Source organism: Benincasa hispida, chromosome 12, assembly GCF_027475165.1.
Source record: "Benincasa hispida cultivar pf3 chromosome 12, pf3_genome.v1.1, whole genome shotgun sequence".
In the NCBI taxonomy this organism is placed as follows: Eukaryota; Viridiplantae; Streptophyta; class Magnoliopsida; order Cucurbitales; family Cucurbitaceae; genus Benincasa; species Benincasa hispida.
The window spans coordinates 12,162,158-12,234,246 of NC_143489.1; the positions used below are offsets into that span (position 1 = coordinate 12,162,158).

General features: G+C 32.5%; 1 protein-coding gene and 2 pseudogenes across 2 annotated transcripts; all 3 read left to right on the forward strand.

Moving 5' to 3' along the window:
• Nucleotides 1-15,755: 15,755 nt before the first annotated feature.
• On the forward strand, nt 15,756-16,437 carry LOC150031773 (uncharacterized; annotated as a pseudogene).
• Nucleotides 16,438-30,300: 13,863 nt separating this feature from the next.
• On the forward strand, nt 30,301-34,547 carry LOC120067491 (uncharacterized). Of its 2 annotated transcripts, XM_090308725.1 has the most exons (2): nt 30,304-32,925; nt 33,980-34,547. In XM_090308725.1, exons 1-2 carry the CDS (start codon nt 30,603-30,605, stop codon nt 34,021-34,023), a joined length of 2,367 nt encoding a protein of 788 aa, XP_090164851.1. In that variant the 5' UTR covers nt 30,304-30,602; the 3' UTR covers nt 34,024-34,547. The 2 variants fall into 2 exon arrangements, with proteins under 2 accessions (XP_090164850.1, XP_090164851.1); XM_090308724.1 differs by lacking the exon at nt 33,980-34,547 and having other exon boundaries at nt 30,301-33,209.
• An 11,412-nt stretch (nt 34,548-45,959) lies between these two features.
• LOC150031774 (uncharacterized) lies at nt 45,960-48,675 on the forward strand (annotated as a pseudogene).
• The last annotated feature ends 23,414 nt before the right edge of the window (nt 48,676-72,089 follow it).

The window sequence follows — 72,089 nt, forward strand, 5'->3', positions numbered from 1 at the left end:
CATTACTGTTTGTATTATATAAAAGAATTCTCTAGGCTAAAGTGTGAGAGGATCTCGTAGACTGTCTAAGACTACGAGACATATCTCTAGTGTGATAGGGAAAGTGGGAGAGCATGTAGGGTATAGTATATGCCCTAGGATACATGTCTCACCGACTCATATTTTCTTAACTTTAATGCAAGTGGGAGATTGTTGGGGCGTATGCCCTAAAGCCTCGTAATTTTATGTTAGTTGAATTAATGGTTGATTGATTTTATATTACTTGTGCAATAATCCATTAACCTAAGATCCAAGATTATCTGATGTAACTTAAGCATGTATATGAAGACATACAAATGGATCATGTTTAAGTGATAACCTAAATGGTCTGTAGTATATGGATAAGGTTGGGTGCCTTATCCTGGTAACACTAGTGATACGTCTCGCTTTGTAGTTGTTACAATTGTTGTAAAGTTCTATAAATGATTTGATCCTGATCATTCTTGTGGAGACATGTGAGCGGAGGTTTCTTATACAAAGAGTTTGTATAAAGACTGGACCACGAAATGTTAAATCTCTCTTTATAACGTCGTTGCTAGAAGAGACTTGCATTTCACTAGGATGACCATAGGTGACTTGACCTTAATCCTGAGTAAGTTGTGAACTCCTGCCTATGAAAGCGATCCTTTGATTTATATAGGTGAGAGTGGCCAGATTCGTCGACTCAATAAGCCTACCATTTTGGGGATTCGTCTGATTAGAGAGTTGGGAACACAGCTACACAAGAAGAAATTCACTCTCCTTCCCTATAGTTAGGGTAAGAAGATAAATTGCTCCCTTAAGGGTCGATTCCGAAGCTTGAACAATGAGGCGCCTCACCCTTTCCTGGCCTGAGAGGGTTGGGTCATAGTTAGACTATGACTAATTTTTTTTTAGAGTGATCAGTGGTACTTAAGGAATTAGATGTAACTATAGGGATAAAACGGTAATTTGATCCAGCTGTACTTACGAACAATTTGTGAAGGATCAACGCGCTGTTGATTGGTTATATCCAATGGATACCTAAATATATCTATAGCGCGAAAAGTTCAGTTGTCGATCTTTAGTGGAGTGACCGACAGTTAATGAATGTTGATTAATTTGATTAAAAGAGTTTAATAAATTAATCTCATATCATTGGAGCTTCAATCTATAGGTCCATAAGGTCCCCTCGTTACCTCAATAAGGACTGATAGGAATCAAATTAATTTTGGTGTGATTTGAATTGTTCAAATTAATTAAAGGAAACTAATTGTATAAGATACAGTTAAATAATGTATATTGATACATTATATAATATAATATATGTTGATTTATTTTTATGAGAGAAATAAATATTTGAATATGATTCAAACATTAATTATATGAATATGATTCATATAAAAATGATATGTTAAAATTTGATGTGAATATGATTCATATTAAATTTATATAGTTTTATGAAGAAATAAATGTTTGAATATGATTCAAATATTAATTATGTGAGTATGATTCATATAGAAACTATATGTTAAAATTAATATGAATATGATTCATATTAAATTTATATATTTTATTGAGATGTATTATAATTTGAATATATTCAATTATTATTTATATAAATGTGATTCATATCAAAACTATAGGTTAAAATTAAATTGAATGTGATTCATATTAATACCATAGGTTATTTGAGAGAATAACAAACTATGGTTTATGTTATATGTGATATAACATTAACTATAGGTATTATATATTATATGTGATATAACATATAGTTTGTATATATATTAAGTGGTTAATATATATATATTCAATTCAAATTTTAAATTTAAATTTAATTTAATTAAAATTAAAATTAAATGGGAGAGAGTTATAACTCCTCCGCCCATTATTTTCTCAATCTCACTCTCACATAAAAAATTGGGAAAACAAAAAAAATGGAGAGAAAGTTCTCTCTTTTTGTGGTTCTTTGGTTCTTCTTCTTCTCTCTGTGTTGTTTACAGAGAAGAAATTTCTCTCAATTCTTTTCTCCCTCCTTCATGCCAATTTTAAGTGCAAGCCCACACCTCTGCACGATTCTCGTCCTTGAGAATAACGGAGAAGACCCCGTGGTGGTGTTCGATTGCGATGTTCGTGAGATCTGAAGAAGATGACGTGAATTAGAAAGGAACACGAAGAATTGGTCTTCAAGGGTATGTGATTCCCTTTATATCTTTCTTCTCTGTTTGATTAACACAGTAGGTAGCATGCTTAAGTTAATATTATTTATCTTTTCCGTCTCTCTATATTTTTTGTTCTGTAAAACGAAATTTAGAGACCAATGCATTCAATTGCTTCTGCTATGGGGAATTTCAATCCTTTCACCGACTCCTATGATCAGGCCTTTCGAAGGGATGGTCGCTCTAGGACAACATGCAGGCAGACCATAGGAATCTCACGGTGCAACCTAATGGAAAAGACCGTAGGATAAGTTGACACGCATCCTTCTCCCACTTACTATGAACACTTTCTTCATCCTTATTATTGACCCATGCAAACACTTTCCGAAGGGAGGCCGCGCTCAGGGCGACACGAAGCCAAGCATGGATCTCACGATGTGAACTCTTAGGAACATGAGAGCTAAAATTTGATATATCCCATATACCAATTTTCTCCCACTAAAGTATTCTAATATTTTTAAGGTTTTATTTTACTTAGTTAAAAATAGCTAATGAATTTATTTAAGTCCTTTTAATTTGCTCAATATAACACTTATATTGAATAATTTAACAATACTTGATTTCATTTATTAAACTCTTTAATAAAGTCAATCATTTATTGCATGCTTATAAAATTTTTGTTCAATTCACCTTCCAGGTCGGTTTTCATCAGCTTAAATACCCCCGCCTAAATAGAAAGTGCTTTAGACAAATGTCCCTTATGGATGATTATTTTATAAATTTAATCTTTTAACGAAATTTATTTTATCCTATTAAAACAAGTTAGAAGATTAACATATTTATAATCTCATTAGAAAAACTTCCAACATAGGTGAATTAATTTTAAACCATTTAAAATTAATTTGGACCTATGTTTGCATGCAACTCTTGATTATAAATTTTAATCTATCTCATTAAAAAAACAACACTTATATTTTAATGTTTTATTAAAATCTATAAATTTGCATCTAATGACATGGAATAAATACAACAATTATATTTATCTAAGTAATGTCATGCTCAATGCAAATTCCATTTTCATTTGATAAATATAACACTTATATTAATCATACTTGAAAATCGAGCATTCACATACATCATTTCACCATTCATTATAACAATTATAACATAGCATGATCGATGAACATGCTTGATGTGATCATGCATCCTTATAACATAACACTTATATTATGATGCATGGGCATGCTAATTTAATCATGCATCCATAAAATATAACCCTTATATTTAATTATGATGCATGAACATGTTTATCCTAAGGTGGAAATTTTTTAATCTATATGACATACAATATGTAATATAAATTCAAAAATTAATCTAAACATACATCAAATGCATAACTAAATTAATTTAAACAGCAAAAATTGGACCAATTTTAGCATCCTAATGCGAAAAATTAATTAATTAGATTAATATAACTAATATATTAATTTAATTAATTAATACAAAGAATAAAACAAAGCAATTAGGTCAAAAAACTTCAGTTGCTTCATCCTTACTGGCAATCCGCTTTTCTCTATCACTCACTCGGAGCGTTGTAGTGCCGAGGGACAGCGTTGCAACGCTATGACTCCCTTGCATTGCGTCTCAACAAAAATGCTGAAAGGCAAAATGCCTCCTTTTTGTGCATTTTCTACTCCGAACTTGTCCCAAACACCTCTGTTTTTCCTGATCTCTTCAGCAACACTTGCTCTTTCGATCAACAAGGACTTACAAACTCAAAGCAAAAATTAAATGCCCAAAAAATACAACGGGCCCATACATTTTAATCACATTAAAAGTAATATAAATGCCAAAATTGAAACCATCCAATCTTGCAAACCTTCATTCAAAATGCAGATTTAAAACCCCACCTCTAAACTAGTTTTTGCTTCAAAAATACGAAGAATGAAAATGCAAGAAATTGGCTCTAATACCAATTGTAAGGATCAAATCTCGAGTGAAAACATGTGAACGCCTTGCATCTCGAAATTTTATTTTTGTATAAACAAAAACATTCTTTTAAAACAGAACATATGAATGATAAAAATATGAAATAACATGATTTGGAGAAGAGAAACTAAGATGAACCATTCTTACCTTTGAAGATTCCCGAGCTCCATGAAAAATCCTTTCGATCTTGGCACGAACTTCTTCTAAATCAAACTTGAACACGATCGCGAGAATAACCTTGTTATTCTCAAGGTTTCTAATAGAATGATAGGTGGTATTCAACTAATTGGAAGCGGAAGAGGTAGAGAGATTTCTTTTAGAGAGTAAAGAGAGGATTTGTATTTTGGTGGCTAGGGTAAATCTCACTAAAATCAATTTTTGCCCTAAAAGGGCCGTAAGGAAGAAACTACATGGAGAAGGGTTAACCCTTTCTCCAAATCTTTCCTAATTAACCCTTGTGCTCAATTAATTAAATAACGTTTATTTAATTAATTAAATAACCATCTATTCATTAAATCCAATTTAATGTATATATTTGACTGACATTAATAAACATGCATGTTTATGTGCACCGCCTCTCTATTAATTTAATTGAAAATATCTTTATGAATCTAATTTACTTGAATTAAATATTTGAATCTCATTCAAATATTTCTCTCTAACTTAATTTAAATTATAGATCATTCCATAATAAATTACATATTAATGACATTAATATAAAATTTTCTCAAATTGATTTGAACAATTCAAATCATTTATCTTTAATATCATTTAGTGAGTTAACAAGAGGATCTGGTGGACCTGCATCAGAAGCTCTAACGATATGAGATTAATTGGTTGAACTCATTAACCAAATTAATCAATATTCGTTAACTGTAGGTACACTCCACTAAATACCTACAGTTGCACTCTTCTCACTGCAAATATATTTCTGTGTCCACGGATATAAACCAACTAGATCCTTCACGAGTGTCCATAACACCAACTAGGTCAAATTATCGTTTTACCCCTGGGTTACCTTTGTTGGGTTGTATGTCCTAAAACTCGCAATTTTTAATGTTAAACATATTCTATTATCAATAAAGATGTTATTGGCATTTATTCAATAAAACTGTTATTGAATATGTGAATTGCACTGGTAAAGTCTAAATCCAATGAACTAAAGATCCACGGTTATTATATGAATACATGAACTTTATGTGGAGACATTAGAGTGGATCAAGTTCAGTAAATAGCCAAAATGGTCTATAGTATACGAATAAGGCTGGGTACCTTATTTTGGTAACACTATCGGATGTGGCTCACTCTGTAGTTGTTACAATTTGTCGTAAGTGCTACAAACAAAGTGATCCTGGTTCATTCATGTATTGACATGAGAAGCAGGGGTGTCCTATGCATTGAGTTTGCATAAGATCGGATCGAGAATTAAGTCACTCTTACTTTATAACGCTGTTTACTATTTAAGACTGGCTATTTCAAAGCGATGACATAGGTCACTTGACCTTAATCCTGAGCTAACTATGAACTCCTATTTATTCGGGATTATCCTTAGATTTTCATGAGTGAGAGTTGGCTCAACAACGCTGGCTCAATAAGCCTCCCATTTCAGGGGTAAGACTGGGTAGATAGCTGGGGACATAGGGTATAAGACGGAATTCACTTCTACCCACTTTTAGGGATATTAGAGAGATTGTTCTCTTAAGTGCTGACTCCGAGTCATGAACAAGGAGCCCTACCCTCTCATTGGCCTAAGAGGGACTCGGTTTAGTGATTGGATCACAAACCAATTGTTCATTAAAGGATCAGTGGGACTTAAGAAGCAAGATGTAATCTCGGGGTAAAACAGCTTTTGACCCAGCTGTTATTACGAACAACCTGTGAAGGGTTGACTTACTTATAATGGTTATATCAAATGGACACATAATATATCTATAGTGAAGGGAGTGCAACTATAGGCTATAATGGTCAGTTCTGTTAGTTAACGAATGTTGATTAACTAGGTTAAAGAGTTTGACCCGTTAGTATCGGATTGTTAGAGCCCATGATCTGTAAGTCCATCGGGTCTTCTTCCTAGCTCAATATGGACAAAATTAAAGAACTAGGTGAAGTAAGAATTTGAAATGTTTAAATTTGGGTTTTAGGAAAAACTGTATTTTATATGAGATATGATTTACAATTAAATAATTAATTTTTTTAGAGTATATTTGATCATTAGCATGAAAGTATTTTTTAAAAAACTTGATTAATGTGATTAATCAAAGCTAGGTGTCATAAATGATATTAAATTTGTTTATTTTATTTAATTAATTTTTTTAATTAAATAATTTCTAAATTTGAATAATTATATTTCATTTTCTTTAATAAAAAAATAGTTAGTGGAAAAATCCAATTGTTGGATTTTCCCACTAACTAAGTGGACTTTGAAATGACACTTTCCAAGCTTGACGCCTAGAGATTACATGCTAGTGGAGTTTGAGGTGGAAGACATGCAAGATGGGAATTTTCATGTGTTTTTCTCTATAAATGGCTTTGTTTTTTAAATTTGCAAGACTAATGCTTCCACAACTTTTGACCTAAACTCTTCCACCTCAAGTCTTCTTTACTTTCCTTCTTTCTATAGAGAAATTCCTTTATTTTCACTAACATAACAGTCCCACCACCGTGTTCTTCAACCGGAGAATAGCAAGGATTTTTCGTTGGTAGTGTCAATCGAGCTCGGGAGAGGAAGTTTGTTGTGGAGTCTTCAAAGGTTGTATTTTCTATCCCTTTTGCATGCCTATTCTTATTTTTATTGCAATTAGAATGTTATCAATCTTTGCTTCCATTGTGCATGTGTTCTTTATATTCCAACAATCTCTGTATCTTTAAATACCAGTACTTCTCAAATGAACAACTTGTTTATGATCCAACCAATAAACAAAAATCCCTCTCGGGCCAATGAAAGGGTAGGGCCCTTTGTTCAAGTCTCGGAGACACCACTTAAGGGAACACTCATTTACTTACCATGAAGTCGGGAATGAGTGAATTCATCTTATGTTATTATGTTTTTAGTTCCTCACTCGGTCTTGTCACTAAAATGGTAGGCTTATTGAGTCGGCAAATTGGCCACTCTCACCCATACAAATCAAAAGACAATCCCTCGTGAATAAGAGTTCATAATACACTCAGGATTAAGACTAAATTGCCTAGGTCAATTGAAATAGGAACCAAACTAGTTAATTGTTGGGTTTTATGCTCTAAAACTCGTAGATAGTAAATTTTATTAAACCGTCATCAACAAAAAGTTATAGATGTTAATTCAATAAATGTAATTGTTTGTGTTGTCTTATTATTTTGTCTTAATAACCCTAAATCCAATAAACAAATATCCAAGGTTACTTTATGAGTCTTGAACTGTATGTGGAGACATACAGGGATCAATGTTCAAGATATAGCCTGAAGGGTTTATAGTATAGGGATAAGGCTGGATACCTTATCTTGATAATACTATGGATACGACCCACTTTGTATTTGATACAAACGAAATGATCTAATGCGTTTGTGTAGTTGACATGCGAATGGGGGTATCCTATGCAATGAGTTTGCATGAGACTGGATCGCGAAATAGTAACCACTGGATGTAATATTGTTAACTAGTTAGGTTCTTATTTCAATAGGAACCTAGGCAACTTAGCCTTAATCTTGAGTATATTATAAACTTCTGTTCACGATGGATTGTCCTTTGATTTGTATGGGTGAGGGTGGCTAGTTCGTCGACCCAATACGCCTACCATTTTAGAGCAAGACCAAGTGGGGAGCTGGGAACATAATAATACAAGATGGAACTCACTCATTTCTGCCTTAGGGGTAAGTAGATGAGTATTCTTTTAAGTGGTATCTCCGAGACTTGAACAAAGGGCCCTACTCTCTCATTGGTCCGAGAGGGTTTCTGTTTATTGATTGGACCATAAACAGGTTGTTCATTAGAGGAGCACTAGTACTTAAGAAGTCAGAGGTAACCCAAGGGTAAAATAGTAATTCGACCCAATTGGAGTTACGAACACTCGTGAAGGACTAACTTGTTGTTATTGATCTATATCCATGGACATAGAAATATATCTGTAGTGAGAAGAGTACAGCTATGGGTCTTTAGTGGAGTGTACCCACAGTTAACGAATATTGATTAACTTGATTAATGAGTTTAGCTAATTAATCTCATATCATTGGAGCTTCTGATCTACAAGTCCCCTTGTTAGCTCACTAGAGGATATTTAAGAGGGATGATTTGAATTATTCAAATTAATTTGAGGAAACCATATATTAATGTGGTTAATATATAATTAATTATAGATATGATCTATAATTCAAATTAAATTGGAAAGAAATATTTGAGTAACATTCAGTTAATTAATTCAAGTGAATTAGGTTCACAAAGAATTAATTAATAGAAATGTATTGCACACATACGATGTTTATGATAATTAAATATATATACATTAAATTAGACTTAATGTATAAATAGTTAGTTAATTAATATGCAAATTAAATTAAATAAGTGTTATTTAATTAATTAATCAAGGAAAAGAGAAATAGGAAAAGAGGGTTTGACCTTCTCTATATAAAGACCTCCCTATGGCCCCTTTGGGAGACACAAACACTGACAATACACCACACAAGTGTCATTGTGCAAAATTTTCCCTAAGCCACAAAGAGAATCCTCTCTACTCTCCAAAACCCTTTTATCCTCTCTCTCTCCTAATAAGCAGATACCACCTATCCCTTTATTGGAATCTTAGAGAATAATGAGGTTACCCTCGTGGTAATTTTTTAGATTGTTCAAGAAGTCGTTCGTGATCAAGATCGTTGGAGGATCCTTTTGTTGGAACTTAAAGAGGATTGTTCATGAAGCTAGAGAATCTACGAAGGTATGAATGGTTCTAATCTTTTTCCCTAAAGCATGTTATATTACATGTTTATATTCCATTTTAGTATACTGAATTTGTTTATGGAAAAATCAAATTACAGGATGCAAGGCATTCACAACACTTCCGCTGCAGGATTCGATCCTTTCATTAACGACATTACATTGTGGTTACTATTTCGCGATCCAATCTTATGCAAACTCATTGCGTAGCCCACTTGCATGTCACCTACACGAACATGTTGGATCATTGCATTTATATCAGATACAAAGTGGATCATATCCAGAGTGTCACCAGGATAAGGTACCCAGTCTTATCCCTATATTATAGACCCTTTAGGTTGTTTCTTAAACATTGATCCCTATATGTCTCCACATACAGTTCAAGACTCATAAGCCAGCCTTGGATGTCAGTTTATTAGATTTAAGGTTAATGAGACTAAATAGAATACAACACAATCAATAACATTTATTGAATTAACATCAATAACTTTTTATTAATGATTGTCAATTGATAATATTTACTATCTACGAGTTTTAGGACATAAAACCCAACAATGTGGTCAAGTGTTTTGTTTGGAAGTGTCACACACCATATGAGGTCGTGGAATTGACACCATCAATTTACGCGATTCGATGTAAGTGAAGGAAATCAGACATGAGGATTTCCATGAGCAGCGGAAGGACCATCCAAATTCCATTTGAAATCGAACATAAACAATTACAGTACAAAAACGGAAACTAACTGGTCATGCACAACAAAAAATTACAGCAAGATTACACATAGTATGAAGGGATAGAGTATGCGTACCTTTGAAGAACCATTCTTCAAACTCCCTCGATCAATCTCCAATCGTCCAAGAACAGCAACTCAGCCCTCAAACGCAATGACTGGTGCAACACGATCATTAGCACAAACACAACGAACACAATGAACACGAACCCAATGAACAGCCTCCAGAACCTCGAAATCAATCGAGTTGAGTGAGGACACCACCACAATGGTTACTTTGGTATTCTCGATGTGAGAATCCAGGAGTTGTGAGCTATGTATGAACTTTGTTAGAGGAAGAGACTGAAAGAACAACAATCGTGTAGACGATTGAGTAAGTGGGAGATGACACAGTCTATCGTATAGACAATGTGCTCAATCGTGTAGAAAATGGCAACCTGTTGTATAGACAATGCCACGCGATCATTTAGCTACGACCAGCTAAGTAAACTATCGTATAGATAAATTCCACGATCGTTTAGTCTCTCTACTAGCTATCGCTTAGTGAAACAGTTTCACTTGATACTTTTACCGTGAGTTATTTTCGAATTGAGTAACTTTTAATTTTAGGAAAACATTTTTTTTCTTTTATCTCACAGTTACCATAAAACCACCAATAACCTCCCACTCAATTGGTTATTAGAGAAAAATAGATAATTATCAAATAATTAATATTATTATAAACATATATGATAACCAACTTACGATATTATATTTATAACTTATAATTTTAATATTTCATCTCATGAAACATATAAAACATAGTTCTTTTTCTATTTTATGGTACTTAATATAAATCATATTTACATTAATCCTCCACTTGTTGTATCTCATACATTACATCATCTATATCATATATAATTGAATTTCCTCTAGTCAATTTGAACATTTCAAATCAACCCCAATAACTGATTCTCGACTTGAATTCATTGAGCTACCAAGGGGACCTTATGGATCTATAGCTTGAAGCTCCAATGGTACGTGAATAACTGACTAAACTTTTTAGTCACGAGATCCACTATCAGTTAACTGTCGAGCACTCCACTAAAGACCGACAGCTGCACTCTCTTTACTATAGATATATTTTGTATCCATATCAACCAATCAACAGTGTGATAACACTTCACAGATCGCTCGTAATTACAGTTAGGCCAATTTACCATTATGCCCTTGTATTTACATCTAACTCCTTAAGTACCGTTGATCCCTCTAATGAACATAAGTCATAGTCCTACTGTGACTAAGTCCTCTATTCTAAAGAAAGGTTGTGGCCACTATGTTCAAGACCCGGAATTAGCCCTTAAGGGAGCAATCTATTTACTTACTCCTACTTCGAGGAAGGAGTGAATTCCGTCTTGTGTAACTGAGTTCCCAACTCCCCAATCAAACAAATCCCCAAAAAGGTAGGTATGTTGAGTTGGCAATCTGGCCATTCTCACCCATACTAATCAAAGGACCGCCCTCAAAGGCAGAAGTTCCTAAAACACTAAGGATTAAGGTCATGTCACCTATGGTCGTTTAGGTGAGATATAAGTCTCAAGTATCAACAACGTTATATAAAGAGATGAATTATCTCATGGTTCGGTCTCATACAAACTCTTTGTATAAGATACCCTCGCTCACATGCCTCCACATGAATGGTCAAGATCAGACCATCTGTAGTAGTTCACAACACTTGTAAACCTCTACAAAGCGGGTCGTATCCGTAGTGTCACCAGGATAAGATATCCCTCCTGTATCCTTATATTACAGACCTTTTTAGGTTATCACTTAAGGCATGATCCACTTGTATCTCATATACATACTTAAGTTTACATACAATAACCATTGAGCTTTGTTTATTGGATATGAGTTAATGCACAATAAAATAACTCTTATTTTATTAATAACAATGTGTATAATGTTTATAAACTACGAGACTCCAGGAGAATTAGGACACCAATCCCAACAGTAAGAAGTGGGAAGAAAGTTATAAATGGAGACTTCGTGCAACGAAGAAAAAATCTCATGGTTTATTTCAGATCACTAAGTTTGTTGAGCACATACATGTTTTTACTCAAAACTTAGTAAAAATCATGTGTAGTTAGATTCTTCGATGATTACACTAGAGTTTTGTGATGTCGTTGTTGGGGTTGATGCCCTAAAGTTTCGTGTCTTGTAGATTGTAAACAGTATGTACGAATGCTTGTGATGTATAATATATGATATTTTACTTCACTTCTTGATTTTGCTCAATTGAATGTTTTATTTGCTTTACCACAAACCAATAAATCTAAAATCCCTGGTTGTCTATACGTAACTTAAGCATGTAATGGTGACATACAAGTGGATCATGTCTTAAGGATAACCAAAATGGTCTATAGTATATGGATATAGGAAGGAAACCTTATCCTGGAAACGCTACGGATGCGGCCCTCTTTGTGGAATGGTCACAAGTGTTGTGACTTGTCACAGATGGTCTGATCATAATCATTTGTGTAGGGGATATGCGAGCGAGGGCGTCCTATACAAAGAGTTTGTATAAGACCTGACCACGAAGTGTTAACGTCTCGTTATATAACACCATTCATGAAAGAGACTTTATTTCACTAGGATGACCATAGGTAACATGACCTCAATTCTAAGTGAGTTGGGAATCCTGCCATTGAGGGCGGTCCTTTGATTTACATGGATGCGAGTGGCCAGGTCGCCGACTCAAACCTACCACTTTGGGGATTCGTCTGATTTGGGAGCTGGGAACTCAGCTACACAAGATGGAATGCACTCCTTCCCCGAAGCAGGAGTAAGTAGATAGATAACTCCCTTAAGGGTTGATTCCAATGCTTGAACGATGTGGCACCACACACCTTCTCTTGGCCCGAGAGGTGTTCACACATAGTTGGATTATGTTATATTGTTCATCAGAGGGATTAGTGGTACTTGAGAAGTGAGATATAACTACATGGGCAAAACGGTAATTTGGCCTAGTTGTACTTACGAGCATCTGTGAAGAGTTATCGTACTCATGATTGGTTATATCCGATGGACACAGAAATATATCTGTGGTAAGAAGAGTTCAGCTGTTGGTCTTTAGTGAAATGTCTAGCCGTTAACGGATGGTGGATCTCGTGGCTAAAGAGTTTAGCCAGCTATTCACGTACTGTTGGAGCTTCGAGCCATAGATCCATAAGGTCCCCTTGGTAGCTTGAATAAAGTTGAGAATCAGTTTTTGGGTTAGTTTGAAATGTTCAATTGACAAGAAGAAGTTCGATTATATATGATATAATTGAACTGGTTAATTATATATGATATAATTGACTAAATGTATGAGATACATTATTTTGGAGGAAATTGGATATAAATATTATTTATATCAAGTAGAGGAGAAAACACTATAGTAGATATATGATATCAAACTATAGGTTAAGAATATAATGTGATTATATTAATTAATTAATTAATTAGGCGGTTATGAGATAATTGACCGAGTATTTCTCTGAAATCGTGCGAAAGTGGGAAGATCGAATTCAGTTCTTGTAACTGAAGAATAAAATAAAAATTGTTTTCATTTTGCAATACAAGAAAAAGACATGCAGAAAAATCGCTCACGATGTGAAGTATACGATCACATAGCATTGAGAGTATATACGATAGTGCCCATCTTCCTAAACGATTGCACACCCGCGCACTAAACGATCGCTCGCGATTTCTAACCAACCGCCTACTTTTACTACATGATCGCCTAGCACGCCGAAAAGGCCTAAACGATTGCTTACCTTTTAATAGATGATCTCTTAGCTAAACCTACACGATCGTGTACCTTTTTTTAAACGACAAGCACCCGACTATACGATATTCTTCTACTATCTCCCACATGCTTGTTCGTACTACACGATCGTCTTTTCCTCCTTCCCTCTACCAATTCCATCAAAATCTACCCTTTAGATTCTCACTCTGAGAATACCAAGGGCTTCGAGTGGTGGTGTCATCCCCGGTTGCTTTGTTTTCGTGTGCTGTTGATCGTGTCTACAATAGTGAAAGAACTCTTACCGAAGAGTTCCATGAGCACGTTTAGATCGCTCCAATCTCACCGTGACCGAAATACACATTATATATTCAAACGCATAGTTATGCAAACAACAAGTCAATTAATGTCATGCTTTGAACAAGAAAATACAAGGGATAGAGTTCCCATACCAGTTGAAGACAGTAGGGTTGGCAAATCGAACTTCCTCTTGTCAATTTAAACATTTCAAATTAACCCAAACACTGATTCTCGACTTTATCCAAGCTACCCAGGGGACCTAATGGACCTAAGGCTCGAAACTTCAACGGTCCATGAATAGTTGACTAAACTCTTTAGCCATGAGATCCACCATCCGTTAACTGTCAGACATTCCACTAAAGACCAATAGCTGAACTCTTCTTACCATAGATATATTTCTGTGTCCATCAGATATAACCAATCATGAGTACGATGACCCTTCACAGATGCTCGTAAGTACAGCTGGGCCAAATTACCGTTTTTCCCATGTAGTTACATCTCACTCTCTAAGTACCACTGATTCCTTTAATGAACAATACGACATAGTTCAACTATGTGTGAACACCTCTCAGGCTAAGAAAAGGTGTGTGGCGCCACATCATTCAAGCCCTAGAATCAGCCCTTAAAGAATCTATCTATTTACTTACCCCTGCTTCAGGGAAGGAGTGAATTCCATCTTGTGTAGTTGAGTTCCCAGTTCCCAAATCAGACGAATCCCCAAAATGGTAGGTTTGAATTGGCGACCTGGTCACTTGCACCCATACAAATCAAAGGATCGCCCTCAATGGCAGGAGTTCCCAACTCACTCAGGATTGAGGTCATGTTGCCTATGGTCATCCTAGTGAAGTGAAGTCTCTGTTATGAAGGTGTTATATAACGAGACGTTAACACTTCCTGGTCAGGTCTTATACAAACTCTTTGTATTGGATGCCCCCGCTCGCATGTCCCCCAACACGAATGATCAAGATCAAACCATCTGTGACAAGTCACAACACTTGTGACTATTCCACAAAGCGGGCCGCATCCGTGGCGTTACCAAGATAAGGTTTCTCTTCTATATCCATATACTACAGACCATTTTGGTTTTCACTCAAGACATGATCCATTTGTCTGTCACCATATACATGCTTGAGTCACATACAGATAATCAGGAATTTTATGTTTATTGGTTTGTGGTAAAACAAATAAAACAAGTAACTGAGCAAAATACAAGATGTGAAGTAAATATCATTTATTATACAATACAAGCGTTCGTACAAACTGTTTACAAACTACAGGACACGAGACTTTAGGGCATCAACCCCAACAGACAGTGGTTGGACGAGCTTATTAATGATCATCAGTTAGATGGACAAGCTTATGACTCTCGTTATGTTATTTTAATTTAATTTAACCAATATTTTTATATGACTGATATAGTTAATTTAAATCTAAAATATCAATTTAATAATATAGGTGGAGAGACCAATTTTATGTAACTAGGTCAGGTACACATGTATGGGTCATTATAGATACATGTTTGATCTGCTTCAACCTGATCAAGTATGTGAATATTTAACCCAATTGAATTTTTTATACATATTTTTTTTATGTACATGTATTTAATATTTTTAATATAATATGTCGTGTTTTAGATTATTTGGGAGCCTTACAAAGCTATCATGGATACCTTGCCTAATTTCTGTACGAACGGTCAAGACATCTGGTAGACTAAGTCCTCTTATATGTTTTCACATCTATGAGTAACATCTTCCTGACAGAGTGATTGGACAATTTAGTTTGCAACAGGATATCTCATCAGAGTGCAATACTGAATCTCTACTGCATTACATCGACCTGAGAACTACAAATTGGTCTAAAAAGGTTGCACATTTAGTTGTACAATGACACTATAGTAGAAGGTTTATTGCAATGGGGGTTTCAATTGGGCAATTCGATAGGGATATAACTCAAGATTACATCTATTGGTATAACAATATTTCGAGGCACTATATTACTTGTCCAGGAGCAGCTGTGAGTCATCTAATACATAATTAAATATTGTCTAATTATTTTTAATTTAAATTTATTTTAAATATTTTCTAATGATTTTATAATTCACTAAGATCGAGCAACAGTAGCCTTTGTGATGTTACAGATGATCCAAATCAGATCCTTACTATATGCAGTAATAATGAAAGCTATATGGAGGAAATACATTATATGTACGACATACCTATTGCACCTCCACCAATTTCTAGGCATGGAGGACGTGCTCGAGTAGAAGAAGATGAGTGCGATGAGATTGACCAGAACGTGGAAGAATTGCCTTATATGACGCAGACATAGAGCCAGAGTAGTTATGTTAATCTGATGATGATGATACCAACCTTTAGTTCAAGATATTATGATTCAAAGGTCGGTCCGTCGTCTTCATACATGCATGGACATGGGCGCGACCGTGGAGAGCATAACGAATATTTATACTATGAAGTACCTGCAGAGATACCAGAACTAATAAAGGATCAAGAGGAACCAGAGCAACCTAGAGTTCAGAGTCAATGACGACAACCAACTCAATAATCGGCGACGACCGCCTTGTGGCACATGTTGATTTTTTTAATTATTATTTTTAAATGAATGAAAAACATTACACTATTGCATTGATATGGATATTTTAATTTACATTTTATTATTTTTCAATTATGAACAATAGTTGTAGTATGAAAGGAAAAAAATATTGAGAATTTGTTATTTTTTATGACGTCTCTTAAAGCTAAAACAGTAAAAGACAAAACAATGATAAATTTTTCTTATTATTAAGAAATACAAGTGTAAATTTGTCTTATTATTAAGAAATAGAACGGTAAATCTGTATAGAATACTTTGTTTAAGGAAGAGTATTTAAAAAAAGTTATGTCGAGTGTTCAACACCTAACCATTTGAAAAAGAAAAAAAATTAAAATATAGACTCGACTATTGTTGAAAAGAAAAAAAAAAAAAAAAAAGTCAAATCTCTAAAATTACAATGTTTCTCTAATTATTTTTAAAACTACAATATTTCAGTAATTATTTTGAAAAGTTACAATATTGTACAGACATCGTTTGTTCAAACTACTTCTCAACCTTAAAATTCTTATGAAGTAAACAACGCCTTGATTAGATGTTCCCTAAAAATCAAATTAATAAAATAATTCAGTTTTAGATTAAATAAGATGCCCCAAAGAAGAAGACATTTTAAGTGATAAATAAGCTGCTGTAATTATGATATCGTATTGTAACCACGTGGTAAATAACTAGTGGATGGTGGGCCCATCGAATTACATTGATTTGAACAAACGGAGCTGTGTTGTGTCCATGGCCAATATATTATATTCCCTTTAGAAAAATCTTATCTTTTTTTCCCCTAATTATTACCCCCTAACTTTAATAAAAAAAAATAAATAAATAAATAAATAAATAATTATTTCTTTTTAAAAATGATTCTCTTATTTTAATCATTTGCTAGACTTTTTACGGCTTTTTCTACTGTATGTTATCATGGAGAATAATGTCAGCCACTTCATCTTTGCCGTACACGTGTCTTCCTTTTTTGTAATCATAGGCCGACATGTACGGTGATGGGCCCTACTCCTTTTCCTTTAATCGAAGCCCAATAACAGAGAGAAGCCCAATTTGGATCAATCATAATGGGCCGAGGCCATCATTAAGATTCTCTTACAGTTTTGAAGGTGTAATTCATGCGGTGCTTCCTATCGCATATGCCATCCAAATCATAAATTATATCAAATAGTGGAATTTAATCATACCTACCAACCCTTTCTTTTTTTTCCTCGAACTTATTCTATTTATTATTATTCAAATAAAGATAATTATACAGATATTTTCATGGCGATTTTGGTTATAAAATAGCACAATTTTGTTATTTTCTTTAAAGGGGAAAAAAAATTGTCTTCCTCGTGGACCTGAGGGCTCTATGTAGGCCTGAACTCATGGGCCGAGCGAATGTGTTTCCAGCCCAGTGGTGCAAAATTGTCATTAGCCATTCAATAGAATTATAAAAACTAGTTTAAAGACTAATTTGGTATTATGGTTGGATTGATTCTGCATATTTTTAAAAGTTTTTATTTTTGAATTATACTTCGGCCAATCACAACATATTTGAGTCATTGTATATTTGGGGGGGGGCCCCCCCCCCCCCCCAAAAAAAAAAAAAGACATTATATATTTTCAAAATATGGGATATTTAAATTTTCCCTCTTCAATATCATTTAACTAACACCAGATAACCATTTTATTTTTTATTTGTTAAAATCTAACTTATTTTCTCTCAATTTTTTAATGTGATTTTCATCTTTTTTAAGTAAAAAAAGTTGAATTATTAATCGAATTCCAAAAACAATAATAAGTTTTTAAAAACTATTTTTTGTAGTTTTAAAATTTTGGCTTAGTTTTTAAAAATTTTGGCAAAAAATAGACAACAAAACATGAAACTTAGATATGAAATAGGTGTGTGTAGGCTTAACTTTCAAAAACTAAAAATTAAATTTCAATTAATTACCAAACATCTAATAAGAACAATGTGAAACATCACCAATCAAAATTGTTGTCATAGACTATTGTGACTACGTAATCTATCCATATGATTTGAGTAAAAAGGAGGGAAAATGACAACTAGTAAAATAATTTACGAACAATTTGCGAGATTTAACTAAATTATATTAATCATATTACAATTTTGGCAATTTAAGTGTTGTTTTCAAATAAAGATAAACGAGCAAACTTATTTATAAATATAGTAAAATGTCACTGTCTACTAGTCATAAATCACGATAGACATCTATCACGGTCTATCGACATCTATCAGTGTCAGCGATAGATATCTATCTCAGTCTATCGACATCTATCAGTGTCAGCGATAGATATCTATCTCAGTCTATCGTAGTCTATTATTGATAAACAATGATATTTTGATGTATTTGTAAATATTTTTTAAAAAATTCATTTAAAACAATTACTCACAATTTAACCTAAAAAATCAATAATATATTATAAATTTTTAAGACATTTTATTTGACTTTTAGCAAATTAAGTAGTTGGTTTTCTTTAAGAAAACGATGTGCTAAGTACTATGAAAATTATGGATTTAGATTTAAAGATACTAATAATAATAATAAATCATGCTTTTTAAATATATATATATATATATGTATGTATATATATAGTTCTTCATTTAATTTATATATGTATCATAAAATAGCAAAAATCTAAAATGAAGAGATCCCATGGTACCTAATGCATTAACTTAAACATCAAACGTTGAAAGGAAATCAAATAATTAACATATAAAAAGAACAAATAGAGGGGGGGGGGGGGGGGGGGGGGGGTGGAGAAAAAAAAGTAGTCCTTCTTGTGATTGAATTCAGCATTTTATTATATTTTTGAAAAAAATGACACGTAAAGACCGAAAAGAAGAAGAAAGCAGTTTTAACAATTTTTGTTTTATTTCTCATTCGGACTAGAAAATAAAATATTTAAGGCTATTCACTCTACAAATTGGGTCCATAATACCAAACAATCGCATTTAATCATCAAATTGCGACGGGAGTACGCCAATAACAAAATTAATAATAATTTAATTATTATAATCATAATTATTATACCTTTGCCCACGCATTTTTATACAATAAAATAATACTAAATGCACTACCTAATAATTAATATACGCTTCTGGTGGTTTCACTGATTGCAAATAGATTTTTTTTTTTTCTTTTGCTCCTTTTTTTTTTTTATAAATAGAAATTTATATGAGGCAATTTCATCATTCAGTTGTTATTTTTCTTTTTTCATTTTTAATATAAAAAGTATCAAAATTAATTATAATTGATTTATTTATAATTGAGGAACTTTGGGTTGGTTGCAAACTTTTTTTCAATAATCAAAATTTTTACGGGAAAAAACTACATTTGAGAGATTGTTTTTTAAAGCTTTTTTAATAATAAAAAAACATTAATTCTTCCAAAGGCCTAACTTTGAGGGTTAGTTGGAATGGTTATTTAGAAAATATTTATCTTTATGTCGAAGAAGTGTTTTTCAAAAAAATCATTTTTATTTAAATATTTTGTTTTTCAAAATGATTTATTTTTTAAATTAAACACTGGAAAATGCATTTTGAATACACCCTTAATCATATAAAAAATATTATTAAAACGAATGAATCTCATATAATGAAAAAAGTAAAAATAAATAAAGGATGTGAAACTTGAGGTTCACCTAATAACTATTTGATTTTAAACTTTCGGTTTTGAAAATTAAACTCATAAATACCAATCACCTTATTAGTATTATTATTATTATTATTTTGTTTTCTACTTATTAAGAGAGTTTTAAAAACCAAACTAAATTTTAAGAAATAAAAATTGATTTTAAAATATTATTTATATTTTCGAAATTTGGGTAAGAAATGTTTACTTAAGTTACATGAGAACCATAGCAAAAATAAGTGGTAAAAAAACATACTTTTCAGAACAAAAAAAATTAAAAACACAATAATTATCAAACGGACCAAATAGTTTAAATTTGCATTGAGTCAAATACATGGCCATAGGAAAAAAAACACCCTTATATTTTTTCTTTAAAACTAGGAGTGTTTGAGAATAATAATTCTCAATTCATAAATTATTAACAAAACTTTTGATAATAGATTTATAAAGTCTCATTATTTAATAAATCAACATTTGATCTTCTTTTTTTTTTCAAAAAAAAAAAAAAAAAAAACAAGCTTATAGGCGCAACATCCATGTTCTTTTGTTGTCTACTTCCGGAAGTGTTTTCAAAATCTAAATCAAAATTTTAAAACTTAAAAACTAATTTTAAAGATTTATCCTTTTTTCCCCTTAGAAACTGACTATAAATTCAAATTTGTTCTTCTTACAAATGAATTTTAATAAATTTTAAGAAAAAGATGAAAATTACGGTAAAAAAAAACTAGAAAGGACAAGATTATAAGTACATTTTTTTAATATAATTGAAGAAAATGGAATGGATTTGAAGCATAAATCTCGTGATTATTAACATACTCATATGTTAATTAAACTATTCTCGTTTTGACAAGATTATAAGTACATTTGTCAAAAATATCAAAAACAAAAAATCATAGGATTGTCAAACAAAACCTACCATATATGAAGAGAGAGGAAGTCATTGTAAGGGACAAAATGTGGGAGAAAAAGTTTTGTAGTTGCTGTTTGGTTGCAGAGACATTAAAAGAGAGATACTGGGAAGCCACCAAACAAACAAGGTTCTTTGAACATGTTTGAAAGCTTTCATTTCCTCACATCTAAAATAAAGGCTGAAATATAACAAAAACAAAAACATTTAAATTTTGTCATTTTAGACAATATTGCAAGTTTTAAATATACCTTGGAATAATAGGAATCCGTTGGAATTTCTAACAAAAATTGAGACATAAAATTGTGTGACGATAATTTAATTGTAGTGATCTAAACTTTAATTTTGTTTTAGATCATTGTCACACCATTTTATACCATAATTTTTATTTAAAAAAATCTAAAGAAGTTTTGCTCTAATGATATTTGTTGAAACGTTTATAAAAATTTATAAGTAATATTGTAACATGGGAAAGTATATATATATATATATATATATATTAAACAAATGATAGAAATTTAAAGGCATTTTAAAATAAAAATAAAAAATAGGAACAAAGGTGTTGGTATAGTTAATAAATCACACACCTTGATCAAAGGCAGACCCAAATCTTGTTTTTCTCTCTCTAATGGTTGGGATTTGTTAATGAGCAGTCAATTTAGGGGAAAAGGTGTCCTATTTGTCTTAATGGGTTCAAATTTTCAGCCTTCAAATGAAGGTGGATTACAGTTGGGCCTCCTACTTAACTGTCACCTCCCTTTTGATGTTGACCATTTTAATCATTCTTAATTACATTCTTATATTTAATTCTCCCATTTTCTTCAATTTACATTAATTCTTGTATCTAAAAATCTTTTATACACGTGTGAAAGTGAAAGTCATGCGCATCGACAGTTTTAAAATAATATTCCATGGATTATCTAAAATGATTCACTCAAACAAGTTTATTATTTGGACCGATATAATTATCAGTTAGGAGTTTCATTTATGAGCATGCCCAAATATAAGTATAAGAAATGTTAACACCTAAATAATCAATTAATTTCTTTGAAGTTATCGATATATATATATAATGCACTTTGTTTTTCTTCTTTCTCCTATTGATTGTCTTCGAGATTATGTTCCAAATACTTAATGTGTTACTTTTTTATGTGTGTTTTAAATCAAAGCATATTAGCTCATATTCAATTACTAACATACAATTTGGTTAAAATATTTAAATTTTAGTTAAGGTCCCTTACTTGTTTTATTATTCACATTTCTTCTTATCATAGCCTATATACCTTTTACTAAAAGATGTAGTTTTAAAGATCGGTGAAGGAAAGAGAGAGAGTAATAGTGTATTGAAAATGAGAAGAAAATATAAGAAAGTGTTGGGCTATAGACAAATGAAACATAGGAGAGAGATAAAAAATAAAATAAAATAAAATAGAAGAGAGAGGTGAAAAAGGAATATAAATTAATGGTTTTTCTATCATTTTTAAATAAGGTACTGAATGTTTTCATCTATATGTCACTAAAGTTTTTTTAGTTTAAATATATTAATGAAACTTTGGAAGGTTAAAAAATATTATTTTAATTTTTTTAGTTTAAAGTTATTAGTAATTAATAATTTTTTAAAAAGTTCGAAAGTTTTGGAATATATTTTTATATATAATTTAGCCATGTATTTATTGTTCTTTATTATTATTATTATTATTATTTCTATAGTTTTACTGGCTAGCCAATAGGCTGGTTCACATTGCGGTAAACTAGTCAATTTTACATGACGATATAATGACAATCCTTTTTTTTTTTATTGTTATTCTAATAATGTTGAAATGAGATTAATTAATGTAGATGATATACAATAATACAAGTTAAGATTGAAATCCAAGACCTTTCAACGATCAATGGTCTTGTCCCATCCTTATCCTCTAAAACACTTTTTTGGGTACTCGAGCATATAATTAATTAAAGGCTAATCTACTATTTGTTTATATTTATGCAATTCCATTTAGGTGAGTATATTTCTACAAATATTTAATTATTTTATTTGAAACAAGAGAAAGATAATTATGAAGTACTATTTTAGACTTCCTACCAAAGAATAGTTCTCAATCTAGCTATTAACATTTTCTATTTGATTTTTCTTTCTTGTTTCTCATATATTACAATCTTTTCTAAGTCCTAGCTACTTTCAAGTACATTCCTAGTGGGTGACATTGTGTGTATCAATTTTCATATTGTTTTACTAGATTAGTTCATATAATTTAGTGGTAGTTGATATGGTTTCGTCTCTCGATGTTGGAGGTTCGAATTTTCAAAATTTTAGAATTGTCACTCGTTTTTCTACTACTACTATAAATAATTGAAATAAACACTTTTAATCTTTGATATTTGGCACTAAGTCGAGTTAGTCAAAAGTTAATATGTTGGAGCTAAAAAGTTTTATGTTTGGGATACAAAATTATTAGATTGAGTTTCTCGATAAATGTGTAAAAAAGGAAAGAGAAAATGTGTAGTTTCTCAATAAATTTGCAAACTTTAATAACACTATTTAAGTTGAGTTTAAGGAAAAGTTTTCTAGTACTGTCATAATACATACTACTTCTGTTCATTATTTGACACGACATTAAATGATTTGTTAATTTATTATTCAATTATTTTATGATCCCACATAATTCTTAAATGTTATTTTTGTTGCAGTTAATGAGTGGAAGTAGTATCAAAAATTTTTCATATTATCTTAGTATTAGAAATTCTCTGAGTTTAAGTTTGGGCTCAAACACCCTTAGCGTGTGTTTGGGGCAAGTCATAAGACTATAATAACGTCTTGCTACAATAAATGTTATTTTGTATTTCCCAATTAATTATTATTTCAAAACCTTCATTTGTAAGATATTTATTATTTACTACATTATTTACTATTTCATTCTCAAATTAAAATAGTTTATACGAAAAATACATATTTATGCATTTTAACCAAACAAATCCTGAAAACTTGCTTGCTTATTTATGATTTATAAAAGTAAATGTCATTTAAAATTTATATTTATATAGATACGCAAACATGAACATAATTGAGTAGTTAACAACATTCAAGGTTGAAAATTTAATTATTTAATCTCTATTTTTTTTTTTTTTGTAATAAAAAAAACATTAAAAAATGTCTAGTTAATTTATTCAAAACAAACAAAGTTATGTAGAAAGTACATACTTGGCTTAAGCATCACCACAAAATTGAATTATATCCCCAAGCTATAAATTTAAGTTAAAATAAGAATGCACCCAACATCCTCCTTTAATGGTTGTAGAGAAACAGTGATTAAGCTCATTTACCAAAATAATAAATTATTGCACATTTGGTGATGGAAATTGATTATTGTCTTTATTCAAATAGAAAAAAAGGACAATGAGAAAAAGAGTTTTATATTAAGACATCAGAAAGAAAAAATAAATAACTTATTTAATTAATTATTTATCAGGTGTGAATTAAAATACCACAACCTTACATGACTAAAGACAACAGTAAATTAAAATTAAAATTTAAAAAAAAATGTTTAAGAAAAAATTAAGGAAGGGACAAATAAAGGCTAATCAATGTTTTGTGTCCATGCCACATCCACCAACATCGTACCATATGGGGTTTCACTATGTCTATATCCAAACACTCCAATTTTCTAATATTATCCAACTAATTCATTTTTAATACCTTTTCAATTGCAAATCTGTATTTATACTATTATTTTAATACTCGTCTTTATTGATTTTCTAATTACTTTAAATACTTTGAAGAAATGTTCTTTAGTTTCCATACAGGTATTTAGAGAAATTGTACTAAATGAATAGAAGGAATTAATAAAGGGGAAAAAATCTAATAAATGAGATATTATGAAATGGTACTATCCGTGTTCAACTTTCCTTACATGTGAAATAAAATGGCATCTTTATGTAGTAATTTCAATTCTTTATTTTAAAAAAAAAAAACATATTTTCATTGATACTAGTCGAAACAAAAATAAAATTTAAAATACAGGATCACGTTTTTATTATATTAAAAATAAGGGTATTTTTTTTAAATAAAAAAATATCATTTTTTATTACTAAGTATAGATAGTGATTGACATTGACATTTTGCTATATTTATAAATAAGTCGATTCATTTTACTATATTTGAAAATAACGCTAAAAATAATTAAAGCCTTGGAACTTACGTTAGAAGATCAAAAGGCCCGATACTAGTGTAAGTTAAGGGGGGACAATATAAGTGAGCGAATGTGTGTAAGTTAAGGGGGGACAATATAAGTGAGCGAATGTGTGTAAGTCCATTCAAAGATGACTGTTTTAGGTGAGGCGAGCCACCCACCTTCGTACGGTGTTGGTCCTACAGACTGTGAACTAATTCGTCTCTAGCCTTTGGATACGTCGAAATTGCATAAGTTCATTGGGGTGGAACATAGTCCGCCAAAATTGACATAGGTTAGGTGCTATTGATAGAACATGGCAAGCCTATCTTTCTCCATATGGAAATGCAGGTACATAGAGATGTGGGTAGAGGAAGCCTAAAAAAGCGAAGGTCAAGCTGTAGGTCACGTGACCTGCACCAAGTTGGTGGATAAATAGGTTTTCTTCTAGATCAAAGCAGATCAACTTGCCTTCTTGTTATCCAAAAGTCGGTTGAATCGGGCGATGGGTCTTGCCCTAGAACATCGAATGAAATAGGTGGTCGAGTTATATTTTGATAATCCTTTTGATATGATAGGTCTAGCCACCTTCCCCCATCCTAAAATTATTTTTTTTTAAAAAAAAGTTAGAAGCATTATCTTTTTTCATTATTGGAGTCATATAATGAAATAAGCTAGAATATATTAGAAATTTTCTACTAAACAATATCGATGATACCAAAATCTAACTAAAAAAAATCTCACTTTAATATAGGCGATAAAATTTAAAGATAAACTTAGGACTTTTCCCATCCACTTTTGGATTAGATTAAAAAATATATAATTGAATAAATCGGAGGAGTAATCAACGAGGGCTGGTAACAAGGACGCCCCACAAAAATAGGGTCACTTCGACCGAGATGAGCAATTGGGCCATTTGACTCTATTATCTCATTCCTAATTTAGTTGGGACTCAAGTTGGTTTTTAAGACTCAAACTCCCCGTTCACTTCGAGTTTAGATTGAATTAGATTTATTTTGTCTCGATTTTACTTTCGCTACCTTTTCTTTTATGGAGTTGTCATTTTTAAGGCCAAAATCACCCCCTTCAAAACGATAAAATAATGTATTTTCTTATTTTACATATCATCAATTTGTTTTAAAATATTTTTATTCAAAAGTTTTTAAATGCCACGTGCAACTCACGTGAAATAGATTATCCTCAATAAATAGTCCTATTTTCAACCGTAAAAGATCTCATTGCCACTTTTGTTGCATTTCATTTTCTTGTCAAAATTGGTCGTTATACCAAAAAAGTGTAGGTTCGTATAAAAGTTCTCCATTTCGATTTTTTAAAAATATTTATATAAAACAATTACTTATTTTCCCCTTTCATAACAATATATATATATATATTACGATAGAAATTTAAAGTCATCATATTTGTAGGATATTTTATACAACTTCTATTTGATTTGACACCTTATAATATCATAATAATTAATATCAATAATATACTTTGTATAATTTTTGGAGTGATAATGCTAATTAAATATAATATTAAATTAAAATTAGAAAGTCCATTTTTTTGGGAAAAAAAATGTCCCCTTAAATTATTCCACAGCTTAAACTTCTAAGATTCTCGTTAATTGGAACGTAAATTGTCTTATCGATTATTTTTCATGAACAAAGGAAAATCATCCTCCAAAAATTAATTTGATAAATGAAGAAAAATATTTGGTAGAGGAAAAAAAAATGAAGATATGTGTCACGTTGTATTTGTTCAACTTTTTCAAAACATTTTATTTTAACTTTTGCTAGTCAATTATGCCCCTCTGGATTTAAAAAATCTCTTTATTGCCCCTCTGGCGTCCACGTCATGACCAATAACCACATGAACAAGATGCCACAAAAGAAACCTCTCTTTTATTTTTCTAATATTTTTTTCCATCAATTTTGGCCTAAAGTAATGTTTCAATATAAATTTCAATAGCTAATCAATCTTTTACCTTTTTCTTCTTTTAACCAATCCGAACGTTACGAAATTGGCTTTATATTGATAATCTCTTGAAAGCATCATAAGCCTATGAATCTCATTTTCCACTTAACAAAATAATAATAATAATAATAATTATTATTATTATTATTATTATACTTTTAATTTCTAAACTTCCATGGAAGTAACACTTCGGTCTCTGAACATTTATTTATAACGATTTAGTCCTATATTTTTTTATTTTATAATAATTTAGTCTCCAAATTTTGGTTTGTCACAATTTAATCCCTATACTTTTAATTTTTTAACAATTTAGTTCTCGAACTTTAGTATGTAAAAGTCTAGTTCTTGTACACAAATTTACATATTTACACCGATACTTTTTTATGTTGAGAAATTTGATGTCAAAATAAAAAGTAAATATTTTTTTTAGTATAATAATTATAGGAGTGAGAGATTGAACTTCTAACTTTTTTTTTTTTTAGATATGAAAAAAACGTGTACAAAATTAAATAACTATTGAGATGTGATAATTTTTTTTTTTTTATTTTTTATTTTTTTTTATTTTTTATCGTATTTGAGTGTTGGTCACTTTTTATCAATAGTGACATTTTAATAATTGCTTAGATTTTTTCTTTTTAAATCCCATACTTTATTTCTCTTACATGTATGCCAATTTCAATATTAATGTTAAATGTTATCAAAGTCGAAATATAAACTTCAGAAATAAATAAGAAAATTGTTATTTTCTTTAATTATAATGTTAAATTAATTAAGGTGTTTCACAATTTAATAAGTAAAATATCCGAAATTAAATTACATAAATGATCCAACATAACGAAATATTCAAGATGAACTAAAATAATCCGAACGGAAACTAAAAGAACCAACAATGTTAAGAAAAACCACATAAAAAACAATAAAGAAAGGTGATACTAGCCAATTACAAGAATAACTTGGTCCCTAGGGTTTACAAAAACATCTCCTCCATTAATTAAATATACTGACTCTACTTATAGTTTAAACTTCAATTTTATAAACATCACTCAAAATGGATTGATATGGTATATATATAAAATTGAAATTAAAATTGAAGAAACAGTGAAAGTATAAAGGGGGATTATGACGAGCCATTATTAATAACCTAATTTAACTCCAACTTGACTCTGTGAAAGAAATCATTTCCAAAGCTTCTCTTTTTTCTTTTTTCTTTTTTTAAAGAAAATAAAATTCAAATTATGACTTTATTATAATGTTTAGAAAACATAAAAAAATATTTACAAAAGAAATGAAAAAGAAAGAAACAGACAAAGAAAACCATACCCCACAAGACCCACATTAACAAGACCCCAATAACGTAAAAGAAGAGAAGATTAAAAAATAAATATTTTATTTATTTTTGAAATTAAGAAAAACATGAAGGGAGTGCCTAAAAAACGAAACCCAGTAAGCGCGTGCAGTACACTCTCCAATCAGGAGAGATTGATGAGTATACACTACACAGTGTTCTCGTACGTGAGATTTGCATCCTATTAGCCGTGTTAAAAAAATCGAATGATCCGAAAAATCCTATCAATTCAATTTAATTGGAATAGTTTGAGTTGAATTATCAACTCATTTGAATTTGATTTGATTGAGATCAAATGAATAAAAATTTTATGGATTGGATTGATTTATGAATTCACTTAATATAATCCAAATCAATCCCGACTTATTATTAACTTTAATATATATATTTTACTTATAATACACTTATTTATACCTATATTGATTTTAATTTTATTTAATTTTACTATTTTTAGAATAATTTATTATCCAACTACTTTTAAAAATAGTTTTCTAGTACTTTGGAAACGAAATTTTCATTATATAAATTGAAATGGAGTGATTAATCTTAGTTCAATATATGAAAATAATTAAATAAGATTTTTACGTATTTACCTTTAATTTCTTTTTAGAACAAAATTTTAAATAAATGACAGAGTAATCCAAACTAACCCAGCCCAAATATTTCATGATTAGGTTGGATTCATTTTTTAATAAGAATTATTTAAATTGAAGAAATTTATAACTTGAATAATTCGAAAAGTTCTTCAACCCAATCCAATCTAACTCACAAGCACCTTACATCCTTTATTAACTAACTTATTGCATCATATTTTTTTTAAAAAAATTGTAACATTTGGATATTTCTATCAATACTTTTATTTTTTTTTGTTTTCTACTATATCGTAATTTTTTTATTAAATACAAAAAATAAACAATAAAATGTTACTAACGTATATATTAACATTTTAAATCTTTTAATAAAAGTATAAAATATTTATTTACTCATTTACTAAATTATGTCTCATTTTCTAATTATTTGATTTTTGGTTTTTAACTTTTTGAAAATTAATCTTATAAACACCTATTTTACCTATAAATTTCTTGTTTCATTATCTATTTTCTACTAATATTTTAAAAAACTAAGCTAAGTTTTGAAAACTTAATTTTTTTTTATAAACTTAGTTTTCTCTTCAAAATTTGGCTAAGAATTATACTAAAGATGAAAATTATAATAAAAAATTGAAATGAAATAAATTTAATTTTAAAAAATACAAAAAGTAAATAGTTAACAAAAACGAGATTTTAAGACCTCGTTTGATAATCATTTATTGTTACTTTTGTTTTTTAAAATTAAGTCTATAGACACTTTTCCCTCTCTAAAATTATTATTTATTATTTACCTTTTACAGATGATTTTAAAAACCAAGTAAACTTTTGAAAATTTAAAAAGTAATTTTTAAAATTTTGTTTTTAATGTTGTATTTAAAAATTGACTAAAAATTCAATCATTGAAATGAAGAGAGATGGACAATATTGTAAGTAATAGAAAGAATTTAGACTTAATTTTTAAAAATTAAAAATCAAAACCAAAATAGGTATGAAATAAGACGTATTGTTTTGAATGATTTTTCTATTGATATTTGTGTAAATTGAGATTTAGATATTTATGTAAATATTTGAAAATTTAAACTTTATTTAGCGGATAGTAAGAGCTTTCCCCATCGCCAATTCCACTGTGTTATTTAGTCCGACGCGCAAAGGTTTAGGCGTAGGCGCGTGAAGTTTAGAACACACAGATCTCTTTTCTCGTCTCGGTCTCCTTATTTCTCTTCCTCGTAGTGTTTTATTCTCCGCTGAAATTTCGTCTTCAAACAGTTTGAAATTTTATTCATATCAATCAGTAAATCCCCAAAAACTGCCCTTGACTCTCTTTCCCAAAACCCCCGGATCGCCGGCCTCCGCCATGGGAACTCGCCGGAAATTCCAGCGGCGGCTCCGGCCGGTTCAATGCACTCAGGACTCACGACGAAATTAGTGGGGGAGGAACCAAAAAGGAAAAAAAGAAATGAAGTCTAGATCCTGAAAAAGGAACAGAGTGTTCGAAAATTGTTGAAAGTTCAAAGCTATTTTTTTGGGCGCAATGGCGGCTACGAACGCGTCTACACCAACAACGGCGGCTCCGGCAGTGGAGAGTGGGAGTTCCTCAGCAGATGAGGTGACTGCAAAAGCCGTACAGAAGCGATACGAAGGACTGGTAATGGTACGGACGAAGGCTATAAAGGGTAAAGGGGCTTGGTACTGGGCTCACCTCGAACCCATCCTCGTCCACAATACTGACACTGGTTTGCCCAAAGCCGTTAAACTCAGGTGTTCTTTATGCGACGCCGTTTTCTCCGCCTCAAACCCTTCTCGGACCGCCTCCGAGCATCTCAAACGCGGCACTTGCCCCAATTTCAATTCCCTCCCTAAACCCATTTCCTCTGTTTCCCCTTCCTCTTTTCTTCCTCCAACTCCCACTTCTCCACCGCCCCTTCACCATAGCAATAACCGCAAACGAACCTCTTCCGCCGTCACCTCATCTGGTGGCGGCGGCGGCGGAGGTGGAGGGTCTTCATACCAAGTCTCACCTCTTGCGATTGTGGATCCTTCGCGGTTCTGCGGCGAGCTGACGTATTCACAGTCGGTGGGGGTGGGCGGCGTCGGCGGAGGAGGAGGAGGTGGTGGGGGTTTGTTGGCGCAGCATCCGCATTTGATGTTATCAGGTGGGAAGGAGGATTTGGGGGCTTTGGCTATGTTGGAGGACAGTGTGAAGAAGCTTAAGAGTCCTAAAACTTCACCAGGGCCAACGCTGAGCAAGACGCAGATTGATTGTGCAATTGATTTTCTCGCCGATTGGGTTTATGAATCGGGCGGTTCTGTGTCGTTTTCGAGCTTGGAACATCCGAAATTCAGGGCTTTTCTTAACCAAGTTGGACTACCCACAATTTCTCGCCGGGATTTTACGAATTCCCGACTGAATTCGAAGTTCGAGGAGGCTAAAGCAGAGTCTGAAGTTAAGATTCGGGATGCTATGTTTTTCCAGCTCGCCTCCGATGGGTGGAAGGACAAAAACTACGCCGTTTTTGGGATTGATAAGCTTGTGAATCTCACTGTGAATCTCCCCAATGGGACTAGCTTGTACCGGCGGGCCGTGTTCGTGAGTGGCTCTGTTCCTTCTTCGTACGCCCAGGAAATTTTGTGGGAAACCGTTGCTGATATCAGTGGGAATGTTGTTCAACAGTGTGTAGGGATTGTAGCAGACAAGTTCAAGGCTAAGGCACTGAAGAATTTGGAGAATCAAAATAACTGGATGGTTAATCTCTCTTGTCAGTTTCAGGGTTTTTCAAGTTTGGTTAAGGATTTCAGCAAACAGCTCCCATTGTTCAAGAGTGTAACTGAGCATTGTATGAAGCTTGCTAATTTCGTTAATTACAAGTCTCAGATTCGTAATTGCTTCCATAAATTTCAGCTGCAAGAGTACGGTAATGCCACTTTACTCCGAGTGCCTCCCCGTGACCATGAGAAGCTCAACTTTGGGCCCATCTTCACTTTAATGGAGGACATTCTCAGCTTCTCTCGAGCTCTGCAGTTAGTTGTGCTCGATGAGACCTGGAAAATTGCTTCGATGGATGACCCGATAGCGAGAGAAGTTGCCGAGTTAATTGGGGATGTGGGATTTTGGAATGAACTGGAAGCAGTTCACTCTTTGGTTAAATTAGTAACAGAAATGGCTGTTGAGATCGAGAAAGATAGGCCACTGGTTGGGCAATGCCTCCCATTGTGGGATCAACTGAGGGGAAAGGTCAAAGATTGGTGTTCAAAGTTTCAGATTGCTGAAGGGCCTGTTGAGAAAGTGATTGAAAAGAGATTCAAAAAGAACTACCACCCGGCTTGGGCTGCGTCATTTATCCTCGATCCATTGTATTTAATAAGGGACACGAGTGGGAAGTACCTCCCACCATTCAAGTGCTTAACTCCTGATCAAGAGAAGGATGTGGATAAGCTCATAACCCGGCTCGTGTCGAGGGAGGAAGCTCACATTGCGTTGATGGAGCTTATGAAATGGAGGACAGAAGGGCTTGATCCAGTTTATGCAAGAGCTGTACAAATGAAGGAAAGAGATCCTGTAACTGGAAAAATGAGAGTTGCTAATCCACAAAGCAGTAGGCTTGTTTGGGAAACTTATCTTACAGAATTCAAATCATTAGGCAAAGTTGCAGTGAGGCTCATATTCCTTCATGCTACTTCATGTGGATTCAAATGCAATTGGTCTTTGTTGAGATGGGTGTCTTCTCATACTCATCAAAAGGCTGGTATGGACAAGGCACAGAAGTTGATATTCATTTCGGCTCATTCCAAGCTTGAGCGGAGGGATTTTTCCACCGACGAAGACAAGGATGCCGAGCTATTCTCCCTAGCCAATGGTGAGGATGATGTGCTTAATGAAGTCTTCGCCGATACATCCTCGGTGTAACGGTTTTCAATATATATTTTTTTTTCTTCCAAATCTAAATTTTTAGATTCTTAGGATTTATTGAATTCTTTTCACCATTTTTCTCCTTGATTTGTATCAAATTTATTTTACCTTCCTTAGAAGATTTTGGGGGATGTAGGGTGGAAGAAACAGGGTTTGTTCATATGAGATTGACTTTTGTATTCCTCGAAAATGCATTGCGCCCTCATGACTTTGGCGATTGCTTGGCTTATCCTTAATTTTCTATTTCTCCATGTCAGTTCAGTTTGCAGAAAAAAGAAGAAAACCTTCCATATTAGAGAATGGTGTAAGCAAGAGCCACAAACAACATTAGAACTCTGTAAACTCTTTTGCTAGTTTAGCATTGTTGTCAATACTTATTACTAAAAGGAAAACCTCTTTTCTCATTCTTCATTAGAACATTTCCTCATTTTCCTTACCATCAATCATCATCATATAATTACCCATATCTTGGTTCTCCAGTCTTTTAGGTTAGCAAGGTTTTATATTATATGACTGAATAGGCTCCAAGATTCTGTTTTGAATTTTTCCTCACAGTTGAATTGAACTGAACTGTTCATATTTCGCTCGGCGCTTCAAATTTAAACTGCTATTCGACGTTGGTCGCTCCGTCCTATCTTTTATATTCCTTAAGTAATAAGCATTACTGTCAGTACAGTTTCTTATGTCTGGTCCTTTTTTGTAGATAGGAAAATGATTAAAGGCAGATTCGTTTGAAATTGTTAAATTTATATCATGAGAAATTATATTGGGCCCATTCCATCACATCTCCTATAGCTGAAGCCTGAAGCTGAGCTTCATTTCTTTTCAGCAGGAAAAGAAAAGCAAGCTCTTCTTGCATTTACTTAAAAACACCAAAAGTATGTCTTGTTTGATTCATCAAAACAGTCACAAGTTTCGTAACACGCCGTTGTGTTATCGCAATGAAAATCAATGTTTTACTTGAAAGGTAATTGTGTCGAATTTCTGTTTATTCTTCGCAGATACATTTGACAAAGATATCCTCGGACTCAAAAGACCATCTTAACACACATAAATATCGCGGGTTGTTGGATGAACTCAACGCCTAATGAGTCGAGTTGAAAATTTTGGCATTGAAAAAGAAGGCACAACAAATGGTTGCCAAGGCCAATGACGAGGCGGATCGAATGGGGGATGGCTACGACACGGGCAAGGAAATCAGCAAAAGCAAAGGAAGAAGAGAAGAAAGGAAGAAGCTTTTTAGCTGGAGAAGCACTTAGGGAGCGATTGTGTTATACTATTAGAAGCTCAGTCCAAAATTGTCCTGTTTTTTTTGTGTATTTGTGAAAGAGAGTGGAGACCCACCATTGAAAGAAAGCAGTGGAAGTCATTTTCTAAGCTTTTTGGGTTTGTGACTGTGAGTGATGGAGAGACAAAAGCCAGAGGGGGGAAAAGAAAAAGAAAAAAGAAAAGAGAAAAGAGAAGAGAGAAGCGTTTTGCCATCAAATCAAAGCCTTTGTTGGTAACTTCTCCTTTAAACATTCTAAATCCTCAACTTATGGACTTTTGTTTTCATGTTGACTCTCTTCACTCAGTTTTAGTCCTTAAATTCTTTTGTTTTTAATCTTTTGATGCATCCCATGATTCCCATAAACCTCCTGATAAAAAAAAAAAAAAAAACACAGCACAAACCCCAATATATTTCAAACATATATCTTAATTGCGTGGGTGGAATAATCAAACAATTAATTTTTGAAATGATAATTTGTGTCATGTCTGCTGAGTTGTGCTTGAATCGATGACTATCATTTTTATTATCTTTTTAACTCTATTTTGGTATTTGTGATCATAACTCATAGTATTATGAAAGTTTTCCTTGCATAATGTCAAGTAGATTGATTTGTGATACGATTTACTTATTTCATGAAAGCAAAAATTAAGAAAAATTTGAGAAGTAATAGAAAGAAGAAAACAAAATATCACATCAATATATACGTTTTTTTTTCTTCTGAAGAAAAAACCACAATGTCATAACTTTTAAGGGACAAAAGGAATTGCATTTTCCCCCTTCTATAATTTGTGCATAACTTTAGAAAAAATTGAAATGCATAAATTTGTTGAAGTCCCAAACAAATAAATAAGATATGATGCAATCTTATTTTTAGTTATTTGAAATGTCATCATATCATTTTGTTTGTCTTTTTGCTTTCAACTTGAATAAGATTTTTATTAGATACACGTACTATAGTTTTATACAAAGTGGAGTGATTAAAAACAAAATATTCAATATAAATAGAAAAGTTATATGAACTATAATGGCATTCAAATCATAACAATAATATCAAAAGAAGAATCTAAATTTCTAAGTCTAATGATGCTTGTATATTCACTCTTCTTGAACATGTGAAAAGGGAAGGTGCCTCAATTTTCTCACTATCATACAAAAGTCAAATTGATTAAACTTAAAACTAATAAGTTTATTAGAAGGCTTTTGAATTAATCTAGTTGAGTGAATGAAGAAAAGAAAATGTCTCACAAAATATGAAAGCTGAAAAATTGATGCCTTTCTAATTTCATTTCAACTTTGCATTATTAGGGCTACTCCTGTTTAGGGAGTAATGCCCTATGCTTAGGACACAAGGGAAATAATTATCCACTTTTTTCTTCTTCAAAACAAATATTGAATTATATATATATATATATAATATATATATATATATATATATATATATATATATATCCTTTTTGCTGCTTTGAGTCATAGCAAAGCAGAGAATTGAGTTATTTGACAATGGCTACTCATCAACCAATTTCAATCTCTTTTTGTAAAGCAAATTCCCAATTATGGAAAGCCACCATCCTTTATTTTCTCTCAGTCTATAGAACATTGAAGAAACAACAAAACCGCTTTTTTTTTTCCTTTTTCTTTTTTAATCTTAAAAAAAAAAAAAAACTATCACCTTCTCTTCATCATTCACACCTTCAAAAGCTGTTTCCAAAAGCCTGTTTTTCTTTTTACTTGATGGAATTGGAAAATCATTATCCTTCTCATCATTTCTTCAAAAATTTCAATTCTTTAATAACTTTTTTTATATAATTTAATTCATCAAGACATAATAATATTATAAACAAACTAAACAAATCGAGATTATAAATCTTCACTACTGAAAATTTGAATCTAAAAATAGGGAATCGATACATCAATAGATACATAAATATAACAAAATATCATAACAAAATATCACTATTAGTGTTTATCACCGATAGATTGTTTATATTTAAAAATATTTTCAATAGTTTTTCTATTTAAAATAATTTCCCTCCAGGATTCTCAGATTAATCAAACCTTTTCCATTGTATACAGACAAAAACAAATCAACTGCTCATTTATAAAAACAATTATTATAATTGATACATTTTTTTTGGTCCAAACTCCATGTATGAATTGCACAAAATATTCTAAAAAGAAAGAGGAAAAAATATGATTTGGGGATGGAGCAACCCACGAAAGAAACAGTGAAAAGCAAAAGAATATAAGTGGGTCTTTTTTTTCCTCTTCACTTTTCATGGTGATGAATGAATAGAGTAGAAAGTAGAAGAAGAAGATGATGATGATAATAATAATAATAATAATAATAATAATACGTTTTAGGTCTTTGGTTGAGAATTGTAATTACTGATTTTAGTGGACAGACAAATTATTGTCGGCAAACCTCACTCTAATGCTGACCGCTCACCAACTCACTTTCCACCCCCCTTTTTTTAACTGTATGTATACAATATTTTTTAAAATGATGATATTTGATAAAATGAAAAAATTATATAAAAAATTATTTTACACTAATTAAATAAGTTAAAATATTTATAATATGAAAATGTAAAATTATAAGGCGTTTTTTTGTCCAATGATCATTATTTATTTATTTCTTTTTAGAAAAATCTAATTGTTAAAAGGGAAAAAGAAGATAGAAAGAAAAAGAGATATAATGATTAGTATTAGACGACAGCCTCTTCTTTACACAAAGAATCTTTCCCCCTTCCAATGCTCTCTTAATTATACTCTCTCTCTCTCTCTCTTAATTAGCCCTATGTGTTATGATTAATGTTTTTGTATGTCATCTTAACAAAGATTTTCTTAATTTTTATCCTCAATTAAAATTCATCGCTGCGTAGAAGTCTATATTTTCTATGGGACAATTTCCAGTATTACAGATATGGAAAATACCACACCAACATATTTTTAAAAATAAAGTGAGATTTATTGACATTAATGTGAGATCCACTGATATTTATAAATACGATTTTATAATGTGAATAAAGGAGTATGGTAGCCAAATTGAACATAATTCAAATATGTAATATCAACCAAATACTCCCGTAATATTAGAAAATTTACCTTTTCTAAAAAATAAGAATTTTAAACTAAATTTTGAAAACAATATTTGGCCAACATTTTTATAATATCTTTAACAGGTTGGTACTACAACAACAATATTTTAACTATAAGTAAGGTTAGTATCTATAAGTTTGATTTTAAAAAACGAAAGTGTTATTGAATGGGATCTTGAAATTCATATTTTTTTAATCAATATCATTTGCTAAACTCTCCTTTTTTTCAAGAGAAAAAAAAGGTCATATCATTAAGTTCATTTTCTTGTTATATTTATTATTAACAAGAATGTTTGGTGATTTTAACATAAGGTTCGGATTATAATGACATAATTTTTTTAAAAATAAATATTAGGATAATTGAAACTAAAATCAAAATGTAGGAAATAAGAATTGTAATTTAGTCATATATATATATATATATATATATATATATTTGAGTTTATTTTGCAACAACTCAATCGTTCAATCAATCAAATTCACTAGTTAAAGTTAGATGGAATAAATTTATTTAATTTTAGAATTTTATATTTATAACTTATTAAAATCCTCTTAACCATACTTTTATAAATATTGAGAAACAAAATGGCAAAAAATAAGAAAATGACCAAATACCCCTTAATTTGATTTGAAAAATTAAATCGTATGAAAAAAAAAAAGTTCACAATATATTATTATTAGATAAGTTTATACTTGAATGGACTTTTCATATATTTATTTCTATCCCCAATCTTGATTTATACAATAAATAAAAAAATTATTTTGCTTTTAAAAATTACAAACATATTACTATAACTATAAGTAATACTTTTAGAACATACAATAACGTTAATTAGTTTAAACGCCTTGTCTTATTTCCATTACATAAAACAACTAATAGATTTTGTACTATAAATTGAATGATCAAATGGTACACTACACATGAGAAAACACAATAAACAAAACTTTATTTCTTCGAGATGATAGTACTATAAATATATTTTTGTTGACCAATTAACCTCAACTTAAAAAAATCTTGACCCTATTATCTTAAATTGAACTTACTTGAAGAGTACATATATATACATCTAATTTAAGATCAGCAAAAAGCATATATACATTATTATGGAAAAAAAATTAAATATATATCCAGGAATAAAGTATATATATTCAAAATAATTGGAATTGATTAGATAGAAAGGATGTTAAAATTGTGTCAAGTTAATTGATATGATTGGGGTATATTTACTATATATTTAACAAATTTCTAGAAGGGGTTTGATAAAAAAAAAAAAAAAAAAGGAGTATAGTACATAAAAAAATATCATTTTGTAAATAAAATATTAAATGATAAGTTTGGAACTTTAAATAATATCTAATATGAAGGTAAACTTTTATATAGACTCTAATAAGTCAAGAAATTTCAAACTTTCAATTTCTTATTTAATAGGTCTCTTAATTTTCAATATCATATCTAATAGAACATTGATTTATGAGATTTTTATTCTTAAATTTAAGGACCTATTTATTTTATAAATAAATGGTTAAATTATAAATTTGATCTTTGCTTTGAACCTTCTAGAATTGTGTCTAATAGGTTCGTGAACTTTTAAAAATATCATAGGTCCTTATATTTTCAATTTCTTATATAAGAAGTCTTTATGCTTTCAATATCTATATGGATAAATACAAGACTGATCTTTTTAAGAGTTTTCTAAAATTTAGAGACATGTTGGATTAAAAAAAAAATCAGTTTATTAGACATGATTTAAACTTAGGGATCTATTGAGTATGAGGTTTAATAATCATAATCAATCTATTTTAAAATGTTATTTATTTTGGTATCTATAATTTTTTATTTTTGGTTCTTTTTGATACATATATTTTTAAAAAGTGATATTTTGACCCTTATTCGCAATAATTTATCATAAATTTTAAACAATAATGAAAACCTTTTAATACAAATTTATGGTTGTAGCATAAGAAATTTTATGAATGAAGTCCTACAATTTCAATTTGAAAAATGAGATAAAAATGAAAATAAAGAGAATTAAAATAGTCATTTTTATAAAGTACATATTAACAACAAAAATTTAACAAGTTATTAGATACTTTAAAAAAATTGGGCTAAATTTAATAACCCTTTGATTTTTTGCTTCTAGTTTTTGAAAATTAAACCTACAAACACAAATTCACCTCTAAATTTCTTATTTTGTTATCTATTTTTTAAAAATATTTTAAAAAATCAAGCCAAATTTTGAAAACTGAAAAAAGTAGTTTTTGTTTTAAGAATTTGGACAAGAATTCAACTATTTTACTTAAAAAAAAATGCGAAGAAATCTAATTGGTCAAAATACAAATCGTCCCTATGATTAGGAAAAAAAAAACTCCAAGAAATCTAGTCCCATAATAACTAAAAGTCCACATGGTTTGATAAAACTATTAGAGTGTGTTTGAGACAAAAACTATGTTAAAGACTATAATAATCACATCTTACTATACTAAAAACTATTTTATATTCCTCAATTAGCTACCATCAACACTATTTCAAAACTACCATTTACTATATTATTTATTCTTTGCTATACTTTTTACTATTTTACATTAATCATTTTTTAATTCTTTGATATAGTGTTTACTATTTCATTTTCAAACTAAAATAGTTTATACTTCAAAAACATCCTACTGTAATCCAAACTAAAATAATCTACATCTCAAAGACAAACTATCATAACCGAGGACTACAATAACCAACACCTCCCTAAACCTCCAGTTAGAGTCCCAACCATATGACTCTTTATGAGAGTTTTATCAAATCATAGGGACCATTTATGAGATTCATCAAATTATAAGGACTAGATTCTAATTTTTAAAATTATAGGAACTAAATTTCAACTTTCTTCCATCATCACAAGGACCAAATTTATAAATTAAGGTAACTAATTAGATATACAAATATACAAACTTCATGTATGGAAGCCAATAATTTAACCCAAATAAATAAATATACAAGCTAGTAATCTAGCTAAAATTTGAAGTAGATGGGTAAGGTGTTGAACAAAATTGGGTCAAAGATTGAAGAGGCAAAGAAATAAAGTCACACACTTTAGAAAAACAAAACTTTTGGTGAGTTATAATGACCAAACTGTCCTCTACACTACATCACCCTAAAATGGTCAATACTTGTCAGTTCCTTACTGGGTTTTCTTCATTCACATAACCATTTAAAGTAGTAAAGAGCAAACAAAAAATAATGTGTATTTATTTTTTGGGAAAAAAGAGAACATATATTTGTTTGAGTTTCTCTCCTGTTCCTTCACATGCTCTTCAAAATATTTCCAAATAAAATACCATTACTTTATAGGGAAATAACTAACTATACACAGAGTTCCTTTCCCTTTTTTTTTTGGTTAAATAAATAATTTTTTTCATTTTATTTTCCTTAAATCTACAACTTGGGATTTGTTTTTACGTCTTTCATTTTGTCTTCTTATTATTCTTACTATCAAAATGGGTTCTGCTGAAATTTGAATTTTGCAAAATAATTTATTAAATCGATATGAAAATAGGTAAATATAGTTTAAATTTTACATGATTCGTATTGTCCTGTCCCTAAACAATATGTTAATAATGAACAAAGACCTATATTGAGGATCTAGACAAATTGATCTATAAAAATAATTTAAGAACTTGTTTGAAAAGTTTTCAAAAACCATTTAATATTAAATGCCTTCTTAGTACATTTTCTTAAATATATACCTACCCTTTCATATTTAGTAATTTCAAAATAGTTTTCTAAATATTCACTAAATACCTTTTAGTTATGAATTTTGCAAATGATCACTTTGATCTTTGGTGTTATCTTCTAATTAATTAATTAAAATAATTATGAAGTGAAAAATGAAAATAGTAATTCAATAAAATTAAAATCAAATCAATAAATTTACATTCATAAAAAGGAAAAAGACAAGCGGTCAAATGGCAAAATTGGGGAAACAAATACACACGATAAGTAGAATTTTATTTTTGATAAAAAAAAAAAAGTGAGGAAAAAAAAGAGAATAGATAGTGTAGAAATAATAAGAGCATCGGTATCCGAGGCACGTGTCACTATCATGGTGTTTATAAAGTGCTTGAGGGCGTACGGTGTGGCCCACCACCCAACTAAATAATGATACCTGATTTATTTGGAATCATAATACTTTACCTACATATGGGTAATTATACGCTGCAAGACCCTACACCATAGTCCCCACTCATCAAAATAAAAAAAAAATCTTTTGACTGTTCGGTCAATCATCTTTGACTTCTCTGGGCCCCACTTCCGGTGTACGTGTACGACTATGCTTTCTTCATATTAAACCTAACGTATTTTTACGTTTAAATTTTGAAATCAAGCCACGTTTTGTAATAAATTAATTACCATCTTGAAAAATAGGTCTCATTCGATTACACTTTTACTTATTTGTGTTTCATATCAAAATGACGTCAACGATCCATTTCTAAATCTGTAATAAAAACGAAAACTAATTGAAGATAGAAAGATGTTCAATTTAGTTGTGTTTCGAAATTATGCTATACGATTATAATCGTTATCGTTATTGTTACAATATGAGAATTATGAATTTTTCATATTTATTGTTAATCACTATTTATCCTGAATGATGACATTATAGATTTATAATTATAAGTAAATGTGATAAAAAAAATTCAATTACGATGTGATTGTAGGCCATTATGATTGATCAATCAAAGGAATTTATTATGATAACACCAATTTTCATTACGAATCGGTAAATGTGACCTCAATTGAACTCTATACTTTTACCCCAAACATTAACTAATATTACCTTTTAATATTTAGTGTTAACTTTACATTAGTCAATTTAAAATAATTATGATGTAAATTCTTTAAAATTAATTTTAGTATAACCGAAAATTTAATTATAATTATTTTTAATGTTTTAAAAGAAATTATTTCAAATGGTAAAACTATTGAAAATATTTACTAGATATAGTAATTTTTTTTAGAAGTATCACATTGATAGACATTGATAGACTTCTATCAATGCCATCAATAGAAGTCTATAAGTGTCTCTCAGTATCTATCATTAATAGTTCTAAAATTCTACTATATTTTATAAATATTTTAGTTTATTTTTTTATATTTAAAAACCATCCTCGTTTTAAATTAATTAATAGAAAACCAATACTAAGAATTAAAAGAGAAGATTGGTGAAATTTAAAGGATAAAAATGTAAAATTAAAAGTCTATAAATTAAATAGAAGCCGACCTAAACATTTATTAGTAAAATAAAAATAAAAACAGAACTTGATAAAAATATAAAATTTTAAAACGTTGAACTAAACGAAATTTGTATACAAAACTCCAAAATTAAAAGAAATATAATTTTTTTCGATTTAAAAATAAAAATTTTCTTCCCTTTAATCTCCTTCTACTTTTTCTTAAAAAAGAGTAATAATTCGGGGGAAATTTTAGAAATATTCCTGTGAACCCACGTGCACGTTTTTGCCAACTGTCCATTGTACTGTATAAAAATATTAAAAGGGAATAGAAAAAAAGGAAAATTTTAAGTTATAAATTGTGGTCACGTGGTCCCCGTCAGCGGAGGAGAAGGAGGATAGATTCATGGGACGAGAGATCTACTTCAGTCAATGTCCGTACATGATGTCACCATTCTGGTGTTAGTGATGTCACTGTAGCTTGTCTTGACTTGTAGGGGTAAATTCGTCATTTTTCCTTCTAACTTTGACTCTACAGTTACGATATTTGCGTCTGTTCAAACGTCCAGCTTCAATTATTTTGTTTCTTTCTTTACTTCCGTATTTCCTTTTTCCACTTTTTAGAAAACTAATTATTAATACCAGTACCTGAATTATTGACAAGTATTTCAATCATTATTAAATCTTATTTACTATTATCGCTATATTTTTTATCTATACTTTTTTTTTAAACAAAAATTAGTTTGTTTAATAAACTTTTAGTTCAAAATCATATAAACAGTTAAATTATTGTAATTTGTAGGTATTTTGATTGGTTAACTATTTAATTGATGTGACCAATAACATGTTTTTCATAATTATTAAATTCCACATATAGGGTAAATATCAAATATGAATGAATTGAGAAAAAACAGGCCTATACCAACTAGACAATAATTTGGTTGAATTATACATATGGGACCCTTGGATGATAATCCATTTAGACTAACCTCCCACCACCAACATTTAAAACTCATTTAGTTTCTAAAATTTATGTTTGTTTTATTTCAATTTTTAATAAATATACTTTTGAGTTCTTAAAATTTAATTTTTTTGAAAACGTTTTTTTAGTTTTCAAAACTTAACCTGACTTTTATGAATCCTTAAATGAAAATGGATAATAAAGAGTGAAATCAATGTTTATAAACTCAAATTTTAGAAACAAAAAATAAAAGATAAAAAATCAAATAGTCATCAACTTAAATATTTTCATAATCTTATTAGATTCTTTTCAAGGAATGTAGATGGTAAAATCAAGAATATATATAACCATATTTTTCTATATAGAATTTGTGTGCATGCGTGCATTCGTATATGTATATAAGTTAGAGAATTAAAAATAACCATCGATGTTGTAAAAAAGCTTTGGTATGATTATGATGCTTGGAATATATTCATTTGTTATCCATGCGCTCCAAATCTATAGCACTTTTAGTACACGAGAAATGGTATCTTGAATTCTCATGATAATATATATATATATATATATATATATATATTTATATATATATATATATATTATATTTATAAATAACCAAAGCATATCTGATAGATATTAAATAATATTTCACCTTATTTGAAAGTAGCAACTCAAACTTTCATAACAAATATAGATTCGGATACTTAAAAAAATATTTTTTATTATACGTCAAAATAAATATGGCTCAATTAATACAAATTTTATGTCATCGAACTCAAAATTAAAGGTTGATTCTTTTTTAAAAAGCAATAATAAATTTATACAGATTTGTCACTAAAAAAAATAATGAAAATCAATGGATTTGGTTTGGGTAGGGTTGTGTGGTTTTAGAAAGTAAAAAGAGAGAGGTATAGATTGTACAGTGCATTTGAATTGATATATAGCAAAAATCAGCTAAAAAAGTCCATGTGGTTATGCTCATATTGTAGCCAGCAATCTTAATCTCAAAGATAACATTATCAATCTCTTCTTCTCCTTTTTCTTTACAACATATATTCTCTTCTCAATATTCACAGTAAAAATAATGTTAAATAAATACAGAAAAATAAAGTAAATAACAACATTTATATAAATTTAAGAATCAAGGAATCATTTCCTTTTCAATACAGTAACAAACAACTGTATCAATACCTTTTTTTTTTAATTAAAAAAAAACTGTACAAAACCTTATCCAAATAGGAGTGTACCACAATTTGACATTTGGCTTCTAATCTTAATTATTTTATTATTCTTAAATTATATGACATTAAATATTGCTATTAAAGAGTTTACTCTGAATCAAACTATTATAACACAATAACAATTATGTACATGCTTGTGATGGAAAGACAAATATTTAAACCCCAAAACTCTTAATCGTAAACAAATTTCAGAGTATAAATTAATTATTTTATTTTATTTCGCTTATTATTTTTCTACACATCAATTATTATACAATGTTCCTATAGTTTATAATCCCTGGAAAATATTCACATTTTCTTAGGCATATTTGAATTATAAATATATACACATTCCATTGTTTATTTTGAAGCACAAAGCTCATGCTAAGTTAACCAATAATATTACAATGCTCAATTTAGATTCGAGTATAATAATATATTTGGAAGAATAGCCGTACAACAAAAGAGTATAGTATTACGATGTGTCCGATAAAGTAATATTACTTTCTGGTCACAAGGGAGAGTCATTTCACATTCAACCAATTATGTCATGAGATTGGACTGATTAGTTCGAGATTCTTTTTGAAATTTGTACTAATGTGAGGATCAAAATACTACTAATTAGGAATAGTGTTAGAGGTGAATTTATTGACCAAGCCAGATTCAAAACTCACAAAATGATCAAAATAAAAAATGTGGTCTTAACGATAATAGATAGGTTTCATCTCAAAACTAATTAAAAATGATAGAAGTGTTCATGTATCTTATATAAAGAATGTGAGGTCTTCCTATCTTTCCAATGTGGGTACTTCAACATGTTAAGGAAGCCCACTGATCTAACCCTTTTTACGTTTGTTTTTCCTCAATGTAAGCCCATGTTATAAGGGTCCAATATTAACAAAATTTGTTATTCTTTATTCTTTCTATTACATGAGGAATTATCTTGTGTGTATTTAGGGCAATAGTTTTTCCTCACAGCCTTTATTTATATCGTGCCTCTGATTCTCATAAATATATACAAAAGCTAGGGTTTCTTCTTGCATCAATTATCTCTCCAACGACCTTCCTTTTCCCGTTCTCCTATTGCATTTCATTTTGTTAAAATGGTATTAGAGCCCATGTCAAATGATCGAGGGCCTTCAATTTTTTTCCTTCTTTCGTTGTCTTCTGCTTATTGTTAGAGTCTAGTTTAGGAGCACTCAATCGTCTGCGATGAGAATTGAGGAATCAGAAGCATCGACTTCATTTTTTTTTCACAGATGTTTGGGTCGAGTAACAAGATTTTCATTGTCAAGCTTAGTGATGATAACTTTCTTCTTTGGAAATTTTAGGTTACAACTGCTTTAGAAGGGTATGAACTTGAACAATACCTCCAATTGAAACCTCATTCTTAATTTCTTACCGTTGAAGAAGAGACAGATACAATTTCGTCCTCATCTGCTCGAACTTAGATTCCCAATCCCGCGTATAAAAAATGGAAGCGTCAAGATCACCTTATTTCCTTATGGCTGCTTGGGTTGATGTGTTGAATCAAATGTTGAGTTGTTGTTCAACCAATGATATTTGGGCCACCGTTCAAGGTATCTACTCTGCACGATGTCTTGCTCAAGCTATGCAGTTCAAATGCAAATTTCACAATATGAAGAAGGGAGCTACACCTCTAAAAGAATACTTCATGAAGATTCAACAATATGTGGATGCTCTTGCATCCGTTGGTAAGCCCGTATCTAAGGATGATTACATATTATATATTCTGGCTAGGTTAGATTCGGATTATGAATCCATGATCTCTGTTATTTTTGCTAGAACTGATTCCCCCTCTATCCAATATATCACCTCTTTGTTTATTACTTAAAAATCTAGAAATAAAAGTAAGATTGGTCTTGAAAGAGCTTTTCCATAAGCTAATCTTATGTCACATAACTCAAAAAAGAATGGTGAACAGTCCATGAAAAAAAAAATGCTTCTCATCAATTTGGTCCCAATAGTTAGAGAGGCCATGGAGGTGGTCGAAACAGAGAGGGCGCTTCAATTGGAATGGTCGAAACAAGTCTCAATGCCAAATTTGTACTAAATTTGGGCATATGTAGACATATGCTTTGTTCGGTACCTTCCTCTTCGAGCAACCTTGTCATCATTACGTTATTCTAATAATAATGTCTCTTCGACTTCTACTAATAATTTCTCTCCTATGTCAGCTATGCTTGCCCCTTGATCTGTGGATAACAACTGGTATCTTGACTCCGATGCTACGAATCATGTAACAAACAACCTCAATAACCTATCTGCTGATCTGACTATGGAGGTAGAAGTCAGATATATGCAGCAAATGGATCAAGTTTGCCGATTCTTCATTATGGTTCGACTTTCTTTCTTTCCTCAAATTCCCCCAATCAATCCTTACATTTAAATAATCTACTTCATGTTCCTTCAATTACGAGCAATCTAAATAGTGTTTCTCAATTTATGAAAAATAATAAAGTTTATTTTGAGTTTTGCTCAACTTTTTGTTGTGTGAAGGATCGTCTTATTGGCCAAATTCTTCTCCCAATGCTGTTTCATGATGTTCTATACCATTTTAATTTATCTCCGTCCCCTTTTACCTCTCCGAAGTTTGCCTCACCATATCCCCCTTCTCAAGTGTGTGTTGAGCGCGGTCTTCATTTTATCTTTTGTTAATGTTTCTTCTAATATTGTTGATATTTGACATAGGCGATTAAACCATCATCATTTCTCTATTATTTAATTTGTTCTTAAAAATTTCAATCACTAAAATGGAAGTATGAATAAAATAAATTTTTGTGATGCTTGTACTTTGGGTAAACATCATACTCTTTCTTTTACATCATCTGTTACTGAATATACTCAACCATTGCAACTTCTTGTCTGTGATCTGTGGGGTCCCACTCATACTTTATCTCGCAACGAATTTCAATATTACATTAGCTTCATGGACGTTTATAGTAGATATACACGAGTTTACTTTCTTCAGTCCAAATGTAATCTTTTTTTTTTTTTTTTTTTGTGCATTCATGAAGTTTAAAATTCTGGCTAAAAAATTGTTAGGCCACTCTCTATTAAAACTTCAAATTGATGAAGGTGGTGAGTTTAAACTTTTTGTTCCTTTTTTAATACAACATGGCATAGAACATTGCATTACCTATCCCCATACACCTCAATAAAATCATTAAAAGAAAATATAGACATATAATGGACATGAGACTCACACTTTTATCTCAAGCTTCTTTGCCTCTTAATTTTTAGGATGAAGCCTTTTCTCCATCTGTTTATCTCATAAGTCGTCTCCTTACGCTTGTTCTTAATTGAGTCAATCTCTTGGAAAAGATTTTTAGTCTTAAGCCAAATTATTCTTCCTTTCAAACTTTTGCTTGTAAATGTTTTTTGTATTTTCGCTCTTATCAAACTCACAAACTATCTTTTCACTCCATCCTTGTACATTCATTGGTTATAGTATCCCCATAAAGGTTATAAATGTTTATCTCCTGATGATCGTCTGTATATGTCTCATCATGTCTTTTTTGATGAATCGTCTTTTCCACATGCATCATCATCCACTTCCCACACTCCAACCTCACATATCTCTGACACAACATCTATTTCTTCTATATTGTCTATTCTTGATTCATGCTTACAGAACCATAATAATGATCGATCTAACTCTATTTCAGTTTCTACTAACTCTAAGAATCCAAGTTATACTAATATGTATCCTTTAGGTTCTCATAATAACTTACAGGGTGCTGTTGCTGATTTGTCCCTTTCTAACAATGAGGCATCTCCTACACTCTTTATGAATGATGCATCTCCTCCTTTCCATGTTGAGCATAATTGGAAATGTTGCTTCTATGGCTTTCGCTCCTCCTACTTCTACTACACCCATGGTATCCACACATCCTATGATGACTAGAAGTAAATGTGGTATTTTCAAACCTAAAGTTTACCTTATTGATTATACTCAACATGAACCTTGCGCTGTTAAGGAAGCTCTCATACTCTCTCACTGGAAGAAAGTCATGGGGGATGCGTAAACCCATAAACCTATTTTACTAATTAATTGTGTTTAAGTTTCTATGATTATGAGTTAAAGATGTGTATGTAGTTGAATGTTATGTAAAGCGTGCTATGATTGTGTATAATGTTTGGAAGAGAAAATTTCCTAAGTGTTAGGAAGGTGTACTCTCGGGTTGTAAAGAGTAGTTGACGGTTGAAAACATGAGAGTTTAAAGCATTGAAAAGTTAGTCGTGTGGCAAAGTTGGAAGAATGAAAAGGGGGGCTTTCAGTGAAATAAGTGGAAGTGGTACTTAGAAGAAATAAAAGAGCTTGAGGATGGTTTTTCCATGTCATGCGTTCAAGGTTTCAAAGAGAAAAATGACTAAGTGTGAGGCTTGTGTTGAGGGCCATGAAGAGCTTAGCAGAGCTTATCGAGGGAATGGTTATCGAAGATGTGTTGGCTTCACCAAAGGTTAGTGAAGGCCAGGGCATGCAGTGTATGTAGTCAAGGAGAATGCGTGAGGGGCGCCAAAGGAAGAGCTAGGTGGGCCGCAAGGTGCAAGGTATGCACTGATCGGGGGACAAAGAGGTTAGCTTGATGTGGATGACTAAAGGCATAGACGTTGGCTTGATGGGCATTGAGGTGTGCCTTAGAGGTTAACTAAGGCTTTCAACGCAAGTGCCTAAGGCAAGGCACAAGAGACAAAAGCTGGTAAGGTGATGATCGAGAGAGAGAGGGGTCTAATCGATGAACATCATCCTATGCGATGGTGTCTAACCTATTCGTCGGAAAGTATTTAGGTTAATCACCCGGTTAGAGGGCCAGGTGGCGCGTTTAAAGCCTTAAGCTAGAGTTAGTGGCCTATGTGTCACTTTATTAAGCCCTCTAATCATGCATACACTAATATAAAAGGAAGTTGAAGAAAGACAATTCCTATCCACCGTCTAAGTTGTTAACAAAATTGGTAATTGTAACTTAAGCATCACATGTATACTTATAAATTATATTGTTGGGCTTTAATTTTGAATTTGTAGGCCCAATTACTTGAAGAAATTGATCCAGATTATTATGAGAGGTAGGTAAAACAATAGGTGAAGAAGAGTCGACTATGAAGTGTTGAATGAAGGACACGTACGTTAAAATCCATCACCTTCTTTGATGTGTAGAAAGAATCAAAATTACAAAAAAAATATTTTGGCAAGAAATTCCCCATTCTCTCTCTCTCTCTATATATAAGCTTTTATTTTTCTCTCTACACTCTCTAACTCTCTCTTTGTTTATGGTAATTTTGTAGGTGAATCAAAGAGATTATGAAGCACGCAGTTAACAAAGAAGAAGGAGAAGAAGAAGTACTCTTTGATGTACATGGTTCGACCTGAAAGTGCCTACGTCCATGGGAAGGGAAGAAGAACTTTCATTAAGGCTTTCAAGTAAAGTTTCATAGCTTTTCTTTTTACAGATTGAACAAAAAACTGGAAAATTTGAAAAGAGCTACTTATTTAGGTAGTAGATCTATTATAAGTTTGTTTAGAGACTGTCATAAAATTTAAAAAGAGCCATTGAGATCACAACTTCTTCAAATCTTCATCTTAATCTCAATGCATGTTGCTTCACCCTTCCAAATCTAATATTTGACTAGCCTTTTTCAGGTAAGATGAATCTGATTAGCTCAAGACACTCAAGGAGCTTGAGCTTTGAGACGGGTTTCGTAAGCATATCAGTAACATTCTCAGAGGTATGTACCTTCAACACTTCGATTTCACCCTTTTCAATTTTGTCTCTTACAAATGATACTCAATATCTGCGTGTTTAGTCTTTGAGTGATATTATAGGTTTTTGGAAAGATGGATTGCACTTTGGTTATCACAGTAGATTTTACTACTGTTTGTGATATACCAAAGTCTGCCATCAAACCCTTTAGCCATAATGCTTCCTTTATTGCTTCTACTAGCGCCATATATTTTACCTCTGTAATAGATAGGGTTGTGATTGATTGTAAACTTTCTTTCCAACTTAGCAAATTAGGACCATATAAGAATATATAGCCTGATAGGGATCTTCTTTTGTCTAAGTCCCTTAAAAATTAGAGTCAACATAATCATACATCTCTAGTTCTGTCTCTTGTGTATTATGATAGGTTAGCTTTGCATTCTTCGACCAAATTAGATACCTAAGTATCCATTCAGTAGCCTCCCAATGTCTTTTACCAGGGTTAGACATATATCTACTCACTAAACTAGCACAATAGGAGAGATCAAACCTCACTGAGATCATAAAGTACATTAGATTGCCCATTGCTTGACTGTAAGGCATTGATTGCATATGAACTAAGTGTTTAATGTCTATTTCTATAGGAGAGTTTGCTGAAGATAGCTTAAAATGATGTGCAATAGGGATAGTCACTGGTTTGGTATTAGATAGGTTGAATCTTCTGACTATTTTATCATAGTAGCTAGCTTGACTAATACTTAAAGTAGAGAATTTTTGTCTTTTGGGATTTCAATCCCTAGGATCTTTCTTGACTGACCCATATCCTTCATGTCAAACTCTTTCTTTAGAAGATCTTTAACATGAGTTAAATCATTTTTAGAACTCTCTGCTAGCAACATGTCATCAACATAGAGAAGTAGATACACCTTGTTCTTGTAGGAAGATGAATGAACGTAGGTACATATATCATAGGTGCTTCGAAACCCAATACTCTCTATGTAGTCATTAAACCTTTTGTACCAGCACCTAGAGGATTGTTTGAGTCCATATATAGACTTATTTAGAAGTCAATAGAGGTCCCTCTTCCCCTTTTCCTCAAATCCCTTAGACTGCCCTATATATATAGTCTCATCTAGATGTCCATGTAAGAAGGTAGTCTTAACATCTAACTGATTTAGTTCTAGGTTATTTTGAGCAACTAAAGGCAATAAGACTTACAGAAGTTTTTTTTACCATTGGTAAAAATATCTTAGAATAATCAATGCCCTCTCTCTATGTGAATCCTTTAGCCACTAGTCTTGTCTTATATCTAGGCTTCTGATAAGTAGTAATTCCCTCCTTTAGCTTGTAGATCCATTTGGATGCTATTAGCTTGCATCCCTTAGGAAGAGGAGCTAGAATCCATGTGTTATTCACATTTAGTAATTGCATTTCTTCACACATAGCTTCAATCCAACTTCTTACATCAAGGCAGCTCGCTGCCTCATTAAAGGTAGTTGACTCTTGGTCACTTGGGGCCACTATAGCATTTAAAACTATGTTAATATATTTTGTTTCAGTATACCTAGCTAGAGAAACAATCACCTTTCTTTGTCTATCTCTTGATATTGAGTATTGACTCAAATTAGGCTGAGCTGCAACGTTTTTTTCTTGCTCACCTGCTGTTATCTCTTCTTCTTCTGGATCACTTGGAGGATTGACATCTGTTGATGTACTTTTTGGATTCTCCACCTCAATTCTAGTGGTAGGGCTCTTAGGAATTTCAAAAGTCACATTTTCGCTTTGTATAAACATTTCTTTTTCTCTAAATTTAACATCTCTACTGACAATGAATCTTTTCTCAATACGATTCCACATCTTGAACCCCTTTATTCCATTTGGGAATCAAATGTACAGTTTACAACCTTAAACTTAAGTTTACCTTAGTTTTATTGTAAGTATCCAATATATCCAAATACCCTTAGGTTTTCTAGGTCATTAGGATGTTTGAACCATTTCTCCTCAGGTGTTAAGAAGTCCAAGGATTTGTATGAGCATCTATTTAGGGTTTAAACTATATAGGTAGCAACTTTAACTCAATATTTCTCACCGAGAATAGCATCAGACAGTAGGTATCTGACTCTTTCCATGATTGTCTTATTCAGCCTCTCTGCAACCCCATTATATTGAGGTGTAAACCTAACTGTCCTGTGCCTAGTGATTCCATTCTCTCTACAAAACTTATTAAATTACTGACTACAAAGTTTCAGCCATTATCTGTCCTTAGGTATTTAATTTCCTTTGATCTATCATGAGTTTCCATTCTTTCAATTGATCAAAAACTTGATCTTTATATTTAGAAAAAAAACCCAATTTTTACTTGAGAAATCATCAGTAAAGGAAAGTAAATACCTTGAGCCACTTAGGCTTGGAGTTGGGATTGGTCCCTATAGATTAGGGTGTATGTAGTCTAGGATATATTTGGTTGAATGCCGTGCCTTTGTGAAACGTTGTCTGGTAGCCTTGCTCAATACACAATGCTCATAAAATGTAAGTTTATCAGAAATCCCCTTTGGGTAGTATACCCTATTTAGATAGAGCTTCCCGCCCCTTAGCGCTAATGTGTGACAGCCTCTTATGCCAAATGTCAGCCTCTGTCAATTCATTAGGAGTCATTGCATAAGCCCATGCCATCATTTCAACTCCTCTGACCACAAATAGGTCATTAACCTTCTTTTCAACTAGGACCATCTTAGAATCTTTAAGAACTTCAAGAGTTCCTTCATTTCCTCTGTATTCACACCCTACTGCATCTAGCATTCCCAGGAGATCAAAATTCTCTTGAGAAGTGGCACATGTATGACATTTCTAAGGAGTTTCACAGTCCTATCTTTGAATTTTAATGACATTGACACAATCCATTCAATTTTACAAGTTTGGTTGTTATCCATGTAGACCATTTCTCCATCAATTTCCTTGTAGGTGTTGAACTAAGATCTCATAGTGGTCATATGGTAGGTGCATCTAGAGTCCAAGACCCAATCATGTTTCCCAATGGGGTTTACTATTAGGGTTGATGCCCTAAATCTCGTAGGGTCCTATAGTTTGTAAATACTATATGAACAAACACTTGTGATGTAATAATATGAGACATTTTCTTCACTGTTGTCTATGCAATATGAGATATTTTAGTTGCATTTACCACAAACTAATAAACTAAGATCCCTAGTTATCATTGTAACTTAAGCATGTATGTGGAGACATGCAAGTGGATCATGCCTTAAGTGATAATCTAAATGGCTGTAGTGTTACTTTCCAGCTGATTAAATTAGGACCATAAAGGCAAAAGTAATATGTTAAAGACCTCTTTTTGTCCAAATCACCAGTATAATCAACATCCACATATCCATAAAGTTCTAAGTTTGGTTTAGCTGACCTTTGGTAGACTAATCTTGAGTTTTTAGACCAAAACAAGTACCTTAGTATCTATTTAGTAGCCTCTCAGTGTCTCTTACTAGGATTAGACATATATCTACTAACTAAGCTAGCTGAATCTGAGAGATCAGGTCTAGTAGAAATCATTAAATACATTAGGCTTCCAACTGCTTGACTATAGAGTATGACAACCATCTGTTTCTGATATTCTTGGTCAGAATCTTTAGAAGAGTTAGCTGAGGAAAGCTTAAAGTGCTGGGCAATAAATAAGCTCACAGGTTTAGCATCATTCATGTTCAACCTTTTAAGGATCTTCTCACAGTAGTCGAACTAATTGGTGCTTAGAATAAACTCCTCTTTATTCCTTTGGATCTTTATTCCTAGGACCTTGCTTGCTTCTCTCAAGTCCTTCATATTAAACTCTATTTTTAAGTGGTTTTTAACATGGGTTAGATCTCCTTTGGACTTACTTGCTAGCAACATATCATCTACATATATGAATACGTAAACTTTCTCCTTGTAAGAACCTGTATTTACATAAACACATATGTCTAATGAACTTCTTTTGAACCCAATGCTAGAAATATAGTCATTGAATCTCTTATACCAGCAACTATATGATTTTTTTAACCCATAGATAGACTTGTTGAGTAAGCAATAAAGATTTTCTTTTCCTTTAACTTCAAATCCCTTAGGTTGTGTCGTGTAGATTGTCTCCTCTAGATGTCCATGAAGAAAAGAAATTATGACATCTAGTTGATACAATTCTAAATTATTTTGTACAACTAAGGATAGAAGAAGTCTTATGGAAGTCTGTTTGACACTGGATAGAAAATCTCAGAATAGTCTATTCTTTCCCTTTGATTGAACTCCTTTGCAACCAATCTAGCTTTATACCTAGACTTTTGATCACAGGATACTCCATCCTTAAATTTGAAATCCCATTTAGAGGCAATAGGTTTGTAACCCTTTGATAGAGGAACTACAGACTAAATGTCATTCATCTTTAGTGAATGCATCTCCTCATTCATAGCTTCTATCCAATCCCTTGTATCAACATAACTTGTTGGTTCCTCAAAAGTTGTTGGTTCTTGGTTAGTATGAGCCACAACAACATTTAAAACGAGATTCATATAGTTTATTTTAGTATATCTACCTGGAGGGGTAATGGTTCTCCTTTGCCTATCCCTAGCTAAGACATACTGACTTAAATCAGGCTGCTCACTTCCTGTCTCCTCATGTTCCCCTACATCTTCCTCAGTTTCTCCTGTGTTACTAGGTTGGCTAAACTCTATTGGTTGCTCATGGGTAACTCCACCTCAATTCCTATGTCGGATGACTCTCCTTCATCCTCAAGCCTTTTCTCCTTTTGCATAAACATCTCCTCTTCCCTAAAGTTGATGTCACTTATCAATATGAACTTCCTCTCAACCGAATGCCACATTTTAAACTCCTTGACACCCTCTGTAAAGCCTACAAACATGCAATTGACTGCTATGGCCTTTAACTTTCCTTTATTTTGGTGTCAAACTCTACACATCCAAAGATCTTGAGATTATCTAAGTTAGGAGGATGATTAATCCACTTTTTCTTAGGGTAAGCAACTCTAAAGATGTGTGAGGGCACCTATTCAAGGTATACATTGTATAGGCTGGAGCTTCTGTTCAATAAATTTCCCCTAAGTTAGCATAAGAAAGTAAACACCTAACCCTTTTTATTATGGTTCTATTTAACCTCTCAGCAACCTCATTTTGGTGTATACCTTACTGTTCTATGCCTAGTTATACCATTCCCATTACAAAATTGTAAAAGTATTCATTGCAAAACTCAAGCCCATTATCGGTTATAAAGTATTTTAACCTTTTAGATGTTTGATATTCTATCGTGGCTTTCCATTCTTTAAACTTCCCAAAAACTTGGTCATTAGTTTTAAGAAAGTATATCCAGCTCTTCCTAGAAAAGTCATCTATAAAGGTTAGAAAATATATTAAGCCACTAAGACTTAGTGTAGGAGATGGTCCCTATAGGTTAGAATGGACATAATCCAATGTTTCTTTAGTGGTATGTTGAGATTTTGTGAAACTTTGTCTGGTTGCTTTACCTAGAATGTAGTGTTCAGAAAAAGAAAGGTGCTCATTGATACCTTTGGGCAATATACCTTACTTGGACAATGCTTACATCCTTTTTTTACTAATATGGGATTGTCTTTTATGCCACAAGTCAGCCTTTGTTAAGCTTGCTATTGAAACCGAGGCACTTGTCATCATCTCTACTCCTCTCACAATATAAAGATCATTGACCTTTTCACCAACCAAATCATCCTTGGAATCCTTGATCACCTCAAGAACTTCACTTTTTCCACTGCATTCACACCAATGGAGTCCAACATAACCAAAAATATCAAGTTTCTCTTGAGCAAAGGTACATGTCTCACATTTCTTAGAAGCTTGATTGATCCATCCTTTAACTTTAAGGATACTGAATCAACCCTTTTGATATTGCAGGCTTCATTGTTTTCCTGTACACAAATTCTCCATCTACATCATTGTAAGTATTAAACCAAGGTCTGAAAGGTGTCATACGATAGGCACAACTTGAGTTAAGTACCCAATCATGCTTCCCAAGAGGATTGATTTAGTTGGTTTGGTTTCTAGTGGATGCTAAGGCATCAAAATAAAAGTAGGAACCTTCAACTACTGAAGCTTCTGGTTGTTTTCCCTTCTGACCCTTCTCTTTTTCTTGATTATTTCGTTTCAAGCTGTAGCAATCTCTCATCAAATGACCTTTCTTCTTGCAGTAGTTGCATTTCAGCTTGGTCTTAGGTTTATGCTCTTCACTTGACTGATTTTTATTACTCTTAGACTGATTTTACTTGATCTTCCCCTTGACAAAAAACCCCTCTCCACTAGGCTGCTTCTTCTTGACTGACTAAAGCTCCAACTCTCTAGTTCTTAATACTGAAATGATGGCATCAGTGGTAACTGATTCTTTGCCATATTTCAAGGCATTCTTCACCTCCTTATAGCATTTGAGTAGAGAGTTTAATAACACAAAGGCTTCATTCTCATCGCCAAGGCTCTTGAACTCAGAAACTATCCTCTTGAACTCATCAAATTATCTGAAAGAGGCTTGGCTGAATCCATCTTGAACGTGAAGAACTTCTCCTTTAGATATATCTTGTTGGGGAGATCCTTGGTTGGAAAAAGACCTTCCAACTTGACCCACATCTTGTAGGTTGTGTCTTGATCAATCACTTGTCTTAAGATGCTATCACTGAGATTAAGAACCAGAGTGACATATGCTGTAAGCTCCATGTCTTCACTTTATTGAGTTGATATAGTAGGTGGTAGAGTTGACAGGTCTAAAAGGGCCTTGTAGGCGTTCTGTTGTCCAAGAATAGCTTTGATTTTGGCCTTCCATAGGCCAAAATCACCCTTCCCATCGAACATCTCAATTTCATATCTTGCAACAACCATTTCTGATCTGATCGAGTATCAAGTCTGTATTTCTTAAGCATCTTGATGCTCCAAGAATGTAGACCTTGATGATCTTCAAACGCTCTGATACCACAAATTGTTAGGTTAACCACTCTTCACTAGGCCCAAATACTCAAGATTAACGTTGGAAAGTTGAAGAAAAGCCTAAGAAATATTCTACCAAATCCTTGATGATCGATACTTGATGCTCGACGTCTCCCTACTCGATGCTCGATGAGAATTCCCTTTTTTGTTTGACGAGTCTCTGTTAAATCCTTGATAGAACTCGATGACAACTGAACTAATACTCGATCTTACTCGACGATTCTTGAAAAATACTTGGTGCGACTCAAAGGTAAAATTGATAAACTCGAAGCTACTCAATAACGAAGATCGATGCACGATTGAACTCGATACTCTGTTATTTGATGCGGTTTGAATAGTGAATGTATGGCGCACGATTTGTAGAAAGAAGACAATTGTATGAACAAGAAAGATAAAAGTAAGAAGATGAAACACAAAGTTTATGTGGTTCGACAAGATTGCCTACATCCACGGGAAGATCCAAGTTATTTTACTAATGAAGATTGCATACAGTTTTGTTGTTTACAGAAAATTAGGAAAAATGATGCTAACTCTGTTTTTGTTTTAAAGATCACAGGTATTTATAAAGCATACCTGCCGACCGTTTACATCACAAAGTTAGTTATAAACAATAAAAAACTGAGGTATTTGCGTAAAAACTTCTTCAATTTCTCCCAAAAATAGCTAAAAAGACAATGAATTTATAAGAAAAATTGGGACAATGTTTCAACACCACTCCAAAAACTCACACTTTTTCAAAATTGGAAATTTAGTATGGAGATGTTGTGCATGTCAAGAATCAAGAAGTTGAAAAATGCACACACACGTTTGTGGTTGATGAATAAACTTGCACTAACATCTTTCATAGAATTGTTATGTTGCCACTCTACCAGTACTCAACAGGGTTGTTTGGCTTGGACTTTTGACACAAGCTTAGTGATGCCATGCATTTAGCAACATCACATGGTTGTCTCTCGGGTCTTGAGCTTCATTCTCTTATTCTCTTTACTTTTTTTTTTTTTGATTATTTTTCAAAATATAAACTCTTTTTTAATTATAATATCGTTATAATTTATGTTTTGCTCCAATACTTGATTTCTATAAAATAAACAAACCTGTATGTGTACTTGGTCAAATAAATACCAAAACTAGCAATGAATAAATTCTAGGAGATAGCTTGATATGTGTGCCATCAAACATAGCTCCACTCCACACTAGCCTTTGTTTTACATCCTTGAGTTTTATTGTCAATATACATGTAAAGAAAATGGATTGTGGTCGAATAGAATATAAGCGCAATTAAAGTAGATTGAGAATAATAATAATGAAGAAGAATACGAAGGGAGATAATAACACGCAATGATTTTATGTGGAAAACCCCTAAACAAATTAGGGTAAAATCACGGGCAAGGATAGAAGAATTCCATTATATGAAAATAGGAGTTTCAATCTTTCTTTCTCATAAAGGAACACCAAGCTCTCTTACAAGAAGAAACTCCTCTATATTATCTCACTGTTTTGTTGGAGATTTTGGGATGATTTGACAACCATGGGTCCTCACCTATTTAGAGCCCAAAGAAACTGGCCATCAAGCAAATCCAATGGCTCCAAATTGTTCTTGATAGATGTGAAGGATCTAATGGCTCCAGTTGTCCTAGAGAGAGGTGAAAGATCTAATGGCCATATATTGATCTTGGATAACATGTAAGATCCAATAGCCCAAAATTATCTCCAAGAAACTTCTTGATATGCTTCTTGAAAAATCTTGATAATTATCCAACAATCTCCCAATTGGAGATTTGATTGATAATCATCACATTTCCACACCATTCTTTCTATCTTGCCATCTTCATGTTGCATATGTTTCTGCTGGGCCATTTGAGGATCAACACCAATTGAACTTCAACATTGACTGCCTTTGTCAAGTAATATGCCAAGTTTTCTTTTGTATGAATTTTATGCATATCCACTGATCCTTCCTCCACTTTTTCATGAACGAAGTCGTACTACACTCGAATATGTTTGGACTTGACATGGAAAACTGGATTCTTTGAAAGATATAAGGTGCTCTGACTATCACAAAAAAGAGAATTTTTCTCATGTTCATGTTCGAGCTCCTCGAGTAGAATTTTTAACCATACCACTTCTTTACTAGCTTGTGTAGCTGCAACATACTTTGCTTCTGTTGTTGACGTAGCCACAACTGATTGTAGTTTGGAAACCCAACTTTAGCTCTACTAGTAAGAGTGAACACATATCTGATGGTGGATTTGCTTTTATCAAGATCACCTGCAAAATCTAAGTCAACATATCCTCTAACTGTAAAGTCATATCCTCCATAACAGAAAACAACATCTATAAAACCTTTAATGTATCTAAGGATCCTTTTAATAGCATTCCAATGCTCTTGACTAGGATTTTCCATATACAGACTAATAACTTCCACTACATGTGCAATGTCTCGTCTGGTACAAATCATGGCGAACATTAAACTTTCCATTGCTCATGCATATGGTACTCGAGATATCTCCAACCTCTCTTTTTCATTGCTAGGGCTTATACTAGAGGATATCTTGAAATTAATAGGAAGAGGGGTAGAATTTGGCTTATAATCTTGCATGTTGAAATGTCTTAAGACCATTTTCTAATAATTTTTCTGTGATAGCCAAATCTTCCTATTATTTCTATCTCGATGAAATTGAATCCCCAAAATCTTGTTTGCTTGTCCCAAGTCCTTCATTTCAAATTCCCTAGCCAACTGAGCCTTTAATTCTTCAATATAATCTAGTTGGGGCCTGCTACCAACATGTCGTCAACATACGACAGCAAGACAATGAAGTCTTTTTCTCCAAACCTTTTGAAATATGCACAAGGGTCTGTATTAAGTCTATTGTATCCAAGGATTACAATGAAGGAATCAAATCTTTTGTACCAGCACCTCAGTGTCTATTTAAGACTATATAGAAATTTGTTTAACCTGTAATCCAAGTTCTCTTTTTTTTTTTTTACTTCAAAACCTTCTGGTTAGAGTATATAGATTTCTTCTTGGAGATCTCCATGAAGAAACACAGTTTTAACATCTAAGTGCTCCAAGTGTAAGTCAAATGTAGCACACATTGCCAAAACTATTCTAATAGTAGTAAGTCGAACTACTAGAGAAGAGATCCCATTGAAATCAATACATTCTTTCTGACTGTATCCCTTTACCACCAATCTTGCACGATACTACTTCAGTTGGTCATCATTGTTGCGCTTGATCTTATACACCCACTTGTTACCAATGGGCTTTCCCCCTTATGGTAGCATTACAAGTTCCCAAGTCTTGCTCTCATGAAGAGCTTCTATTTCTTCCTGCATTGCTGTCATCCACTGAGCAACATCTGAACTTATCATTTCCTTTTTAAGAGTTAATGACTTTCCATCCTCAGAAGAAAATATGAAATATTGCTCTCCATAATATATTCAGATTGCCAACTTGGTGGTTTTTTTATTCGACCAGATCGAAGAATCTCTGGTACTTATGACTCAGCTGGTTCTTTGATCTCGTGCTCTGGTTCAACTTTAGAAGAGTCCTCTATAGATTCTTGTTCCACATGTACTGTCATAGTCTCTAAGCTTTCGTTTACAGTGCTATCATCTGCTAGTTGTTTCTTATCTTCCATAAATATCACATCCCTACTGATGTTAACTTTGTGGGTAGTGGGACCCAACAGGCGATACCCCTTCACACCATCAGCATACCCCAAGAATAAACATTTCCTGGATTTTGGATCCAACTTTGTAGTTTCTTGGGCATTGTACATCATGTACATCAGACTTTCAAATATATGGAGGTTCGAAAAATCAGCCGACTTACCAGTCCCCATCTGCATTGGTGTCTTTAGCTCAATTGCAGCTGATGGAGCACGATTCACTACATAATAGGCGGTATTGACTGCTTACGCCCAGAAAGTTTTCTTTAAGCCTAAAGCTCTCAATATTGCTCTTATTCTCTCTAATAAGATTCTGTTCATTTGTTCTTCCACTCTATTTTGTTAGGGAGTATAAGCAGTAGTAAATTGCCTTTTGATGCCTTCTTGATGCAAAATTCTTCAATGTTGTTGCTTGTATTTCTCCTCTATTACCCATCCTTAAACACTTAATCTTCTTACCAGATTGAAGTTCCATTTGCGCCTTGAATACTTTGAAGACTGAACATACATTTACCCTCTTCTTGATAGGATATACCGAACACCTTTTGGAGTAATCATCTATAAAGGACACAAAGTACCTTACTCCTCTTGGAGATGTAACTAGTGCTTGTCATACATCAGAATGAACCAATCCTAGGATCACTTTACTTCTAGAATTTGATATGTTGAACTTTAATCTGTATCACTTACTTGTAACACAATGCTCACAGAAAGATAGAGGTACCTTAGATTCTGCTCTGTAAGAACTTTTAATCCTTGTTCAGACATGTGCCCAAGTTTCGGATGCCACATCATTGAAAGATTTTTGCTTGGACTACTTAAAGCAACTGATCCTTCTCCTTCTTATAAAGTCTCTCCCTTCAACATGTACAAGTTTGCATCCACCTTTCTTCCCTTCATAAGTACTAGCGCACCTTGAATCACCTTCATGATTCCTTCTCAACTACAACCTTGCAATAAAGGTCATGAAGTTGACCTAATGAGAGCAAGCTGTTTTTTAGGCCTTCTACATATCACATTTGTCGAATCATGCGAATTGTATTATCATGGAACTTTAATTTGATAATTCCAATACCGACAATCTTTAAGACATGATCATTACGGCTGAAGACAAATCCTCCAGAGACAGGTTCATAATGATGGAGCCATTCTCGACGATAGGTCATGTGATAAGTGGATTCTGAGTTGAAAAACGATACATCAACCATTCTTTTTTTGCCTTCCATAGTTGTCACTACTTTACAAGACAATGCACCACTTTCATTTAAGGTGCTTGCTACATTTCCTTGAGGATTGGAATTTTTCTTGTTTATTTTCCAACATTCCTTCTTTAGATGTCACTTCTTTCCACAATTGTAGCACTTCATATTTTCTTACTTCGTGATTTTGACCTTCTTTGATTTTTGTTCCCACTTGAGCCACATTTCGTTGATCTGCCTCTTATCAAGGCCAAGACTTCTGCTTGCTGTGAACTTATCAACTAATCTTCTTTGTTCTTGCACTGATTTTTCTCTTCCAAAATAGCAACTGCAACATCATCAAAGCTTAGATAGTCGGTGAGAACATTATTTGTCAGATCGATGACAAGTTTATCATACAAATCAGGAAGACTTTAAAGTGGAAGTTCAGAACTTTCATTTGGCTCTATTTTATAACCTAACGATGTGAGTTGAGAAAATAGAGTATTCAATGTGTTCATGTGCTCTGTCATTGACATGGATTCTGACATCCGAAGAGTATATAACTTCCTCTTAAGGAAAATCTTGTTGTGAAGTGATTTGGCCTCATGCAATTTTGTGAGATGGTCCTAAATCTCCTTTGCGGTTTTCTTCTCCTTAATGCCTGACAATACATTATTAGCTAATCCTAGATGAATTTTTGCCATAGCATTCCCATCCATCTCGTTCCATGTGTATCTTTGATTTCTATCTACCTCTCATTGATGGCTGCAAGGAAATTATCTTTTCTCAAGAAAGCCTTCATTTTTAACTTCCACAACGAGAAATTAGTTCCATTGAACTTCTCAATCTCGAACTTTGCTGCCATTACTTCTATCACGAAATATAAACAATCCTCAATCATGCTTTTTAATTCGGGTGAAAATATCTTACTTATTTTTTGATGTGGAGGATCCACCTATTAGTGGAAATCGCAGAGCATACAATAAGTAGATATTAACATAACAAATTAAACCAGGTTTTGATACCACTTATAGAGAAAAAAGATTATGATCAAATAGAGTAAAATTGTAACTAAAGTAGATTGAGAATAATAATAATGAAGAAGAAGAAAGGAGAGAATAACACACAATGATTTTACGTGAAAAATTCCTAAACAAATTAGGGTAAAAACTACGGGCAAGGATAGAAGAATTCCACTATATGAAAATAGGAGTTACAAACTTTCTATCTTATAGAAGAACACCAAGCAAGAAAAAACTCTCTCTATTTTATCTCACTCATTTGTTCGAGATTTTGGGATGGTTTGACAACCATGGGTCCTCACCTATTTTTAACCCAAAGAAGCTTGGCCATCAAGCAAATCCAATGGCTCTAGTTGTCCTAGAGAGATGTGAAAGATTATTTTGCCTAGAGGGTTTGGAAAAGTAAATATTATTTTGTCTAGAGGAATAAAATTTGTAATTGACAATGCATTGTTTTCTAGTCAATCAAAGAGAAATCTACTTAGTTTTAAAGATATACGTTGCAATATTATCATATTGAGACTGATAGAAAGAATAATATGGAGTATCTTTATATAATATCTACTATCTCGTATGAAAAACATATACCAAAAGAGTTTCCTGCTTTATCTTTTGAATTATATTATACTCATATACGTGTAATTGAAACATATGCAACAATGAACTTGAAGTTCATGAATCCATACATATTTACAATTTGGCATGATAGATTAGGTAATCCAGGGTCTATAATGATGAGGAGAATTATTGAAAATTCAGATGGACACCTATTGAAGTGCCAGAAGATTCTTGAATCTAATGAATTATCATGTGATGCTTGCTCTCAAGGTAAACTAATCATTAGACCATCACTAGTTAAAGTGGAGAATGAATCAATTGCATTTTTAGAACGAATTCATGGTGATATATGTAGACCTATTAACCCACCAAGTGAACCATTTAGATATTTTATGGTATTAGTAGACACATCCAATAGATGGTCACACATGTACTTATTATCAAGTCGAATTCTTGTATTTGCAAGATTACTTGTTCAAATAATTAAGTTAAGAGCACAATTTATTGATCATACAATTAAGACCATTCATCTTGATAATGCTGGTGAATTTATATCCCAAGCTTTTGATAATTATTGTATATCAATTGCGATAAGTGTGAACATTTTGTAGCTCATGTTCATATATAAAATGGTTTAGCAGAATCATTTATAAAACGTTTGCAAGTAATTGCATGACCATTACTTATGAGAGCTAACCTTTCTACATCTGTATGGGGACAAACTATTTAGCATGCAACATCACTTGTACGCATTAGGTCAGTAGCTTATCATAAGTACTCACCGTTACACTTAGCTTATGATCACAAGCCAAATATTTCCTATATGAGAATTTTTGAACGTGCAGTATATGTTTCAATTGCTACACCACAATGCACTAAGATGAGTCGTCAAAAGAGGTTTGGGATATATATTGATTGTGATTTCCCATCAATTATCAAATACCTTGAACCTCTGACGGGTGATGTATGTACTGCACGATTTGCTAATTGTCATTTTAATGAGACAAAATTTTGAAGTTGGAAAAAAAATTACATAAAACGCATCGTCATTGTCTCATTTAGATCTCCATACAGATCAATGTGAACTTGAAGTTCAAAAGATAATTCATTAGCAAAATATAGAAAATCAGTTACCAGATACACTTATAGATGCAAAGAAAGTAACTAAGTCACATATACTAGTTGCAAATGTTCCATTGAAAATTGATATCCCAACACAACAAGTTGTCACTAATGAGTTTGGAACACGCGAGAAGTGTGGTAGACTAGTGGGTTCCAAAGATAAAAATCCTCGAAAAAATAATTAATAGTAAAAAAGACTTGGTTGAGGATGTAAATACCCATGAAGAAATTTAAGACATGACTAATGAGGAAGGTGAAACACATAAAGATAATAATGAGATTTCAATAAACTATTTCATGAAAGGAAAAATATGGAACTAAACTAATATAGTTACTGACAACATTTTTGCGTATAATGTTGCTCTTGATATTATATCTGAAATGAGGATCCTAAACCAAAATCTGTTAAAGAATGTCGACATAGAAAAGATTGGCTTTAGTGAAAAGAAGAAATTGACGCAAAATTAAACTCACATTCAAAACATCAGGTTTTTGGACTAGTTGTTTGAACACCAAAAGCTGTCAAACCTATGGGATACAAATGGGTATTTGTGAGGAAAAGAAATGAGAATAATGTAGTCACAAGATATAAAGAAAGACTAGTTGCACTAGGTTTCTGTAAGACCCTAACACTAAATCTAAAGTGGGAGGTTAAATAGAAAAATCCTAAGTAAGGAAATTGGAGCAAAGGGTGGAAAACATTAAAATTATCCAAAAAGGTGACCAAAAGTCCAAACGCCTATGAAGGGCTTAAACATGTTGAACGCAAGAGTGCATGGGGGATGGAAGCAAGAAGACTTGAAAAATGGCTAAGGGTTTGCATACAACCAACGCAAAGGCATACATGAGCCATGCGAACATGGGCAGGAGGCATGCGTCGGGTGTGGATGCTAAGCACGCAGGCCATGCATCGAGGCCAAGTGCACAGGACATGTGCCAAGCGCGCAACCCATGCATCGAGGACAAACGCACAGACCGTGCGTCAAGTGCGCAGCCCATTCGTCGATGGTGTATGCCGAGCGCCCTGCCTATGCGTCGAACGGTCAAGCGGGCAAGCCATCCTATACGTTGAGCGCTGCGGAGTCTATTGAGCAGCCATGCGTCGATGCGATAAGCCAGACGCACGCCCATGCGGCCGAGCGTGCCTATGCGGCCAAGTGCGCAAGCGCCTAGGTAGCACGTCCATGAGTCGATGGTTAGCACCGTGTGTCCATGCTTAGTAGGCTAAGCAAGCACACCTAGAAAGCCATGTGTCGAGGGTGAGCGACCACCCTATGCGTTGGTGATCGACGACTCATGCGATGGCTAAATGGAACTTTGATGAAGGAAATGTGAGTTGCTTTGCGTTAAGGATAAAAGGTAAGACTAATTGATGGAAAACTTCAAGGGAAGATACCAATGGTATACGAGCATAAGTCTTAGACAATTTAAGTAGAGAAATATGTTAAGTATTTAAGTGATTTAGGTGGCAAAAGAAGGATCACACAAAGTTCTAGCAGGAGGTGGACAAAGGAGATTTCATGCAATGGAAGTCTTATCACCCCAAGCAGGAGGTGGGTGAAGGAGATTTCATCCAAAAAAAAGGAGATTTGGGCTGGCAAGCTGAGATGAGAACAACTCAAGGCTAGGCTGGGTAGATTAAGTGTTGGCAGCTACAAAGTGAGACAAATGGGAGTTGAGTTGTCACCAGGGGGTGAGTTTGGAATGGCTATAAATAGAGGGGTTTGGCAAGAGGAATTTATTCATACCATCACCTAAATCTTGTGTTGATAGCATATTTAGAGAGTTACGTTTGAGTTATTAGGCTGCCAAGTTGATTGGAGATCAAAAGAAATAAAGGTTGCGTTGGTGAGGCATTGAGTCAGCCGGACGCACAGCCAGCCCACACCCTGCGTGTACGCCTTGCAGCGCTGCGTACGTCCGTGCGCCTTGCTCGACGCATCCTGCGCGCTAGCCCAACACAGCTTCCCCTCTCGTACGATGCATCACGCCCAACGCAACGCATGCCCAAACACGCCAGCCCTTTGTGCATTACAGCACGCCCACCCTGCCTACTGCCCAACGCGCAGCTGCCTACCACGGTTCAAATAACCTCTAAAGAGGCTAATTTTGGGATTTTAGCTAAATTAAGTAGGGTAAGCTGGTTTTTTCATTACATAATGATATTTTGGCTATTTTGACATCATTTATTGATGTAAGAAGTATTAATTGAAGAATTTCCATTGATATGGAGGAATTCTCAGAAAAGTATTCTCAAGGTGATTTTAGTGGAAAACCTTGGTTGCGGTGAGTGTTTACTTTGTTTTATGCATTGATATATGGATAAATGCATATATAAGTGCAAAATACATGCTTATGATGTTATGTGATTGCCATGATATTGTTTGTGAAATTTCTATGGAAACTGAGATTATACCCGGACTACATAAGTTAGCATGCTTAATAAAAGGTGCTTGGCGGGAAAATATAGTCGGCCTCGATCGGCGGGAAATAATAGTCGGTGACAACTGACGGGAAATATAGTCAAGTTACCTAAGTATGACTAGCGGGGAAAGAATTGTCGATGTGCACATTGGCGGGAAAAGTGAGTTATAGGAAAGTTTCCATAAAAAAGTTGTTGTGATTGATAATGTGTCCATGATATGAACATGCCACGTATAGCATGGAATTGAAGAATGATAATTGAATGAATGTACACATGATCATGCATAAATTATACTGGAATTGTGATTATGTGATTGACTTCCCAAAAATTTGTTTTGCAAAGTTATTATTATTTTAAAAGCACCACTCACAAGGCTTAGTAGCTCACACTCTTCCAAATGTTTTCTTATATCCCCCCCCCCTCCCCCCAGGTAGCAAAGCGGAGCGTTCAGGAAGGAGTCTACTAATCACCAACACACCAGGACTTGGTAAATTCTCAGGACACAGCTCGAATCATGTAATAAAAATATAGGAAATTTAACTATGTGTATGAAAGTTAGATAGAGTGTTGTAAACATGTTGAAATCTTTAATAGATAAGGGGGAAAATGTTAAATTTAAATGTTGTCTTGGAATACTACTGGTGTCCCCTCACGCTCCCTTCCAAGTCTTGGGGGCTAAGGCTAAGGAGGGGGTGTGACAGTTTCTCACAAAGACTTGATATTGATTATGAGGAGACTTATTCTCGAGTGGTGGATGCAATTACACAAAGATATTTAATTGGTTTGGCTGTGTATGAAAGTCTGAATACGTATCTTATAAAGGAATAATATAACATGCAATAGAAGAATTCTGAATCAATAAGCACTTAAACTACACTTTATTTAAGTTGTAAACATTCTACTCATGAAGTTTTCGAAAGAGGGTTTGAACATGACAATACCTTTGTAGTTCTCTTTATAATTTCAACAGAATCTCCACAAGTTTGAGCTGGATTATTCAGATAGACCACCAACAAGATCTTCTCAACTACGCTCAAGAAGGAATGTGTGGTGAAGATACTCTAATCAAGCTAAATTGGAGATGAACTAGCGAGGGTGGAGTAGGGTTTCGGTTTTACAGCAGTAAGGATAAAAAGCTCAGTCTTCTTTTAATTTCCATACATGAAGCTTCATTATATAGCCTTAAATCATGCAATAGAAGATGGTTGCATGTAATACAGCTCCTACTTGGTGTTGATTGAAGAGTTCATGGTGGAATTTGCTGATAATACATTACATGTGAAGTCAGTAGATTTTTCCAATTTTTGGGAAAGATCCACTAACTCAAAATCAATTTCAATTTTTTTTTTTATTTAAATACAACTATTTTATTGAAAATTTAGTTTTATATAATTAATTCTAAATTAATTAATTTAAATAAAACTAATTTAATTAATTTAATATCTTATTATTAAATTAATAAAACATCAATTCCACCAATTTGATTCAATATCAATATTTAAATCTTAATTTAAATATTAATTGATTCTCCAATCTCGTTTTAATTTCGATTAAATTAGACGTCTTAATTGCATCATATACAATCAATTGATAAACCCTAAAACTGAATTTGAACATATCAAATTCATAACCCTAAATTTAAAATTCATCCAATCAATTACTCAATTCATTATTCCAATTTATGAGCTAGTAGAGGGATCTATTAGTCCTACAGACCATGAGCTCCAACGATTTGTAATTAATTGTGTATTGGATTTTCATAATAGAATGCAATATTAACAAATTTATCGAATAAGATAATCAATAATATTTTATTGATAAATAGAATTTTTAACACAAAATTCATGAATTGCGAGTTCTAGGACATTCCCAACATCTTATGGGTATAGTCACTGCATATTTATACGGATTTCTTGATAATGATATTTATATGAGAATCCCAGAAGAATTTAAAGTACCTAAAACATATAAATCAAATTCATGGGAATTGTATTCAATAAAGTTACAGGGGTCATTATATGGATTGAAACAATCAGGATGAATGTGGTATAATCGTGAGTGGATATTTGTTTAAAGAAGGATATCAAAATAATCCAACATGTCCTTGTGTTTTTATAAAAAAATCATAGTCAGGAATTGCTATTATAACTGTATATGTTGACGACTTAAATATAATTGAAACTCCTAAAGTGCTTTCAAAGGCAATAGAATATCTAAAAAAAAAAAAGAGATAAAAGATCTCAGAATTTTTTTTCCTTGACTTGCAAATTGAGTATTTAGCAGATGATATATTTTTTTATCAGTCAACTTATACAGATTTTTTTTTAAAAGGTTCTATATGGACAAAGCACATCCATTGAACATTCCAATAGAAGTTCGTTCACTAGATGTGAAGAAAGATATATTTCAACCTCGAGATAATAATGAAGAACTTCTTGATCTTGAAGTACCATATCTTAGTGTAATTGGTGCACTTATATATCTTGTGAAGGAACTTTAAAAGTAGAGAACTAGTGAGCGGAAGCAGATCGTTCCAAGCTTCATTGTGAAAGAACATAAACATTTACAATAAAACCGAAACGATTATGCATTAAAGACTAAATTACAACATGCTTCTTAAATTAAATACTAGAGATCGAGTGACGATACCTTTGAAGAATTCATTCTTCACGTATTTCCCTCGATCGGTCACAGACGCAATGAACAACACGAACACAACGGGCAACTGGAAATCCACGATCACCAACGAGTAAAACTCGATCCTTAATCCTCGAACAGAACTGGCCACCACCACAAGATTACCTTGGTATTCTCAATGTGAGAATCCAGGTGTTGTGGGCTCTGTATGATTTTAGTTAAAAGGATGGAGGAAAGGAAGAGGAAACGATCGAGTATCGGATAGAACAATTGTGTAGCAAAAAGAAGTCTATCACATAGACTTGACGCTCGATTGTGTAATAAAAACACTATCGTATAGTGAACTCGATGCTCTATCGTTTAGCCTTTCGCAGGTTATCTGATAACTATTTTCGCGTGGGATGAATAATGAAAAACCATTTTCATCTTTACCCCACAATTTCCATAAACTGTCTAAAAGAACCTTCTAAGGTCAGTTATTGGAGAAAAAGAATTATCAATTATCTCATAATTAATAAATTATAAATAAATACAATAACTAACTTATCATATTATATTTATAACCTATAGTTTTAATATTGCATCATATACAACATATAAACCATAGTTCTTTTTCTATTTTATAGCATTTAATATGAGTCATATTTATATTAATCATTCAAATCAAATAATGTATCATATACATCATATCAATTATATCACATATAATTGAATTAATTTAATTATATCATATATAATTAAATTCCCTCTTGTTAATTTGAACATTTTAAACTAATCCGAAAACTGATTCTCAACTTGAATCCATTGAGCTACAAAGGGGACCTTATGGACCTGTAGCTTGAAGCTCCAACGGTACGTGAATAACTGATTAAACTTTTTAATCACGATATGCACCATCCGTTAACTATCGGGCACTCCTCTAAGGACCACAGCTGCACTCTTCGCACTACAGATATATTTCTGTGTCCATTGGATATAACCAATCAACTGTACGATGACCCTCAACAAATTACTCGTAAGTACAGCTGGGCTAATTTACCATTTTGCCCCTATAGTTACATTTAACTCTTTAAGTACCACTGATTCCTCTAATGAACAATCTATCATAGTCCCATTATGACTAAACCTTTCTCGGACCAAGAGAAGGTGTGGCGCCACATTGTTCAAGCCCCAGAATCAGCCCTTAAGGGAGTAATTTATCTACTTACCCCTACTTCGGGAAAGAGTGAATTCCATCTTGTGTAGCTGAGTTCCCAGCTCCCCAATTAGACGAATCCCCAAAATGATAGGCTTGTTGAGTCGGCGATCTAGCCACTCTCACCCATGCAAATCAAAGAGCCGCCCTCATAGACAGGAGTTCACAACTTACTCAGGATTTTGGTCATGCTACCTATGGTCATCCTAGTGAAATGAAAGTCTTAATTATGAACAACATTATATAACGAGACTAAATATTTCGTGGTCCGATCTTATACAAACTCCTAAGTATAGAGTATCCTCACTCGCATGTCTAATACATAAATGATTAGGATTAGATCATTTGTAGTACTTTATAACATTTGTAACACCTACAAAATGGGCCACACTTGTAGTGTGACTAGGATAAGGTATCTCTCCTTTATCCATATACTATAAACCATTTAGGTTATCACTTAAAGCACGATCCACTTGTATGTCTCCACATACATGCTTAAGTTACAACGATAACCAGGGATCTTAGTTTATTGATTTGTGGTTAATGCAACTAAAATATCTCATATTTCATAAACTGAAGTGAATAAAATATCATATATTATAAATCACAAAAATGTTTGTTCATACAGATGTTTACAAACTACGGGACCCTACGAGATTTAGGGCATCAATCCCAATATCTTGCTAATAATACAAGATCAAATATTGCATTTTTAGTAAACTTATTAGCAAGATATAGTTATTCTCCAACAAAAAGACATTGGAATGGAGTTCAACATATACTCTGTTATCTTCGAGGAATGATAGATATGAG

Coding starts and splice junctions, on each gene's coding strand:
- LOC120067491 (XM_090308724.1), top strand. CDS start 30,603: ATGGCGGCTACGAACGCGTCTACACCAACAACGGCGGCTCCGGCAGTG.